At 32.1% G+C, this 72,089-nt stretch overlaps 1 protein-coding gene across 2 annotated transcripts; it reads left to right on the top strand.

Annotated features, from left to right (window-relative positions):
* Positions 1-25,815: 25,815 nt before the first annotated feature.
* LOC142321046 (cysteine-rich secretory protein 2-like) lies at positions 25,816-49,580 on the top strand. Of its 2 annotated transcripts, XM_075359052.1 has the most exons (6): positions 25,816-25,971; positions 26,171-26,245; positions 31,499-31,617; positions 37,098-37,179; positions 42,799-42,968; positions 49,441-49,580. In XM_075359052.1, the coding sequence occupies exons 3-6, from the start codon at positions 31,609-31,611 to the stop codon at positions 49,549-49,551; spliced, it is 372 nt and encodes a 123-aa protein (XP_075215167.1). In that variant the 5' UTR covers positions 25,816-25,971; positions 26,171-26,245; positions 31,499-31,608; the 3' UTR covers positions 49,552-49,580. The 2 variants fall into 2 exon arrangements, with proteins under 2 accessions (XP_075215167.1, XP_075215168.1); XM_075359053.1 differs by lacking the exon at positions 26,171-26,245.
* The last annotated feature ends 22,509 nt before the right edge of the window (positions 49,581-72,089 follow it).

Below are 72,089 nucleotides of genomic sequence, written 5' to 3'. Positions count from 1 at the left end.
TATTTTTTTTTTTTTAATAATGGCCTCCTCTCACCCCTTATAGCCATTCCCAACCTCCAAGAATGTTTTTAGCATCCACAAGGAGAGTATTCTTCGTGTTTTAGGATAACACTATCAGCTTGAAGTGCTATGAATAAAATCTTTGCCCACCCTTTCTTGCTTCTATCTAAGGAGCTTATCCGTCCGGATCCCTCCCGCTACATTGAAAAACGCCGACCTACTTTTCCACAATGCCGGCGTGTTAATCTGTATAAGCCTTAAGCTCCCCGGGGCAGCCTATCAGATCCAGACTGGCTTAGCACATGTCCTTCCCGCACCCCTCACAGATTCATCATATGTCGAGGGTCATCATTGCTACTATCAGTAAGCCCGAATTCCCCACTGATGCGTGTGGGTGGAGAGAACAAAACAGACATAGTGTGAACCCCCTACGACTTACACGGTGCCAACTTACATCCCAATTTTTGGGATCCCTTAACTGAAAACACGATGGTTTAATCGGAAACCGTGAATGAAATGATAATGAGTAACTGGCGCAGTAAAACTGGAGAAATTGCCAGTGAAGATAACGTCTGAGAAAGTATTGTGTGTGCGATTTCATTCACGATCAGCTTGGTTACCCCAACATGTGTGCTCAAATTGTGCCACATCTGTAGACCGACAACCACAAACGTCAACTTTTTGCATCAGCTCTTTTATTTTCATCAACATTATTCCATGGCTGGTCCACATGTTTTGAAAGAAATCCGCATAGGGTATGAGAGCTGGGTGCTACATTACACTATTTAAACTGAATGAGAAACACATAAATGGAGACACAAAAATACAGGCAGTCAAATAATATATATACATATGTAGGTTTGTTTTATAAATATATAATTGTTTCATAGATCGGTCGCAACTTACTTTATGATCGTCCCTCGTAATTTACTCACTGTCAAGCAGTCTTGAATGCATCCATTTTTTGAAAAGGAGTAGTTAAATGAGTGGTTAAATAAGTGTTAAATGATAACAAATACATCTGAAACAAAAAACAAATAATTTTTAAAGTATTTTTATTGTCTTAAACAAACATTTATAATTGTATTATTAATCTCTGTGGCTATTATCTAAAAAAATCTAATAATCGTATAACAAGTAAAAACTGTTAGTTAATATGACGATGCTAACAAAACTGTACATTACCGCTATTTAAATTATATTGAACATGATATATTAATCAGCTCGGAAGCCCGACAGTTGCATAATTTTAAAATAAGTACAGTACTTAAATGACAACTCATGCATCTGAAACACAAAAAAACATATTTTATAAATCTCAAACAATAATCAATTAGAATATTAATTAACTAAATGGATGTTTTCCAATAAAATCTTATAATTGTAAATCAACATGTATAAACCAACAAAAAATATAGAACTAACTTACTGAGAAATATGTTTACTACCGTTACGGAAATAACACGTAACGTCATTTATTAGTCACACCGAACAGCTCTTTGAAATAGGATGAATTTATTTCTAAGCAAACATTTTTATATGTAACAGATGTACCTGGAAACAAAAAAAAATATTAATTGTTAGAAAAATGATCTTGTTGGTATTATTGAAACAGTAGTTATATTATCTAATAATTATCATAAAAAAATTATTATTACCTTTTAGAAAATATGGTGATGATTGTGAATATATACCACAAACATTTTCTTGAATTTTAGGACCTGCAGTAGATTCAGGCTGTACATTTGAAGGGCTGATCGTATATTTGTATCCTAGAAACATACTTTTTAACAACGTACAAGTTACTAGGCCCGTCAACTAAATACACACACAATAGAACAAAAGACGTATGTTAAAAAAATAATTGTTGTAATTTTTTTAATCGTTTAATAAAAACAACTCAACTGCAGCACCATTCAAAACATAATGCTATAATTAATCACTACAAATTATAAACATAATAAAAAATACAAAACCCTTTTTGTTAATCAAATAAAAAGAAAATTACTATTTGTCAAAAATAAATATTTCATATCTATTAAATATAAAAGCCACAATTACACAGTATTGTTCAAAATCTACAAATGCAGAATTCAATAAAAAATATACTATCTAATAGAACTGCAGATATAAATAATGCACTGATAAAATGAGCTATTTATGACAGTATTTATACCGCCATAAGAGTAGTATTTACTATTGTTTTTTTGGTTATTTAATTGGATTTCCGCTATTATACATTCCATTGTGTGTTTTTACATTTTTTCAAATTAATTTAACATAGGGCTATTATCTAGTAAAATCTATCTAGCAATCATGCAACTATAAACTGTTAGAATGTTAGAATTCAAGACGATGCTAAAAACCTGTACGTTACGACTATGTAATTAATAACATACATGATACATTACCGAGAGTCCAGACGTTTTGAAAGTGAGATAACTATACAAAAGTAGATGGTATAAATGATAACTCATCCATCTGAAAAAAATGTTTTTAATTGACTAAAACAAAAATTAATAAATTACATTAATTAAATTATATGGGTATCATCCAATAAAATATGATAATCATATAATAAGTATAATGTGATAGAACATATGATGATGTTGAAAAAACTGAATGTTACCTCATTGTAATCCCTACTGTAAATGATTCAACAAGTCCGTCAAAAATTGAGTTACACCTTACCGTCTTTTATACTGAAAGGAATAAATTAATGTGTTCTGATGCAGCACTAGCTTTGTTGTTGTTTTCACCGTCCCCCAGCAGCAGTTCTGTACATCATTCAGTGTATATGCATTATCGTGTTTAACACGCCGTATACTCTAGAGGTTTTGTCGATTACAGAACTGCGTTCGGTAGTCCGATATTTGTAAGCAAATAATTACACTTGAGAAATTCCTCAGCAAATTGTTGAGATATACGATGAGAATAAATATCATATACCCCACGATAATAAAAACCTGCAGAATGTTCGGAAACGGGAGAACAAATGTGAGTGACGAGATGGTGATAGGCATACATAAATTTTTTTTTAATAATGGCCTCCTCTCACCCCTTATAGCCATTCCCAACCTCCAAGAATGTTTTTAGCATCCACAAGGAGAGTATTCTTCGTGTTTTAGGATAACACTATCAGCTTGAAGTGCTATGAATAAAATCTTTGCCCACCCTTTCTTGCTTCTATCTAAGGAGCTTATCCGTCCGGATCCCTCCCGCTACATTGAAAAACGCCGACCTACTTTTCCACAATACCGGCGTGTTGATCTGTATAAGCCTTAAGCTCCCCGGGGCAGCCTATCAGATCCAGACTCGCTTAGCACATGTCCTTCCCGCACCCCTCACAGATTCATTATATGTCGAGGGTCATCATTGCTACTATGAGTAAGCCCGAATTCCCCACTGATGCGTGTGGGTGGAGAGATCAAAATAGACATAGTGTGAACCCCCCACGACTTACACGGTGCCAACTTACATCCCAATTTTTGGGATCCCTTAACTGAAAACACGATGGGTTAATCGGAAACCGTGAATGAAAAGATAATGAGTAACCGGCGCAGTAAAATTGGAGAAATTGCCAGTGAAGATAACGTCTGAGGAAGTATTGTGCGTGCGATTTCATTCACGATCAGCTTGGTTACCCCAAAATGTGTGCTCAAATTGTGCCACATCTGTTGACCGACAACCACAAACGTCAACTTTTTGCATCAGCTCTTTTATTTTCATCAACATTATTCCATGGCTGGTCCACATGTTTTGAAAGAAATCCGCATAGGGGATGAGAGCTGGGTGCTACATTACACTATTTAAACTGAATGAGAAACACAAAAAAGGAGACACAAAAATACAGGCAGTCAAATAATATATATACATATGTAGGATTATCTTATAAATATAAATTGTTTCATAGATCGGGTCCAACTTACTTTATGATCGTCCCTCGTATTTTACTCACTGTCAAGCAGTCTTGAATGCATCCATTTTTTGAAAAGGAGTAGTTAAATGAGTGGTTAAATAAGTGTTAAATGATAACAAATACATCTGAAACAAAAAACAAATAATTTTTAAAGTATTTTTATTGTCTTAAACAAACATTTATAATTGTATTATTAATCTCTGTGGCTATTATCTAAAAAAATCTAATAATCGTATAATAAGTAAAAACTGTTAGTTAATATGACGATGCTAACAAAACTGTACATTACCGCTATTTAAATTATATTGAACATGATATATTAATCAGCTCGGAAGCCCGACAGTTGCATAATTTTAAAATAAGTACAGTACTTAAATGACAACTCATGCATCTGAAACACAAAAAAACATATTTTATAAATCTCAAACAATAATCAATTAGAATATTAATTAACTAAATGGATGTTTTCCAATAAAATCTTATAATTGTAAATCAACATGTATAAACCAACAAAAAATATGGAACTAACTTACTGAGAAATATGTTTACTACCGTTACGGAAATAACACGTAACGTCATTTATTAGTCACACCGAACAGCTCTTTGAAATAGGATGAATTTATTTCTAAGCAAACATTTTTATATGTAACAGATGTACCTGGAAACAAGAAAAAATATTAATTGTTAGAAAAATGATCTTGTTGGTATTACTGAAACAGTAGTTATATTATCTAATAATTATCATAAAAAAATTATTATTACCTTTTAGAAAATATGGTGATGATTGTGAATATATACCACAAACATTTTCTTGAATTTTAGGACCTGCAGTAGAATCAGGCTGTACATTTGAAGGGCTGATCGTATATTTGTATCCTAGAAACATTCTATTTAACAACGTACACTTTACTAGGCCCTTCAAATAAATACACACACAATAGAAAAAGAAGTATGTTAAAAAAATATTTGTTGTAATTTTTTTAATCGTTTAATAAAAACAACACAACTGCAGCACCATTCAAAACATAATGGTATAATTAATCACTACAAATTATAAACATGATAAAAAATACAAAACCCTATTTATTAATCAAATAAAAAGAAAATTACTATTTGTCAAAAATAAATATTTCATATCTATTAAATATAAAAGCCACAATTACACAGTATTGTTCAAAATCTACAAATGCAGAATTCAATTAAAAATATACTATCTAATAGAACTGCAGATATAAATAATGCACTGATAAAATGAGCTATTTATGACAGTATTTATACCGCCATAAGAGTAGTATTTACTATAGTTTTTTTTGGTTATTTAATTGGATTTCCGCTATTATACATTCCATTGTGTGTTTTTACATTTTTTCAAATTAATTTAACATAGGGCTATTATCTAGTAAAATCTATCTAGCAATCATGCAACTATAAACTGTTGGAATGTTAGAATACCAGACGATGCTAAAAACCTGTACGTTACGACTATGAATTTAATAACATACATGATACATTACCGAGAGTCCAGACGTTTTGAAAGTGAGATAACTATACAAAAGTAGATGGTATAAATGATAACTCATCCATCTGAAGAAAATGTTTTTAATTGACTAAAACAAAAATTAATAAATTACATTAATTAAATTATATGGGTATCATCCAATAAAATATGATAATCATATAATAAGTATAATGTGATAGAATATATGATGATGCTGAAAAAACTGTACGTTACCTCATTGTAATCCCTACTGTAAATGATACAACAAGTCCGTCAAAAATTGAGTTACACCTTACCGTCTTTTATACTGAAAGGAATAAATTAATGTGTTCTGATGCAGCACTAGCTTTGTTGTTGTTTTCACCGTCCCCCAGCAGCAGTTCTGTACATCATTCAGTGTATATGCATTATCGTGTTTAACACGCCGTATACTCTAGAGGTTTTGTCGATTACAGAACTGCGTTCGGTAGTCCGATATTTGTAAGCAAATAATTACACTTGAGAAATTCCTCAGCAAATTGTTGAGATATACGATGAGAATAAATATCATATACCCCACGATAATAAAAACCTGCAGAATGTTCGGAAACGGGAGAACAAATGTGAGTGACGAGATGGTGATAGGCATACATATTTTTTTTTTTTAATAATGGCCTCCTCTCACCCCTTATAGCCATTCCCAACCTCCAAGAATGTTTTTAGCATCCACAAGGAGAGTATTCTTCGTGTTTTAGGATAACACTCTCAGCTTGAAGTGCTATGAATAAAATCTTTGCCCACCCTTTCTTGCTTCTATCTAAGGAGCTTATCCGTCCGGATCCCTCCCGCTACATTGAAAAACGCCGACCTACTTTTCCACAATACCGGCGTGTTGATCTGTATAAGCCTTAAGCTCCCCGGGGCAGCCTATCAGATCCAGACTCGCTTAGCACATGTCCTTCCCGCACCCCTCACAGATTCATCATATGTCGAGGGTCATCATTGCTACTATCAGTAAGCCCAAATTCCCCACTGATGCGTGTGGGTGGAGAGATCAAAATAGCCATAGTGTGAACACACTACGACATACACGGTGTACACTTTCATCCCAAGCTCACTTTTTTTGGGATTACTTAACTGAAAACACGATGGTTTAATCGGAAACCGTGAATGAAATGATAATGGGTAACTGGCGCAGTAAAACTGGAGAAATTGCCAGTGAAGATAACGTCTGAGAAAGTATTGTGTGTGCGATTTCATTCACGATCAGCTTGGTTACCCCAAAATGTGTGCTCAAATTGTGCCACATCTGTTGACCGACAACCACAAACGTCAACTTTTTGCATCAGCTCTTTTATTTTCATCAACATTATTCCATGGCTGGTCCACATGTTTTGAAAGAAATCCGCATAGGGGATGAGAGCTGGGTGCTACATTACACTATTTAAACTGAATGAGCAACACATAAATGGAGACACAAAATACAGGCAGTCAAATAATATATATACATATGTAGGATTGTCTTACAAATATATAATAGATCGGGTCCAACTTACTTTATGATCGTCCCTCGTATTTTACTCACTGTCAAGCAGTCTTGAATGCATCCATTTTTTGAAAAGGAGTAGTTAAATGAGTGGTTAAATAAGTGTTAAATGATAACAAATACATCTGAAATAAAAAACAAATAATTTTTAAAGTATTTTTATTGTCTTAAACAAACATTTATAATTGTATTATTAATCTATGTGGCTATTATCTAAAAAAATCTAATAATCGTATAATAAGTAAAAACTGTTAGTTAATATGACGATGCTAACAAAACTGTACATTACCGCTATTTAAATTATATTGAACATGATATATTAATCAGCTCGGAAGCCCGACAGTTGCATAATTTTAAAATAAGTACAGTACTTAAATGACAACTCATGCATCTGAAACACAAAAAAACATATTTTATAAATCTCAAACAATAATCAATTAGAATATTAATTAACTAAATGGATGTTTTCCAATAAAATCTTATAATTGTAAATCAACATGTATAAACCAACAAAAAATATGGAACTAACTTACTGAGAAATATGTTTACTACCGTTACGGAAATAACACGTAACGTCATTTATTAGTCACACCGAACAGCTCTTTGAAATAGGATGAATTTATTTCTAAGCAAACATTTTTATATGTAACAGATGTACCTGGAAACAAAAAAAAATATTAATTGTTAGAAAAATGATCTTGTTGGTATTACTGAAACAGTAGTTATATTATCGAATAATTATCATAAAAAAATTATTATTACCTTATAGAAAATATGGTGATGATTGTGAATATATACCACAAACATTTTCTTGAATTTTAGGACCTGCAGTAGAATCAGGCTGTACATTTGAAGGGCTGATCGTATATTTGTATCCTAGAAACATTCTATTTAACAACGTACACTTTACGAGGCCCTTCAAATAAATACACACACAATAGAACAAAAGAAGTATGTTAAAAAAATATTTGTTGTAATTTTTTTAATCGTTTAATAAAAACAACACAACTGCAGCACCATTCAAAACATAATGGTATAATTAATCACTACAAATTATAAACATGATAAAAAATACAAAACCCTATTTATTAATCAAATAAAAAGAAAATTACTATTTGTCAAAAATAAATATTTCATATCTATTAAATATAAAAGCCACAATTACACAGTATTGTTCAAAATCTACAAATGCAGAATTCAATTAAAAATATACTATCTAATAGAACTGCAGATATAAATAATGCACTGATAAAATGAGCTATTTATGACAGTATTTATACCGCCATAAGAGTAGTATTTACTATTGTTTTTTTGGTTATTTAATTGGATTTCCGCTATTATACATTCCATTGTGTGTTTTTACATTTTTTCAAATTAATTTAACATAGGGCTATTATCTAGTAAAATCTATCCAGCAATCATGCAACTATAAACTGTTGGAATGTTAGAATTCCAGACGATGCTAAAAACCTGTACGTTACGACTATGAATTTAATAACATACATGATACATTACCGAGAGTCCAGACGTTTTGAAAGTGAGATAACTATACAAAAGTAGATGGTATAAATGATAACTCATCCATCTGAAGAAAATGTTTTTAATTGACTAAAACAAAAATTAATAAATTACATTAATTAAATTATATGGGTATCATCCGATAAAATGTGATAATCATATAATAAGTATAATGTGATAGAACATATGATGATGCTGAAAAAACTGAACGTTACCTCATTGTAATCCCTACTGTAAATGATTCAACAAGTCCGTCAAAAATTGAGTTACACCTTACAGTCTTTTATACTGAAAGGAATAAATTAATGTGTTCTGATGCAGCACTAGCTTTGTTGTTGTTTTCACCGTCCCCCAGCAGCAGTTCTGTACATCATTCAGTGTATATGCATTATCGTGTTTAACACGCCGTATACTCTAGAGGTTTTGTCGATTACAGAACTGCGTTCGGTAGTCCGATTTTTGTCAGCAAATAATTACACTTGAGAAATTCCTCAGCAAATTGTTGAGATATACGATGAGAATAAATATCATATACCCCACGATAATAAAAACCTGCAGAATGTTCGGAAACGGGAGAACAAATGTGAGTGACGAGATGGTGATAGGCATACATAAATTTTTTTTTTAATAATGGCCTCCTCTCACCCCTTATAGCCATTCCCAACCTCCAAGAATGTTTTTAGCATCCACAAGGAGAGTGTTCTTCGTGTTTTAGGATAACACTATCACCTTGAAGTGCTATGAATAAAATCTTTGCCCACTCTTTCTTGCTTCTATCTAAGGAGCTTATCCGTCCGGATCCCTCCCGCTACATTGAAAAACGCCGACCTACTTTTCCACAATACCGGCGTGTTAATCCGTATAAGCCTTAAGCTCCCCGGGGCAGCCTATCAGATCCAGACTCGCTTAGCACATGTCCTTCCCGCACCCCTCACAGATTCATCATATGTCGAGGGTCATCATTGCTACTATCAGTAAGCCCGAATTCCCCACTGATGCGTGTGGGTGGAGAGATCAAAATAGCCATAGTGTGAACCCACTACGACATACACGGTGTACACATTCATCCCAAGCTCACTTTTTTTGGGATCACTTAACTGAAAACACGATGGTTTAATCGGAAACCGTGAATGAAATGATAATGGGTAACTGGCGCAGTAAAACTGGAGAAATTGCCAGTGAAGATAACGTCTGAGAAAGTATTGTGTGTGCGATTTCATTCACGATCAGCTTGGTTACCCCAAAATGTGTGCTCAAATTGTGCCACATCTGTTGACCGACAACCACAAACGTCAACTTTTTGCATCAGCTCTTTTTTTTTCATCAACATTATTCCATGGCTGGTCCACATGTTTTGAAAGAAATCCGCATAGGGGATGAGAGCTGGGTGCTACATTACACTATTTAAACTGAATGAGAAACACATAAAGGGAGACACAAAAATACAGGCAGTCAAATAATATATATACATATGTAGGATTGTCTTACAAATATATAATAGATCGGGTCCAACTTACTTTATGATCGTCCCTCGTATTTTACTCACTGTCAAGCAGTCTTGAAAGAATCCATTTTTTGAAAAGGAGTAGTTAAATGAGTGGTTAAATAAGTGTTAAATGATAACAATTACATCTGAAACAAAAAAAAAAATAATTTTTAAAGTATTTTTATTGTCTTAAACATACATTTATAATTGTATTATTAATCTCTGTGGCTATTATCTAAAAAAATCTAATAATCGTATAATAAGTAAAAACTGTTAGTTAATATGACGATGCTAACAAAACTGTACATTACCGCTATTTAAATTATATTGAACATGATATATTAATCAGCTCGGAAGCCCGACAGTTGCATAATTTTAAAATAAGTACAGTACTTAAATGACAACTCATGCATCTGAAACACAAAAAAACATATTTTATAAATCTCAAACAATAATCAATTAGAATATTAATTAACTAAATGGATGTTTTCCAATAAAATCTTATAATTGTAAATCAACATGTATAAACCAACAAAAAATATAGAACTAACTTACTGAGAAATATGTTTACTACCGTTACGGAAATAACACGTAACGTCATTTATTAGTCACACCGAACAGCTCTTTGAAATAGGATGAATTTATTTCTAAGCAAACATTTTTATATGTAACAGATGTACCTGGAAACAAAAAAAAATATTAATTGTTAGAAAAATGATCTTGTTGGTATTATTGAAACAGTAGTTATATTATCGAATAATTATCATAAAAAAATTATTATTACCTTATAGAAAATATGGTGATGATTGTGAATATATACCACAAACATTTTCTTGAATTTTAGGACCTGCAGTAGAATCAGGCTGTACATTTGAAGGGCTGATCGTATATTTGTATCCTAGAAACATTCTATTTAACAACGTACACTTTACTAGGCCCTTCAAATAAATACACACACAATAGAACAAAAGAAGTATGTTAAAAAAATATTTGTTGTAATTTTTTTAATCGTTTAATAAAAACAACACAACTGCAGCACCATTCAAAACATAATGGTATAATTAATCACTACAAATTATAAACATGATAAAAAATACAAAACCCTATTTATTAATCAAATAAAAAGAAAATTACTATTTGTCAAAAATAAATATTTCATATCTATTAAATATAAAAGCCACAATTACACAGTATTGTTCAAAATCTACAAATGCAGAATTCAATTAAAAATATACTATCTAATAGAACTGCAGATATAAATAATGCACTGATAAAATGAGCTATTTATGACAGTATTTATACCGCCATAAGAGTAGTATTTACTATTGTTTTTTTGGTTATTTAATTGGATTTCCGCTATTATACATTCCATTGTGTGTTTTTACATTTTTTCAAATTAATTTAACATAGGGCTATTATCTAGTAAAATCTATCCAGCAATCATGCAACTATAAACTGTTGGAATGTTAGAATTCCAGACGATGCTAAAAACCTGTACGTTACGACTATGAATTTAATAACATACATGATACATTACCGAGAGTCCAGACGTTTTGAAAGTGAGATAACTATACAAAAGTAGATGGTATAAATGATAACTCATCCATCTGAAGAAAATGTTTTTAATTGACTAAAACAAAAATTAATAAATTACATTAATTAAATTATATGGGTATCATCCGATAAAATGTGATAATCATATAATAAGTATAATGTGATAGAACATATGATGATGCTGAAAAAACTGAACGTTACCTCATTGTAATCCCTACTGTAAATGATTCAACAAGTCCGTCAAAAATTGAGTTACACCTTACAGTCTTTTATACTGAAAGGAATAAATTAATGTGTTCTGATGCAGCACTAGCTTTGTTGTTGTTTTCACCGTCCCCCAGCAGCAGTTCTGTACATCATTCAGTGTATATGCATTATCGTGTTTAACACGCCGTATACTCTAGAGGTTTTGTCGATTACAGAACTGCGTTCGGTAGTCCGATTTTTGTCAGCAAATAATTACACTTGAGAAATTCCTCAGCAAATTGTTGAGATATACGATGAGAATAAATATCATATACCCCACGATAATAAAAACCTGCAGAATGTTCGGAAACGGGAGAACAAATGTGAGTGACGAGATGGTGATAGGCATACATAAATTTTTTTTTTAATAATGGCCTCCTCTCACCCCTTATAGCCATTCCCAACCTCCAAGAATGTTTTTAGCATCCACAAGGAGAGTGTTCTTCGTGTTTTAGGATAACACTATCACCTTGAAGTGCTATGAATAAAATCTTTGCCCACCCTTTCTTGCTTCTATCTAAGGAGCTTATCCGTCCGGATCCCTCCCGCTACATTGAAAAACGCCGACCTACTTTTCCACAATACCGGCGTGTTAATCCGTATAAGCCTTAAGCTCCCCGGGGCAGCCTATCAGATCCAGACTCGCTTAGCACATGTCCTTCCCGCACCCCTCACAGATTCATCATATGTCGAGGGTCATCATTGCTACTATCAGTAAGCCCGAATTCCCCACTGATGCGTGTGGGTGGAGAGAACAAAATAGACATAGTGTGAACCCCCTACGACTTACACGGTGCCAACTTACATCCCAATTTTTGGGATCCCTTAACTGAAAACACGATGGTTTAATCGGAAACCGTGAATGAAATGATAATGAGTAACTGGCGCAGTAAAACTGGAGAAATTGCCAGTGAAGATAACGTCTGAGAAAGTATTGTGTGTGCGATTTCATTCACGATCAGCTTGGTTACCCCAACATGTGTGCTCAAATTGTGCCACATCTGTAGACCGACAACCACAAACGTCAACTTTTTGCATCAGCTCTTTTATTTTCATCAACATTATTCCATGGCTGGTCCACATGTTTTGAAAGAAATCCGCATAGGGTATGAGAGCTGGGTGCTACATTACACTATTTAAACTGAATGAGAAACACAAAAAAGGAGACACAAAAATACAGGCAGTCAAATAATATATATACATATGTAGGATTATCTTATAAATATAAATTGTTTCATAGATCGGGTCCAACTTACTTTATGATCGTCCCTCGTAATTTACTCACTGTCAAGCAGTCTTGAAAGCATCCATTTTTTGAAAAGGAGTAGTTAAATGAGTGGTTAAATAAGTGTTAAATGATAACAATTACATCTGAAACAAAAAACAAATAATTTTTAAAGTATTTTTATTGTCTTAAACAAACATTTATAATTGTATTATTAATCTCTGTGGCTATTATCTAAAAAAATCTAATAATCGTATAATAAGTAAAAACTGTTAGTTAATATGACGATGCTAACAAAACTGTACATTACCGCTATTTAAATTATATTGAACATGATATATTAATCAGCTCGGAAGCCCGACAGTTGCATAATTTTAAAATAAGTACAGTACTTAAATGACAACTCATGCATCTGAAACACAAAAAAACATATTTTATAAATCTCAAACAATAATCAATTAGAATATTAATTAACTAAATGGATGTTTTCCAATAAAATCTTATAATTGTAAATCAACATGTATAAACCAACAAAAAATATAGAACTAACTTACTGAGAAATATGTTTACTACCGTTACGGAAATAACACGTAACGTCATTTATTAGTCACACCGAACAGCTCTTTGAAATAGGATGAATTTATTTCTAAGCAAACATTTTTATATGTAACAGATGTACCTGGAAACAAAAAAAAATATTAATTGTTAGAAAAATGATCTTGTTGGTATTATTGAAACAGTAGTTATATTATCTAATAATTATCATAAAAAAATTATTATTACCTTTTAGAAAATATGGTGATGATTGTGAATATATACCACAAACATTTTCTTGAATTTTAGGACCTGCAGTAGATTCAGGCTGTACATTTGAAGGGCTGATCGTATATTTGTATCCTAGAAACATACTTTTTAACAACGTACAAGTTACTAGGCCCGTCAACTAAATACACACACAATAGAACAAAAGACGTATGTTAAAAAAATAATTGTTGTAATTTTTTTAATCGTTTAATAAAAACAACTCAACTGCAGCACCATTCAAAACATAATGCTATAATTAATCACTACAAATTATAAACATAATAAAAAATACAAAACCCTTTTTGTTAATCAAATAAAAAGAAAATTACTATTTGTCAAAAATAAATATTTCATATCTATTAAATATAAAAGCCACAATTACACAGTATTGTTCAAAATCTACAAATGCAGAATTCAATAAAAAATATACTATCTAATAGAACTGCAGATATAAATAATGCACTGATAAAATGAGCTATTTATGACAGTATTTATACCGCCATAAGAGTAGTATTTACTATTGTTTTTTTGGTTATTTAATTGGATTTCCGCTATTATACATTCCATTGTGTGTTTTTACATTTTTTCAAATTAATTTAACATAGGGCTATTATCTAGTAAAATCTATCTAGCAATCATGCAACTATAAACTGGTAGAATGTTAGAATACCAGACGATGCTAAAAACCTGTACGTTACGACTATGAATTTAATAACATACATGATACATTACCGAGAGTCCAGACGTTTTGAAAGTGAGATAACTATACAAAAGTAGATGGTATAAATGATAACTCATCCATCTGAAAAAAATGTTTTTAATTGACTAAAACAAAAATTAATAAATTACATTAATTAAATTATATGGGTATCATCCAATAAAATATGATAATCATATAATAAGTATAATGTGATAGAACATATGATGATGTTGAAAAAACTGAATGTTACCTCATTGTAATCCCTACTGTAAATGATTCAACAAGTCCGTCAAAAATTGAGTTACACCTTACCGTCTTTTATACTGAAAGGAATAAATTAATGTGTTCTGACGCAGCACTAGCTTTGTTGTTGTTTTCACCGTCCCCCAGCAGCAGTTCTGTACATCATTCAGTGTATATGCATTATCGTGTTTAACACGCCGTGTCTTCTAGAGGTTTTGTCGATTACAGAACTGCGTTCGGTAGTCCGATTTTTGTAAGCAAATAATTACACTTGTGAAATTCCTCAGCAAATTGTTGAGATATACGATGAGAATAAATATCATATACCCCACGATAATAAAAACCTGCAGAATGTTCGGAAACGGGAGAACAAATGTGAGTGACGAGATGGTGATAGGCATACATAAATATTTTTTTTAATAATGGCCTCCTCTCACCCCTTATAGCCATTCCCAACCTCCAAGAATGTTTTTAGCATCCACAAGGAGAGTGTTCTTCGTGTTTTAGGATAACACTATCACCTTGAAGTGCTATGAATAAAATCTTTGCCCACCCTTTCTTGCTTCTATCTAAGGAGCTTATCCGTCCGGATCCCTCCCGCTACATTGAAAAACGCCGACCTACTTTTCCACAATACCGGCGTGTTGATCTGTATAAGCCTTAAGCTCCCCGGGGCAGCCTATCAGATCCAGACTCGCTTAGCACATGTCCTTCCCGCACCCCTCACAGATTCATCATATGTCGAGGGTCATCATTGCTACTATCAGTAAGCCCGAATTCCCCACTGATGCGTGTGGGTGGAGAGAACAAAATATACATAGTGTGAACCCCCTACGACTTACACGGTGCCAACTTACATCCCAATTTTTGGGATCCCTTAACTGAAAACACGATGGTTTAATCGGAAACCGTGAATGAAATGATAATGAGTAACTGGCGCAGTAAAACTGGAGAAATTGCCAGTGAAGATAACGTCTGAGAAAGTATTGTGTGTGCGATTTCATTCACGATCAGCTTGGTTACCCCAACATGTGTGCTCAAATTGTGCCACATCTGTAGACCGACAACCACAAACGTCAACTTTTTGCATCAGCTCTTTTATTTTCATCAACATTATTCCATGGCTGGTCCACATGTTTTGAAAGAAATCCGCATAGGGTATGAGAGCTGGGTGCTACATTACACTATTTAAACTGAATGAGCAACACATAAATGGAGACACAAAAATACAGGCAGTCAAATAATATATATACATATGTAGGTTTGTTTTATAAATATATAATTGTTTCATAGATCGGGTGCAACTTACTTTATGATCGTCCCTCGTAATTTACTCACTGTCAAGCAGTCTTGAAAGCATCCATTTTTTGAAAAGGAGTAGTTAAATGAGTGGTTAAATAAGTGTTAAATGATAACAATTACATCTGAAACAAAAAACAAATAATTTTTAAAGTATTTTTATTGTCTTAAACAAACATTTATAATTGTATTATTAATCTCTGTGGCTATTATCTAAAAAAATCTAATAATCGTATAATAAGTAAAAACTGTTAGTTAATATGACGATGCTAACAAAACTGTACATTACCGCTATTTAAATTATATTGAACATGATATATTAATCAGCTCGGAAGCCCGACAGTTGCATAATTTTAAAATAAGTACAGTACTTAAATGACAACTCATGCATCTGAAACACAAAAAAACATATTTTATAAATCTCAAACAATAATCAATTAGAATATTAATTAACTAAATGGATGTTTTCCAATAAAATCTTATAATTGTAAATCAACATGTATAAACCAACAAAAAATATAGAACTAACTTACTGAGAAAAATGTTTACTACCGTTACGGAAATAACACGTAACGTCATTTATTAGTCACACCGAACAGCTCTTTGAAATAAGATGAACTTATTTCTAAGCAAACATTTTTATATGTAAGAGATGTACCTGAAAACAAAAAAAAAGATTAATTGTCAGAAAAATGATCTTGTTGATTTTATTGAAACAGTAGTTATATTATCTAATAATTATCATAAAAAAATTATTATTACCTTTTAGAAAATATGGTGATGATTGTGAATATATACCACAAACATTTTCTTGAATTTTAGGACCTGCAGTAGAATCAGGCTGTACATTTGAAGGGCTGATCGTATATTTGTATCCTAGAAACATTCTTTTTAGCAACGTACACTTTACTAGGCCCTTCAAATAAATACACACACAATAGAAAAAGAAGTATGTTAAAAAAAATTTGTTGTAATTTTTTTAATCGTTTAATAAAAACAACACAACTGCAGCACCATTCAAAACATAATGGTATAATTAATCACTACAAATTATAAACATGATAAAAAATACAAAACCCTATTTATTAATCAAATAAAAAGAAAATTACTATTTGTCAAAAATAAATATTTCATATCTATTAAATATAAAAGCCACAATTACACAGTATTGTTCAAAATCTACAAATGCAGAATTCAATTAAAAATATACTATCTAATAGAACTGCAGATATAAATAATGCACTGATAAAATGAGCTATTTATGACAGTATTTATACCGCCATAAGAGTAGTATTTACTATAGTTTTTTTTGGTTATTTAATTGGATTTCCGCTATTATACATTCCATTGTGTGTTTTTACATTTTTTCAAATTAATTTAACATAGGGCTATTATCTAGTAAAATCTATCTAGCAATCATGCTACCATAAACTGTTGGAATGTTAGAATACCAGACGATGCTAAAAACCTGTACGTTACGACTATGAATTTAATAACATACATGATACATTACCGAGAGTCCAGACGTTTTGAAAGTGAGATAACTATACAAAAGTAGATGGTATAAATGATAACTCATCCATCTGAAGAAAATGTTTTTAATTGACTAAAACAAAAATTAATAAATTACATTAATTAAATTACATGGGTATCATCCAATAAAATGTGATAATCATATAATAAGTATAATGTGATAGAATATATGATGATGCTGAAAAAACTGTACGTTACCTCATTGTAATCCCTACTGTAAATGATTCAACAAGTCCGTCAAAAATTGAGTTACACCTTACCGTCTTTTATACTGAAAGGAATAAATTAATGTGTTCTGATGCAGCACTAGCTTTGTTGTTGTTTTCACCGTCCCCCAGCAGCAGTTCTGTACATCATTCAGTGTATATGCATTATCGTGTTTAACACGCCGTATACTCTAGAGGTTTTGTCGATTACAGAACTGCGTTCGGTAGTCCGATATTTGTAAGCAAATAATTACACTTGAGAAATTCCTCAGCAAATTGTTGAGATATACGATGAGAATAAATATCATATACCCCAGGATAATAAAAACCTGCAGAATGTTCGGAAACGGGAGAACAAATGTGAGTGACGAGATGGTGATAGGCATACATAAATTTTTTTTTTAATAATGGCCTCCTCTCACCCCTTATAGCCATTCACAACCTCCAAGAATGTTTTTAGCATCCACAAGGAGAGTGTTCTTCGTGTTTTAGGATAACACTATCAGCTTGAAGTGCTATGAATAAAATCTTTGCCCACCTATTCTTGCTTCTATCTAAGGAGCTTATCCGTCCGGATCCCTCCCGCTACATTGAAACACGCCGATCTACTTTTCCACAATACCGGCGTGTTAATCTGTTGAAGCGTTAACCTTCCCGGGGACAGCCTATTTGATCCAGACTCGCTTAGCACATGTCCTTCCCGCACTCCTCACAGGTTCATCATATATCTAGGGTCACCATTGCTACCATCAGTAGGCCCGAATTCCCCACTGATGCGTGTGGGTGGAGAGATCAAAATAGCCATAGTGTGAACCCCCCACAACACACACGGTGCACACTTTCATCCCAAGCTCACTTTTTTTGGGATCACTTAACTGAAAACACGATGGTTTAATCGGAAACCGTGAATGAAATGATAATGAGTATCTGGCGCAGTAAAACTGGAGAAATTGCCAGTGAAGATAACGTCTGAGAAAGTATTGTGTGTGCGATTTCATTCACGATCAGCTTGGTTACCCCAACATGTGTGCTCAAATTGTGCCACATCTGTGGACCGACAACCACAAACGTCAACTTTTTGCATCAGCTCTTTTATTTTCATCAACATTATTCCATGGCTGGTCCACATGTTTTGAAAGAAATCCGCATAGGGGATGAGAGCTGGGTGCTACATTACACTATTTAAACTGAATGAGCAACACATAAATGGAGACACAAAAATACAGGCAGTCAAATAATATATATACATATGTAGGTTTGTCTTATAAATATATAATTGTTTCATAGATCGGGTGCAACTTACTTTATGATCGTCCCTCGTATTTTACTCACTGTCAAGCAGTCTTGAAAGCATCCATTTTTTGAAAAGGATTAGTTAAATGAGTGGTTAAATAAGTGTTAACTGATAACAATTACATCTGAAACAAAAAAAAATAATTTTTAAAGTATTTTAATTGTCTTAAACAAAAATTTATGATTGTATTATTAATCTCTGTGGCTGTTATCTAATAAAACCGAATAATCGTATAATAAGTAAAAACTGTTAGTTATTATGACGATGCTAACAAAACTGTACATTACCGCTATTTAAATTATATTAAACATGATATATTAATCAGCTCGGAAGTCCTGACAGTTGCGTAATTTTAAAATAAGTACAGTACTTAAATGACAACTCATGCATCTGAAACACAAAAAAACATATTTTATAAATCTCAAACAATAATCAATTAGAATATTAATTAACTAAATGGATATTTTCCAATAAAATCTTATAATTGTAAATCAACATGTATAAACCAACAAAAAATATAGAACTAACTTACTGAGAAAAATGTTTACTACCGTTACGGAATTAACACGTAACGTCATTTATTAGTCACACCGAACAGCTCTTTGAAATAGGATGAATTTATTTCTAAGCAAACATTTTTATATGTAACAGAAGTACCTGAAAACAAAAAAAAAAGATTATTTGTCAGAAAAATGATCTTGTTGATATTATTGAAACAGTAGTTATATTATCTAATAATTATCATAAAAAAATTATTATTACCTTTTAGAAAATATGGTGATGATTGTGAATATATACCACAAACATTTTCTTGAATTTTAGGACCTGCAGTAGAATCGGGGTGTACATTTGAAGGGTTGATCGTATATTTGTATCCTAGCAACATTCTTTTTAAAAACGTTCACATTACTGTGCCCTTCATCTAAACACACACACAATAGAACAAAAGAATTATGTTAAACAAATATTTGTTGTAATTTTTTTAATCGTTTAATAAAAAAAAACACATCTGAAGCACCATTCAAAACATAATGGTATAATTAATCACTACAAATTATAAACATGATAAAAAATACAAAACCCTATTTATTAATCAAATAAAAAGAAAATTACTATTTGTCAAAAATAATCTGTACGTACAGACTCAAAAATATATACGTACATAACTGAAAAACAATCAGCCATAGAATGTTAAAATTTTCGATTTAGGACTGTTGTAACATCTAGTTGTGAACCATCCCTTTTGATTGCATTCGGCTGTACCAAAAGTGTCCAAAAAAGCCCAAAATCCGAAAAATCTTGATTTCAAGTTTTTCTTAACTGTAGTATTAATTTCTCATTGTGAGGGGTTTTTAACCATATATCATAAGTGTTATTTATTTTTATTGGTTCTGGAGTTATAGCCATATTAAATTTTAATTAATAAAGTATTTGGATCTTAAAAGGGGAAGGCACATCGGTTCAAATCCGTCTTAATCTCCTTTTTAACTTTCTTTTTTTTCATTTAAATATATTGATATATTAATAAATTATTAATCTCTGATTGAAATCAAAATTACAATAAATAATAATTCAATAAAAACAATAAAAAAAACATGAAAAATTATGAGAAGTTATTAATGAAATAAAATTTTATGTACTTTTTCATTTAAAAAACCGTGTGTATGCTATTTAATAGGCTTACAAGGAAGTCACGCAGTGTTCACATCAGATGTTTTATTTGAATAGCAAAACTTTGATAATAAACGCAATACAAATCGATTTATTAATCGATCTGTATAGTTTTTCGTTACATAATATAACATTTAATTGACACAATCCACCTCTATAAATTTTTCAAGTCGTTCGGTAGAATAACGCCGGCGAGAGTTTCTCCACACCGAAAGACTTATTTACTCTGACCAACTCGCAAATCGACATTTCAAAATGTTTAAAATTGTTAAAAATATTTAAAAAAATAATTTTTATGAAATAAAGCTACATATAAACGAAGAAGTAGATGTTCTAATATATATTAGAACGACATTAATATATATTCTGAATATGAGCCAAAACGGACCATAAATACAATTTTTCGAAATAACACGATCCCAACGCCACCTGCCGGATCCATTTTTTACAAAAATATATCGTATAATTTAACTAATATATATTCTGAATATGAGCCAAAACGGGCCATAAATACAATTTTTCGAAATAACACGATCCCAGCGCCACCCGCCGGATCCATTTTTTACAAAAATATTTCGTTTAACTTTAATATATATTCTGAATATGAGCTATAACGGGCCATAAATACAATTTTTCGAAATAACACAATCCCAGCGCCACCTACCGGATACATTTTTTACAAAAATATTTCGTTTAACTTTAATATATATTCTGAATATGAGCTAAAACGGGCCATAAATACAATTTTTCGAAATAACTCGATCCCAGCGCCACCTACCGTATCCATTTTTTACAAAAATATTTCGTATAATTTAACTAATATATATTCTGAATATGAGCCAAAACGGGCCATAAATACAATTTTTCGAAATAACACGATCCCAGCGCCACCTGCCGGATCCATTTTTTACAAAAATATTTCGTTTAACTTTAATATATATTCTGAATATGAGCTAAAACGGACCATAAATACAATTTTTCGAAATAACTCGATCCCAGCGCCACCTGCCGGATCCATTTTTTACAAAAATATTTCTTTTAACTTAACTAATATATATTCTGAATATGAGCTATAACGGGCCATAAATACAATTTTTCGAAATAACACGATCCCAGCGCCACCTACCGGATACATTTTTTACAAAAATATTTCGTTTAACTTTAATATATATTCTGAATATGAGCTAAAACGGGCCATAAATACAATTTTTCGAAATAACTCGATCCCAGCGCCACCTACCGGATCCATTTGTTACAAAAATATTTCGTATAATTTAACTAATATATATTCTGAATATGAGCCAAAACGGGCCATAAATACAAATTTTTGAAATAACACGATCCCAGCGCCACCTGCCGGATCCATTTTTTACAAAAATATTTCTTTTAACTTAGCTAATATATATTCTGAATATGAGCTATAACGGGCCATAAATACAATTTTTCGAAATAACACGATCCCAGCGCCACCTACCGGATCCATTTTTTACAAAAATATTTCGTATAATTTAACTAATATATATTCTGAATATGAACCAAAACGGACCATAAATACAATTTTTCGAAATAACACGATCCCAGCGCCACCTACCGGATACATTTTTTACAAAAATATTTCTTTTAACTTTAATATATATTCTGAATATGAGCTAAAACGGGCCATAAATACAATTTTTCGAAATAACACGATCCCAGCGCCACCTACCGGATACATTTTTTACAAAAATATTTCGTTTAACTTTAATATATATTCTGAATATGAGCTAAAACGGGCCATAAATACAATTTTTCGAAATAACTCGATCCCAGCGCCACCTGTCGGATCCATTTTTTACAAAAATATTTCTTTTAACTTAACTAATATATATTCTGAATATGACCTATAACGGGCCATAAATACAATTTTTCGAAATAACACGATCCCAGCGCCACCTGCCGGATCCATTTTTTACAAAAATATTTCTGAATATGAGCTAAAACGGGCCATAAATACAATTTTTCGTAATAACTCGATCCCAGCGCCACCTACCGGATCCATTTTTTACAAAAATATTTCGTATAATTTAACTAATATATATTCTGAATATGAGCCAAAACGGGCCATAAATACAATTTTTCGAAATAACACGATCCCAGCGCCACCTGCCGGATCCATTTTTTACAAAAATATTTCGTATAATTTAACTAATATATATTCTGAATATGAGCTATAACGGGCCACAAATACATTTTTTCGAAATAACACGATCCCAGCGCCACCTACCGGATCCATTTTTTTGATAACGTAGACTAGAATAAAATGTTCAACATTTTAAATAAATTACGATTCAAATACAGAGATAGAAGAACAATTTCTAACATTTACAGGAACCAAACAGCAACAGTAATAATTGAACAACATAAGAAAGAAGCCGTAATAAGAAAGGGAGTCCGTCAAGGATGTTCCCTATGCCCGTTATATTATAATCTTTACAAGCAGTTAATGATATTAAAGAACAATTTAGATCCGGAGTAACAGTACAAGGTGAAAAGATAAAGATGCTACGATTTGCTGATGATATAGTAATTCTAGCCGAGAGTAAAAAGGATTTAGAAGAAACAATGAACGGCATGGATGAAGTCCTACGCAAGAACTATCGCGTGAAAATAAACAAGAACAAAACAAAAGTAATGAAATGTAGTAGAAATAACAATGATGGACCGCTGAATGTGAAAATACGAGGAGAAAAGATTATGGAGGTAGAAGAATTTTGTTATTTGGGAAGTAGTATTACTAAAGATGGACGAAGCAGGAGCGATATAAAATGCCGAATAGCACAGGCGAAACGAGCCTTCAGTTAGATATATAATTTGTTTGCATCAAAAATTAATTTAAATGTCAGGAAAAGATTTTTGAAAGTATATGTTTGGAGCGTCGTTTCATATGGAAGTGAAACTTGGACGATCGGAGTATCTGAGAAGAAAAGATTAGAAGCTTTTGAAATGCGGTGCTATAGGAGAATGTTAAAAATCAGATGGGTGGATAAAGTGACAAATGAAGAGGTATTGCGGCAATTAGATGTAGAAAGAAGTATTTGGAAAAATATAGTTAAAAGAAGAGACAGACTTATAGGCCACATATTAAGACATCCTGGAATAGTCGCTTTAATATTGGAGGGACAGGTAGAAGGAAAAAATTATCAGGCAGGCCACGTTTGGAATATGTAAAACAAATTGTTAGGGATGTAGGATGTCGGGGGTATACCGAAATGAAAAGACTAGCACTAGATAGAGAATCTTGGAGAGCTGCATCAAACCAGTCAAATGGCTGAAGACAAAAAAAAAGTTACGAATATGTTATATTTAAGTATATATCCTATGGTCTATAAGTTTTCGAAAAAGTACAAATAGATTAATGAACGATTAGTTTTTATTTAAAATGAAGAAACGGTTACATCTTTTCATTTTTATCTTTGTCTAAAATTACATCTGTCTGTTTAATATAGAATTTTATTAACTCTTACATTATATTTGATAAAATCTTTTATAATGATGATCTGTTCTGAAATTTACATAGTAATCAGGTTTCCATTAATTAAAAGTTATAGAAATTTTGAAAAATAAATTAGATAAACGTTAGAAAACTTGTAAATAACATTATTATTGCGTTTATAAAGTGCTTTTTTTTAATTATTAAAAAAATACTCATGAAATAAAATTAATAATTACTCATATTAAACAGAAGAAATAACAGTAAACAATGGTTTATGTTATGCCCAAATAAATAATACTGAAATAACAATAAAAAATATTAATCTATTTTGTTTATTTAAGAATGACAAGTGATCATGTAATCTCAAATAAAGAGATTCAAATTATTGCTTTAAAACAGCATAAATTCTACCAGTCTTCTCAATAATTGGTAAAATAAGTCTCTGATATAAGTAATAATTTCATACTGCTGTTAAAAGTTTAACAATTCAAACTGTAAATTTAACAAAATGAAACATTCAGTTTCATATCAAATAAGATTGTAGAGAAAATTTCAACTGCCTACAATGAATAATCTTGGATTATTTAAGGTAACACCCAATTTCATTCTGTTGCAACAACTTTAACAATTCTACTGTAAATATGATATGAAACATTCAGTTTCGCATCAAATAAAATTACAGGAAAAATTTCAACAGCTTACAATGAATAATCTTACATTATGTAAGGTAGCAGCCATTTAATTTCATCATCCTTTTTTTAAAATTCAATCAAAATATAGAAAAAAAAATGTTATAGAAATAAATAGTAAATATAGCGAAAAAACTGAAAATGTTGATACATAAAAATGTTTAATTACATTACTGTAATAGAAAAAAGAAAGAATGTTTCATCATGAAAGCACAGAACATTCTAGAAAAAACTATTTTTTATCAAACATATCATATTAATTTAAAATATAATACAAAATATATAATCATATAATTCAATCGATGCATATTTATATTAAAAATAGATAAAATATTAAATGAATTATTATACTTCATTGCATTTTATAATTTTGAACAAAGGCATGTGCCACGTACGTTGTCTATTAAAACGCAGTAAACATTTACGTTAAAGTTTTAATTAAATAATTCAATTTAAAATACTTAAAACTAGCATTTAATACTTATTCCTAGCATTAATATGTTGTATTCAATAAGCTTACCCTAATTTTAACTTAAACTCCTGGTCAGTTTACCATTTTATTATAAAGTAACGACGGATTTGAAGTTAACTGCTCCGTAACTGCGACAACGAAGAGATACGTTAACCGACTAACGTCGAAAACAAGATCTTCCCTTAATTTTCTTCTTTTCTTTATTGAATATATAACCTTTAATTTTAATGAGTGAATAATTTTTATTTGTATATGAATTTTTATTATAATTATAAGTGAATTGAATTTTTATTTATAATACTATTTTATTATAATTTATAAAAATAATGTAATCTTTATTTTTATAAAAACAATAAAAATAGTCATCAATAAAAACAACTGTGATCAATGCAGCAGTAGTATATATGTATCAGATTCATTTTATCATATGTTCGGTCAAAGATAGGTTAGGAGAAATTAAATCAGTCGTAGTGAGTAAAAAAATTGAGAGAACGCTTAAAAAAACAATGGTTGTAGCAATATTTTAAGAAAATCTTGTTTAATGGTTTTTTGGTTACTAATAATTAAATACGTCTATTATAATTTAACCAAATTTTATTAAATTTTAAGATTGAAAGGTCAGCCTATGTTCACGTTCGTTTTTAACAGTTTTATTTTCAGTTTTACTGTCTGTTGTTTTAATAGAAATAGATAATAAAAAAACAGTAAATGTAAGTAGTAGATTGTACTAAATGTTAACAAAATATATATATATTAGAATTTCTACCCGGCTTCGCACGGGCTCTATTCATTAACTTTGTTATCTTTCTTTTACAGGAAAAATATTATTCTGTTGATGAATTTTTGGTAATACTAATCAAAAATATGAGTTTTCTGCATCCCGTTCAACGTGTACGTAAATATGTGCTCAAAACAATTTCCAATGTATATATATATATAATTTCTTTTTATATTTGTTACTTATACTGACGTGATCTATATAATATAATGTACTATATTTCAATCAAAATAACGTTTTATTTTTCGTTTACATACATAAGTCTTTATGTATTGTTAAATTTTACTAAATATTCATAAAAAAGAATTTTTACTCGGCTTCGCACGGTTAGTTAATAAATAGAATTAGATACCTTCTTTTAATAGACAAATTTTTTTTTAATCGTCAGCATTGTATTATTGACTATGTTGAAGTTGATTTATTTAAAATTTTCTTTAAAACCTAGCCGGGAATCAAACCAGAGACTTTTCGGTTTTATAGCCGAGCATGCTTCTATCGAGTCTGTCTTTTAACATTTGTGTTTTTATAAAACAAATTATATGAAATCGATTAATTATAAAATTTTAAATCTTTAATCATTTAAGAAATTAAAAAATCGCTGCAGCAGTAGTCACATTCGTATAAAAGTATGGTTTCCATAAAATATACTGTTAATTCTATGGGAACTATTATACATAATCTTAACAAAATACGGCAATCCTGAAATAACTTTTCAACAGTTAAATATAGAAAAGCTAAATTCAGCAATAGGATTATGACACATAATTGTAAAGGGGATTGAAAAACAAAAATGTTTGCTTTACATAAAGCAATCGGGCAACGTGAAGTCTAATAAAACTGGCGGTCATTTAATGCCTTTTTTTAGAGATAATTAAAGAAATAATCTTCAGTACCTCTTACATAACTGTTCAACAATCAAAACTAAAAAATAAATATACGAGTATAAAATAAAATTTAGTAAATGCTCCAATCTCAAAACGATTTAAATTTCGGTATTGGATTACCAAACACCCATGCTCTAAAAAGAAACAAGAATTTTGGGGTAAAAATTTTGGACTACAACAACCCTGTCAAAATGGTGGCCATTAAATATTTTCACAATTAGTTATAATACATCTACAGTAAATCACTAATAGCGTTCTCAAAAAATATTTAAAAAAAATAAAAAATACGCTTTTGTTTAAAGATGCATGAAAAAAATAAAAATAATTTTACTTTCATATTAAATCAAGAATAAATCTTTATAATAAACTCTTTGAATAAATTCAAATAACGTTTTTTATTGATAATGATGATCTTTACATCTGTTTTCTACTGACGGTAGTGATTTTACTTTTATGTGAACATTTATTTATAATAATACATATTGAAGGAATTTATTAACAAAATTTCGGGTCTCATGAGTTATACGACCCCCACTATAAATATCCAATAAATAAATATCTGTCCATAAATATTTGTCCAATTACGGTTATGAGATAACCAAATAATATATATATATATATTTTTATATATATATATATATATATATATATATATATATATATATATATTAACAAAACTTAACCTACCCTTGCTTCTCTCTCTAACCATGACTATCGAGCGAAGCGAGCGTAAGTAAGTTAGGTTAGATTGTATTTATACTTTTAGATTTATTTATTATATAAATTTATATATATATATATATATAAATTTATTTATATAAATAAATTATAAATAAATATTTTTTTTTTTCATTTTTTTCTCATAGGTCGTATAACCTATGAGATCCAAAATTTCTTTTCCATTTATATCACGAATAATAAAAGGGCGCATGGGGCTCCCTTTATTGTATTAATTATATTTTATAATCATTTCATTCATAATTTTCTATGTAATACAATGAAGGGCGCTCCATGCTTTTAATATTCGTGATAAAAACGTAATTTCTGAAAAAATTTAAATAAAAATTCAAATTTAAATTTAAACAAAAATCTGGTTGGCGGGTTATGTAGTGATCTTGAATTTTAGTTAAATTGGTTGCAAAAGAAGTGGTTGAGATGAAAATTACAATGAAAAGCATAATAATACTGGAAAAGAATTACTATCGTTCTAAAAGTGACCCGTTTAGACACATTTATTTTTCTGACTCAACAGAATATCTATTCCGGGAAAATCGTTTACATAAGGGTGTATGTTGGAATTTATTACGCTTAATGGGTGAAGTGAATAAAAAAAATATATTTACTTTTTCTCGTCGGTTTTTTAGTAAAAAAATTCGCTTCTTGTGAAAAAAAATTAAAATTTTTTGGTGTTTACGACGTTCGGAGTACTTATCGGCCTGATGAGAATTTTCTGTAAAATATACATAATTATTTTTTAGTATCTGTAAATATTTAAATGAAGTGAATAAAAAGCTTCTTTTTTCTTCTAATAATTACTACAGAAATTTTAATGCTACCTCAGATCAACCTGAAAAGTAAAATCATGTGCTGGGCATTGTAAAATCGCTGAGTTAATGAATAAGCGTAATCACAAAAATTATGTAGGTCTATCAGCGCTACGTATAAAAAACTTAATTTTTTCAACAAATAATCGGTTTCTGCCTGATGTAAATAAAGAAAAGGGTGAAGGATTAAATTCTTATCAGAAGATTAAAATATTTCTTTGACCCGGGGTTTCAAAGCTGCATCAGCGAAGATTGTAGCAGTAGTATAATATGTCCACATACGGCATCAATTCGACCTTGACCCCGTCATCAGAAAGCTGGAAAATTAAAGGGAGACCACCCCTCCACAATTACTTCCTGTTTTTCGTTAAATTTTCAAGCTGAAAGAGTGCATTCACTGTAAAATACGTATTAAAACACGGGTTTCAAATTTTAGTTCCCCAAAAATTAAGGGGGTCAAAGGTCAAAATGATGTATGTGGACGTATTTTTTTCAGGGATTTTCGATATATTAAATAATAACTTCTCATCAAAAAAATCAGTGGTGTTTTACTATTATACAATCCGCTATTGTATTAGGTGTAAAGTTCTCTTTCTGTTTCAGTTTTAATTTTCAAATCGATAACGCCTATTTTAACCGATTCTACTTTTAGGAATTAATAACTAACTTTTAGGAATTAATAAAATTACGTAGTGTAGAATATAATCACACATTACATACACTACAGGTTGTTACTTAGATGACATGATAATATTTTATAATTCTTTATAAAAAAAAAAAGAACGTACTATAACATTAATAAATGGAATACTTTAACAATAAAATAAAATCTTTATGTGAGTTTGAGAAAAGTCTTGAAAGCTATAAATACAGTTAATTAATTATTAAATAAAAAGAACCATTAAATTGAGGAAAAACAATAAATAACAATATTACAATACATAAAAGTAACATTGTCTGTGTGTGCTTTATGCTTTTCTTTTGTTAGTAATATTTGTGACCATAGACAGTGTGGATCTTTATATATTATAGTGTAATATTATTTAATGGTTTCTACAATACTGATGGTGTATATTTTATATAAATAAATTGTATGTATATATATATATATATATAAAAGTTAGTAGAAAAATCAATTTTTGTTTTGGTTATTGTATTTGTCTGTATTCCCCTCTGTACTAATTATGTCAAAGACAAAAGTACAAAAAGTTAATCATCAAGAGTACAGAAACAAATAATGCTTCTTACTTTAAGCTCATTGCTGTTATATAAAAGTGCTTTTGAGTATTTTCTTCATCATGCTAATAAAACGTATTCTTTTTTTTTTAAATCACCCATTAGAAAATTTAAAAATTAAAATTTTAAGCAAATAAAAATATGTAGTTAAAAGGAGTAAATTTTTTTATATAGATATGTTATATTATTATTATTATATATTTTTATATATTATAAAAAAAAATTAATATTTTATCTTTTATGACTGCATATTTTTATGTTTACAACTTTAAGTTTTAAATTTTTATGTGTGATTTTTAAAAAAAGAATGTTTTATTAACTGATGATGAGGAAAACCCTCGAAAGTGCTTTTATATAATTACAAGCATAAGGTAAGAAGTATTATTGAATTCTGTACTTTTGGTGCAGAATCCGCTCTGTTATGGCTTGCGATATCAATAGCAAATATTTTTTTCAATAGCAAACTTATTTTTTTATAAATAAAAATTATCAGGAATATTGTTTTTAGATTTTCATTAAATCTTGATAAAACATTAAAAACATCTCTATTAAAAATATAGAAAGAGTGTATGATAAACAGCAAATTATTACCCAACGCTTAATAAAGGAAAACAAAAAAGGAAGTTAAGAAAATTGCCAATTAAAGGTAAAAAAAAAAGAAATATAAACCTTAATCTGGCATCCGCACAGTGTGGTTTGAGATCCTAGATGATTTATCTAACCATATATGGTAACCATGATTACCATATATGGTTACTTGTGGTTCCTGTCACGGTCAGGGGATGTTCTGTTATTCTTATTATTATTATGCTCTGAAAATCTTATTATTTTTAAGGGCGGCTCATTTCGCTCGCCCTTCTTGTCTAATGAGAGGACTCTACCCCTTCGACCCCACTGTGTTTGTTAAACTCATGCTCATGAGAATAATAATGATAAATTAAGATTAAAGCCTGTTCAAAATTTATAAAGAATGTTAGTGTATTGTGATTTCTTAAGACCAACCGTTTGGTCAATACAGGACTCGAAACTTCGAGTGATCTAAGAATGTGGGTTTCAAAACAATCCATCTTAAAAATATTAGTTATAGTTGGTTACCTGTGCCTCATACGGGTAAAAATGTATTTTTTCAGGTTTTAGTGTTACCCGACAAACACCACTAGGAGGTGATTGTAATTCGTTTCTCAGTTTTATTTTTTATATTTTAATTACTTTTATTTTATGTTTTTTTTAGTCCAGTAATTGGAAACAGGTGCAGCCAGTTGCATCACACATCCAGTAACAGTGGTAGTGTTGGCTGAGTTGCATTCCACACACCATTTCACCCCATAAAAAACAAAAAAATCCTGAATATGGTTTTTAGATATTTATCTATCTGAAGAGTATTTGCAAGTCCCAATCTAGTGAATATTTTGCTTAATATAGTCGGAAATGAGGAAAATTTGCAATCATTGTTCAGTTTTTTTTACCTTTCTTTATTCGTTTCAAGCTTAAATTTTGTAAAATCCAGAAATTAATAAATAAAAAAAATCTTTTAGTTGTATTTTAAATATATTAGTGAGGAAAGTTTTGCAATGGTTCAGAAATTTAATATCAACATACAGCCCAGTAGTAGTTTTTTATTTTACTGTTTGTAAAAGGTGTCTGAATGTTCTGTTATTGTATGTATGATATTATTGCATTAATATTTTTATTTTTATTCTAGATGGTGGGCTTACAGACTATGAAAGAAAGAAAATTTTGGATTATCATAACAACGTTTGTGCCGAAGCTGCTCTAGGAGACATTGAGGGTCAACCAGCAGGAAAAAATATAATGAAATTAGTAAGTAGCTTGCTTTGCATTGATGTAAACAAATAAAATAAATAAATAAATATTTTATTCTGATTGGAGCATAATAATAATAATATAGATCATGTCAATACAAATTATAACCTAAATAATAGCAACAGTATTATTCAAAAATTTAGAAGGTGTTATTGAAAATTGTTTTAACTGCATATTTATGTACTTGCTGAATGGGATGCAGAAAATTAAGGATTTTTTGTTAACTAATTTTTTTTTTTTTAATTCAGCAACAGAGCAAATTGTTACCATAAAGAAAATCTTTTAATTATATTTTAAATAATTGGTGGGAAAATTTTTCTAATGGTTTGTGATTTATTAAAAACAGAAACATAATAAGGTCCTTTCTCATAAGCTGAAGTATTCTGTTGAGTTAACAGTTCCATAGTCTGGTTTTATAGAAGTGAATCTTTTTTAAAAATAAGTGGTCATTCTTTTTAATAAATATTCCAAATTTTACTTGTCTAATGGATGCAAATGTTGCAGATGTGAAGATTTGGTGACACAAATGTCAAATGTTGCCTATTCTTAATAGCCAACACTTGATAAATTTTCAGTTCCCATATGTCTATGTGTTCTTATTCAATGAGTTTTTTATTAGCAGCCTACAAAACATTGTTTACCATTCAATTCAAAATATTATAATATTCCCTTACTCTTTTAAAGGGTGAATTCCAGTTTATATCCTTTAAATGTAAATAAATTACTATGTACATTCTAACCTTTCTTATCTGTTTTCCTTTGAAGCACTATTTGGCTAGTAGAATATTTACTTTTAGGTAAAAAATTAAATCTAAGTCCTTGTTTTTGGTGGTCTATAGACCACTTCTGAAATGCATCAAGTCTCAGTAACTTACAACCACTGGAAACTATATTCTAGTGTTTGTTTGAAAATTCTTTAGTGGAAGTAATATATTTGGATTCAATTTATAATATAATTGTGTAGATCAGTGTGTTGAAATTTTATTAAAATTTAAATTACTTTCAACAATCGGAATTAAAATCAATCAGAAGCTTTTTTATCAGCACTGTAATGTTGCAGGTTCTTTAACGACAATGTTGCAGATGGTTCTTTTGCTAATGATGCTTATCTCACAGTGGTTAGGAAATGCAATAGTTTTTGATTAAACAGTAGTTTACATTTATTTTGTGTTTTTTTTGTTTTTTTTTTTTAAATTTATATTAGGCTTTTTAATGTATAGAATGCCATATTCAAGATCTGTTCAGAAAATAACTAAACTTTATTTTTTTAATCTTTATTAATAATTTTACAGATTATTGCTTCTTGTCCCCTTCAAAGTACTCCCTTCCCCTATTTATACACTTTTCCCAGCAGTTTTTCCATTTTTTTGAATCCATCCTGGATAGCTTCATTTGAAATGGATTTTAAGATTCGAATTTGCTTTAATGCCACCATTAGTCTCAAAACGGCGTCCTTAATACACCGATTTTAATTTTGGAAATAAGAAAAAATCGCAAGGCTCCAGGTCTAGCGAGTAGGGGGGTTGAGGTAGGATAGTCATCTGATTTTTGGCACAAAGAAGAATTGACAAAGCTGAGTGTGGGACGCATTGTCATAGTGAAGGAAACATGAGTTGTCTTGCCACAACTCTGGTCTCATTTAGCAGATTTTTGCACGTAACCGTTGTAAAATGGCTTGATAGTACGCAGGGTTCACTGTTTCACTTTGAGGCAAGAATTAAAAATTCCACTAAAATCGAAAAACTGAGCATCATTTTGACGCTGGATCGAGACTGACATGCTTTCTTGAGGCGTAGAGATCCTTTGTCAATCCATTGTGATGATTGAACTTTTGTCTCAATGCCGTAGCCACCATGAACCCAGCTTTTATCTCCCGTTATGATCCTTTCCATGAATGTTTCATCGTAATAGGTTTGTTCAAGAAGTTGCCGACAAATATCCACTCGATGTTCTTTCTGAAAACTTTGCTGCAACTCGATGCTTGTTCAATTTTTCAGTCAAAATGTCATGGCATGATCCAGTTGAGAAGCTAACCTCTTCTGTAAGTTCTCTGACAGTCAATTGACAATTTGCATCACCAGATGGTTGAAATTCTGAACATGGGTGTCATTCTGAGTCATGGGTTACCTTCAATTGATTGACGACCACTTTTAATCAGTGAAAACTATTCATAAGTACGACCCAGAGCATCATCTCCATAAGCTTGTTTCAAAAGTTGAAAAGTTTCTGCAAAAGTTTTCCCCAGTTTCACGCAAAGTTTTACGTTGTATCGTTCGTTGTTCCCGAAAATCGCACATTACAAAAATCACTACTACCACTTAAACAATCAAACAACAATAACTGCATTCAGTTATGGTGCAATAATTGTACTCTTATAACAATAACAAGAAAACAAAACGAGATATCAACAATCCAAGAATATGTGGTTACAGTGAAGGTTATGCGAAACACAATGCTACCAGCCACACATCTCTAAATATTTCCACTGGTCAGATGTAAGTCTGGAACCAAATTGTTTAGTTCAAACTATGAATAAAGATCTGATGCACAGCTATCTCCGGGTTCACACTCCTTGATGTTATCTTCATTTAAATCACTTGTGGAATCATCTATTTCAGGTAAATTTTCTGTTGGAATTGGTACTGGTACATCTGGACCATGAGGAACCAGGCGTAAAGTGGATGGCATATTTGGATACACGATTCTTTTTTTATTCTTCAAATTGAAACCGTGAACACCAGTTGAGCAAAAGTAACAATCATTGGTGTGATTTCATGACTGTAGCCACACTATTAGAAATCTGAGCACTTCTTGTTCACCCTTTGACCACCGCCTAAGTCCTTCAACAACACATGTGTAGTAAACCTAGTAGGGTGCTCAAGTTTTGTCTTGATCTCGTATTTTCACTCTGAAATATGTATAGTATACTTGCCAAATGAAACTTGTTATATTTCTTTTTTACCTTTCCACCATTAGTTCACCACAAATGCAACAAAAAGAATCTGCAGAATATTTGCAGTCTCTTGAAGCCATTTTTAAAACAGATTTTCAGGCTTATAGCCTGAAAATATATTTTCCACTGACAAAAACGCGTTTGATCACAAAGGACGTAAAAAAATTTGATTTACACACACTGATGGTTGATGCGATAGTAGTTGCAAGGTGCATGTGTGGCACAAATAGCTGCCAATAAACTTGTTACATCTTCATAAGTCTTATCACAACCAGTCGGCCAAGCTCTCCCACACCATCTCGTCATCTTCAACCCAAATCCCCCTCCACCCTTCTCTTCAGACCACTCAACTGTTTAGCTATAAGAATGAATAGTATAAGGCAAAACGTGAATATATTATATTAATTTATTATTAAAAAAAAGTTTTATATCTATTTTATTGTATCACATTTTCACAAATTTTCAACTTTTTACAAATTCTGAAATTTGCGATTTGCGAAAACTCCTGACATGATGGAAAAAAATTAAGATTATTTTCAGATTCAGCACTAAAAAATACTTAAGAATCAATTATCAAAAGTAAAAAAAATTCCAAAAACCAAATTTTGCAGGCTTGTGTAATTTTACATGATGGAACACTTTGCAAGTTTTGTGAAGATAATTATAATTAAATATCTTATCAGGTAAATTATAAATATAAATATAAAAACAAATTATAAATTAAGAAATAGATTTGATTAAAGTCCATACTAATTAAACGCATGAAATAATGTTAACATCAGGTAAAAAGATTAAGGTACTATTCACAAAATAATTCACAATTCAGAAGGCACTAAGAAAATTATTTTGAGCACACATTTATGTAGCCTATACATTAAATGGGATGCAGATAAAAAATTATTTTTTTTTAATCAAATTATTTTCCAGTTGCCAACACTTTGGGGTGCTGTGTTTTTATTTTTAGTGATGGTGTTGCATTTGGCTATTTGTTTATTAATATATACATATATATATATATATGGTTTGAATCCAACCATATATATATGGTTGGATTCAAACGTTTTTTGGCATTTATCTATTATTTATAATTTAATTTTAATTGCTATTTAGTAATATGCCTCAATTTGTTCAAATGAACAAATTGCAAGTGATACACAGGAAGCGATCTCAATTGTTACTTTCAATTACATGCAATGTGAAGAACTTATTATAATATATTTCAATAATGATTTGGCTTGAATTATCAAAACCTCAGATTATGTTTTCTTTTTATGTTTGTTTATAATTTAAATTTTTAAATATATTTGGACTAATTACCTTGTCAGTAGTTTTATTACAAGTTTTGATAATTATTCTAATTCTTTTTTGTCACTGGTCATTTTAAATTCTTGAGTAAAGCTTTTTATATTTAAAAAGTTAGTTATATAATTATCATCCAAAATTTAAGATTAAGAACAATGTCCTGTTAAATTAAAGCCCAAACATTAAAATATATGACAAAATTTGGTAAATAAAAGGCCCCATCTAAGAATAACAATAATTTTTAATTCCTCATTTCTTATCCACGCTTACCATTTTCCAATAACATAGTATTTTCTCCTTCCTTTACTACATTTGCATCTATCAGTTATTGATGATAATTTGAAACATTTTTATTTTTATTCTTTCTCATTAATTTTGTTTTAATGATGATTCCAACTTTCATCTAGTATGGTAAATTCAACACAGTCTCTTGGCTGATAACAAATTAAGAGACCATCTCAGAAATGATTGATGGTATAGGTGAAGGAAGAGGTAATAGGATATAATTACATGCAAGTGGATGGTTGTAAACAGAGAACCAATTTGAACCCGTTGTGGATGAAAGGTTAATTCTGACACTTAGACCTACTCTAGCAAATAACTGAAACAATCTTGGTAATAATAATTTGTTGGAGGCCTCTTTTCTTTTAGGGAATATCTATTTTAGTTACACTCTAGCCATGGCATTGCCGGTCCATACTGTCAGTCTATTCCATTAGACAATGTAACCTCCTCAAATAACAAAGGGTAAAACTTGAAAGTGAAAGAATTCTCTGTCTGGGCACCTCTGTTGGCTGTTTAAGGCAGAAATGGCACGATTTAGTAGCTTGGTGTAACTTAGTAGTAGGAAGGAGATTTGACTTTGATGTTTATTCAACAAAAATAAAATATCATTTACTATTTCAAGAGATAATTCTGCTCATATCTAGTGACTAGTTAGCCGATACTAGGTTAACAATTACAAATCTTGCTGGTTCTGGCTTGCTGCTTATACGTACTAAGTAGGTACACGCCAAATGGGAGAAAATTCGCCACATCTAAGTCTAAATGGTATGTTCAGTACAAGTACTGGCCACAATCATAAACGCTAATTCACATCTAGCTATTTATAAATAACAGGGAAAAGATATTTCCTTTCCTCTTATACTGATCTTGTATACTAAAATTTAATATTAATAGCATAATTATATATCCATGTATATTTATATTAACTTCATTTCAGATGTGGGATTTTGGATTAGAAAGTTTAGCACAAGAATGGGCTAATAGCAGAGTCGTACCAAAAAAACTAAACAAACGATTTTGTAAGTAAAAATACTCTATTCTTCTAATTGGGAGTGAATTATGTAAAAAGGGGAGTAAATTGCAATATTTGAATAAATTTTTAGAGAACTATTAATCTTTCATAAAAGACAATAAATTTTAAAAGCTGCTTTTGTATTTGTCGGAGAACTAATGGATACGATCAGTATTTTGCAATATTTTGTGCTTTCGATCCTGGTCAGGCTCGGTATTTTCATAAGCTATAAAAGTGAATATAATTTAGTATCCATCTGTAGCAGATAAAATTGAAAGCAAATATATTTAATAAATACTCTAAAACCTCTTTCAGTGACCACCTTCCTAAAACTGGACACCTCTGTAGATGACCAGTATTTCTATAATAGTTTGATTATTATTGAAACTTGGAATTCTGGTAATAAAAATACAATAAGAAAAGATTTATAAGAAATGCAAAATGGATTTCAGTAAGCATGAGGATAAAAACAGAGACAAAATCAGTAAAACAAATATTCTAAGAAATGCTTAGATAGTTACTTAAGATTCCAGACATCACCAGACAGGAATGGAATTCAATGCAAAGTTTAAAGAAAAAAAACTATTTGAAGGTATTCTACTTCATATCAGGTAGAAGTAATTTGTAATGAAAGAAGAAGATGAACAAATCCCTACCTTTACATTAAGTAATGCTTTGTAATGTGATAACCAATTAAAATAGTTGGACTATAATCTAAAAAATAAGTCATTTGTTTTACAATAGTTGTTTTAGAAAACTACTTCTTTTTCTGAGTACTACAGTTTTATACCGGTTGACATCACACACACTCATCAATTTTTCTCTAGATTTATTTTTTGCTGTAATTTTTTTATATAAAATGGTCAATAATGAAAATTATTTAAAACTGTGAACTTTTGAAATGACAAACTGAACCAAACTTAACAAGTACAGGGTTTTAATAACTTACAATTGTTTCTGCAACCATTTTCAGTGACCAATGCTGCAGTTCTCATAATAGCATCAGCTGATACTGATGCTTTCATAAATTTTTGAGTTAGGGAGTTTTTGACTTTCAAAACTTATTTTTTTAAATAAATATTTATTAAATTATCTTTAATTATTGCCCTTTAATTTTATTTTTTGCTTCAGTGAGATACCAGTGTTGTTGCAGTTGTAATGGAATTTAATGAGAGTATCATTAAAATATTGTTACAGTATTGATAAGTAAATTGTAATTAAATAAATTAAAAAAATTTAAAACAACTTTTAAAAAACTACAGTAAAAATCAGAAAATAATACTTTTTTCAAATATTCTTAAACGTTTTACTTTTCAGTACCAAATTAATAATAGTCACAGAAAATTTACTAACCAGTAATTGAATTCAAAAAGTTGAAATTTAAAAAACTTGAAATAGTTTTTTTTTTTAATAGTCACATCAACAGTTATCTCCTCTATGAATCATGAGACCTTGCCGTTGGTGAGGGGGCTTGAGTGCTCAGGGATACAGAGTAGCTGGACCGAAGGTGCAACCATATCGGAGAGGTATCTGTTGAGAGCCAGACTAAGGAATGATTCCTGAAAGAGGGCAGCAGCTCTTTCAGTAGTTGTTAGGGGCGTGAGTCAGGACGACTTAAACGGCCGTATCAACATCACTCAGTCCTCTGAGTACTGCGCAGCTGAAAGCAATGGAAAACTACAGCTGCTTTTTTTCCAAGAAAATGTGGCTCTGCATTTTCACATATACAATAATGGAGGCGCCTTTCTTGGTAAAATATTCCGGAGGTAAAATAGTCCCCCGTTCGGATCTCCGGGTGGGGACTACTAAGGAAGGGGTCACCAGAAAATTAAAAAATAACATTCTACGAGTCGGAGCGTGGAATGTTAGAAGCTTGAAAAAGGTTGGTAGGCTAGAAAATTTAAAAAGGGAAATGGGTAGGACAAATGTGGATATAGTAGGAATTAGTGAGGTTCGGTGGGAAGAGGAAGGCGACTTTTGGTCAGGTGATTTTAGAGTAATTAACTCAGCGTCAAATAATGGGCAGGCAGGAGTAGGTTTCGTGATGAACAAGAAGATAGGGAGGAGAGTGGAGTATTTCAAAACGCATAGCGATAGAATCATTGTAATAAGGATAAAATCAAAACCTAAACCGACAACGATTGTTAACGTCTATATGCCTACAAGCGCCCATGATGATGATGAGGTAGAGTGTGTATATGAAGAGATTGATGAAGCAATTAATCACGTAAAAGGAGATGAAAATTTAATAATAGTTGGAGATTGGAATGCAAGCATTGGAAAAGGCAAGGAAGGAAATATAGTGGGTGAATACGGGCTGGGCAAAAGGAATGAAAGAGGGGACCGACTTATAGAATTTTGCACGAAGTATAATTTAGTAATTGCCAACACCCAATTTAAAAATCATAATAGAAGAATATACACTTGGAAAAAGCCAGGCGATACTGGAAGGTATCAGATAGATTATATCATGGTTAAGCAAAGATTTAGAAATCAACTCGTTGACTGCAAAACTTACCCTGGAGCAGACATTGATAGCGACCATAATTTGGTAATAATGAAATGTAGATTGGGGTTTAAAAACCTGAAGAAAAGGTGTCAGATGAATCGGTGGAATTTAGAGAAGCTTGAGGAAGAGGAGGTAAAGAAGATTTTTGAGGAGGACATCGCAAGAGGTCTGAATAAAAAAGGTAAGGTAGAAAATGTAGAAGAAGAATGGGAGAATGTTAAAAAGGAAATTCTTAAATCAGCAGAAGCAAACTTAGGCGGAATAAAGAGAACCGGTAGAAAACCTTGGGTTTCAGACGATATATTGCAGCTGATGGATGAACGTAGAAAATATAAGAATGCTAGTGATGAAGAAAGTAAAAGGAACTATTGGAAATTAAGAAATGCTATAAACAGGAAGTGCAAACTGGTGAAAGAAGAGTGGACTAAAGAAAAGTGTTCAGAAGTGGAAAGAGAAATGAACATTGGTAAAATAGACGGAGCATACAGGAAAGTTAAGGAAAATTTTGGGGTACATAAATTAAAATCGAATAATGTGTTAAACAAAGATGGTACACCAATATATAATACGAAAGGTAAAGTCGATAGATGGGTGGAATATATTGAAGAGATATACGGAGGAAATGAATTAGAAAATGGTGTTATAGACGAAGAAGAGGAAGTTGAGGAGGATGAAATGGGAGAAACAATACTGAGATCTGAATTTAAGAGAGCATTAAAAGATTTAAATGGCAGAAAGGCTCCTGGAATAGACGGAATACCTGTAGAATTACTGCGCAGTGCAGGTGAGGAAGCGATTGATAGATTATACAAACTGGTGTGTAATATTTATGAAAATGGGGAATTCCCATCAGACTTCAAAAAAAGTGTTATAGTTATGATACCAAAGAAAGCAGGGGCAGATAAATGTGAAGAATACAGAACAATTAGTTTAACTAGTCATGCATCAAAAATCTTAACTAGAATTTTATACAGAAGAATTGAGAAGAGAGTGGAAGAAGTGTTAGGAGAAGACCAATTTGGTTTCAGGAAAAGTATAGGGACAAGGGAAGCAATTTTAGGCCTCAGATTAATAGTAGAAGGAAGATTAAAGAAAAACAAACCAACATACTTGGCCTTTATAGACCTAGAAAAGGCTTTCGATAACGTAGACTGGAATAAAATGTTCAGCATTTTAAAAAAATTAGGGTTCAAATACAGAGATAGAAGAACAATTGCTAACATGTACAGGAACCAAACAGCAACAATAACAATTGAAGAACATAAGAAAGAAGCCCTAATAAGAAAGGGAGTCCGACAAGGATGTTCCCTATCTCCGTTACTTTTTAATCTTTACATGGAACTAGCAGTTAATGATGTTAAAGAACGATTTAGATTCGGAGTAACAGTACAAGGTGAAAAGATAAAGATGCTACGATTTGCTGATGATATAGTAATTCTAGCCGAGAGTAAAAAGGATTTAGAAGAAACAATGAACGGCATAGATGAAGTCCTACGCAAGAACTATCGCATGAAAATAAACAAGAACAAAACAAAAGTAATGAAATGTAGTAGAAATAACAAAGATGGACCGCTGAATGTGAAAATAGGAGGAGAAAAGATTATGGAGGTAGAAGAATTTTGTTATTTGGGAAGTAAAATTACTAAAGATGGACGAAGCAGGAGCGATATAAAATGCCGAATAGCACAAGCTAAACGAGCCTTCAGTAAGAAATATAATTTGTTTACATCAAAAATTAATTTAAATGTCAGGAAAAGATTTTTGAAAGTGTATGTTTGGAGTGTCGCTTTATATGGAAGTGAAACTTGGACAATCGGAGTATCTGAGAAGAAAAGATTAGAAGCTTTTGAAATGTGGTGCTATAGGAGAATGTTAAAAATCAGATGGGTGGATAAAGTGACAAATGAAGAGGTATTGCGGCAAATAGATGAAGAAAGAAGCATTTGGAAAAATATAGTTAAAAGAAGAGACAGACTTATAGGCCACATATTAAGGCATCCTGGAATAGTCGCTTTAATATTGGAAGGACAGGTAGAAGGGAAAAATTGTGTAGGCAGGCCACGTTTGGAGTATGTAAAACAAATTGTTGGGGATGTAGGATGTAGAGGGTATACTGAAATGAAACGACTAGCACTAGATAGGGAATCTTGGAGAGCTGCATCAAACCAGTCAAATGACTGAAGACAAAAAAAAAATCAACAGTTAAATTCATTAGCGACTTATCAGTGTAATGTAATTGTACCAGTAAATGTGTAGTCTTGAACAAACTCAGATCGATAATTCCTGAGACGTGTGGTTAATTGAAACCCAACCACCAAAGAACAGCAGTATCCACAATCTAGTATTCAAATCCTAATAAAAGCAACTACCTTTATTAGGATTTGAACCTGAGAACTTCGACTTCAAAATCAGCTGATTTAAACGAGTTTACCACTTAGACTACGATGGATTGAAATAGTATTACTTCCTAATTTTTAAAGCAGTCTTTTTTAAAAGTTGACTGAATTTTAGACTTTTCTTTTATTATTTTAAAGTATGTTTTATTTAAAATATGGATAGGCTTATTAAAACAAAATCTGTTTGAAAAATCTTTAAATCAAAATGCAAAGACAAGAATAATGTAAAGATACTATTACAAAGTGTGAGCTAAAACAATCTTAAATGCACAAAAATTTTTTTCTTTCATTTTTCTAGAATTTTCTTATGAAAATAATTATAGTTCATCAATCACTGATTATATCAATACAATAATAAGTAATGAAATGATAGAAAATGAAAAACATTTCAAATCTTCTACGACATCTTTTTAAAAAATGAAAATTATTTAAAATAAGGTATGAAAAATATACCTTAACAATAAAGAAAAAACAAATATTAAGTAAAACAGCAGTTATCATTAAAGAATTAAAAAATTGTTAATAATCAAAGTGATTTTTCCATTTCAAGAAAATATTAACATTTTTTCTACTGACATTAGCTTATAAAAATGTTTGTTCAGGATTTAATTTTACATCGCAGTGCTTATACTTTGCTAACTTTAAATAAAATATAAATGGAGAGAAATGTTCTGTTTTAGACTGGTTCATATTTTTCTATCTTTCACTTCTTATTTTGCAGATGGTTACAATGCAGGAGTAATTATTCTGGATTCAAATCTCGATACAAGAAAATACTTTTCAGGAACCCTTATGTCTTGGTTTAATGAGAATAAAAATTACAAATATGCTCCTATGATAGAGGAAATTTTAAAAGTTCCAACTACAAATACTGCACTCCACTATATGCAGGTGAGGATTATAATATTTGGTTAAATTTATATTTAATAGTTTATTCCAGGTAAAAACTACTAGTATTTTTTAAAATAATTTCCATGCAGTTCAATAAACTGCATAAAACAACATCATTTGTCTTCTTTCAATTACAATGGCAATTTTAGTTCCCAAGATTGGCTTTTTTTGCCTACTTTTCACCTACCTGATCTGATCTATCAGGTAGGCCAGCATATTCAACATTTATTATGATCTGGTATGTGAAACTACAGAAGTATTTATTGTTGGTTTTGCCATTCTGTTTCACCCATTACTATTATTTTTAATTAGATGTGTGTTGGGTAGTGCAAATGTCTAGTGCTTGTTGCCTTTCTGAGCAGGAAGTAGACAGCAGTTTGAGTCTCTCCCAAACAAGTTTTGTTTTAACGCTAACACTTACTCAATATTGTCTCCAAGCCATTGTTGTTAGGTTCTAATTAACAACAGTTTAATTGAAAACAAATTAACAGTAGATCAACAAAAAATCCTTCTACGTAAATAAGTTTTAGAAAGGAAATTTGTAAATAGTGTCCGTCTGTAATCCAGACGGGTATGATACCTACCATAGAGAACTGCTCCAACTGTACTCCAATTGCCCCTACCACATCTAGCCTACAGGTCAAACATATATTGAGCAGCATTCAGTATGAGAAATATTTATGGCATATTTTTAGGGATATGAAAGTAATAGCACTTTTACTTGGACTGCAACTTGGATACACTAAGTTCTGTTGCTATTTGTGCGATGGGGCAGCAGGAAGAGGAAAAGCCATTACATACAAGAGCAGTGGCCAAAGAGAGAAGTACTGACTGTAGAAGAGAAGAATGTTGTCAGTCAGGTATTAGCAAAACCAGTATTAGAAAAACCAGAATATCTTCCGCCACTACACATTAAGCTAGGTTTATTGAAAAATTTTGTTGTATTGTAAAAATCATTGTATTGTAATTGAGCAGGGTTTCAGTTTCTAAAAAAAATTCCCTAATATAAGCGATGTTAAAATAAAGAAAGGTATATTTGTTGATTTGAATGGCAGAAAGGCTCCTAGAATAGACGGAGTACCTGTAGAATTACTGCGCAGTGCAGGTGAGGAAGCGATTGATTGATTATACAAACTGGTGTGTAATATTTATGAAAAAGGGAAATTTCCATCAGACTTCAAAAAAAGTGTTATAGTCATGATACCAAAGAAAGCAGGGGCAGATAAATGTGAAGAATACAGAACAATTAGTTTAACTAGTCATGCATAAAAAATCTTAACTAGAATTCTATACAGAAGAATTGAGAGGAGAGTGGAAGAAGTGTTAGGAGAAGACCAATTTGGTTTCAGGAAAAGTATAGGAACAAGGGAAGCAATTCTAGGCCTCAGATTAATAGTAGAAGGAAGATTAAAGAAAACCAAACCAACATACTTGGCGTTTATAAACCTAGAAAAGGCATTCGATAACGTAGACTGGAATAAAATGTTCAGCATTTAAAAAAAATTAGGGTTCAAATACTAACATGCTAAAATGCTAACAATGTTAGCTAAAATGCTAACATGTACAGGAACCAAACAGCAACAGTAACAATTGAAGAACATAAGAAAGAAGCCATAACAAGAAAGGGAGTCCGACAAGGATGTTCCCTATCTCCGTTACTTTTTAATCTTAACTAGCAGTTAAGATTAACTGTTAGCATTAACTAGCAGTTAATGATGTTAAAGAACAATTTAGATTCGGAGTAACAGTACAAGGTGAAAAGATAAAGATGCTACGATTTGCTGATGATATAGTAATTCTAGCCAAGAGTAAAAAGTATTTAGAAGAAACATGAACGGCATAGATGAAGTCCTACGCAAGAACTATCGCATGAAAATAAACAAGAACAAAACAAAAGTAATGAAATGTAGTAGAAATAACAAAGATGGACCACTGATGTGAAAATAGGAGGAGAAAAGATTATGGAGGTAGAAGAATTTTGTTATTTCGGAAGTAGAATTACTAAAGATGGACGAAGCAGGATATAAAATGCCGAATAGCACAAGCTAAACTAGCCTTCAGTAAGAAATATAATTTGTTTACGTTTGGAATATGTAAAACAAATTGTTAGGGATGTAGGATGTAGAGGGTATACTGAAATGAAACGACTAGCACTAGATAGGGAATCTTGGAGAGCTGCATCAAACCAGTCAAATGACTGAAGACAAAAAAAAAAAAAATATTTGTTGGACCACAAATAAGAAACCTAATTTAGTTGTGTTGAGGAACCTAAGCAATACGGTTGACGAATGTTTAGCTCGGCCCTGTTTTTTGGACAGGAGTTTTGGTGATTTAAATTATTTGGACATTCGTAAATTGTTGCTGGACATGTGTACAAAATTTGGTGAAAATCGGACAACGGACTGACCAGTTATTTAGATTTTTTACATGTTCAACTATAGAATAGGTACAACATAACCTATTTCATAGCACAAATATTCAAAGTTGATTGACAAGGTCGGACAAGACTGACGTCAAAAATAAAGAGACAAACAAGGGCTTAGAAAAATTTTCACAATTTGTACTGGTGATTAGGCTGAAATATTCCAAGTGCTAGCAGTACAATTATAAGGGAAGGGGGAAACTTCAAATTCCTATTTCCTTACAACCCTTCTGAATTTGGTCAAACCCTTTTGTATCACCACCGATCTCGACCCTGCCTCCCCCTCAAAAATGAAACTGCTCACTTCTAGGAAGGGATGTATGAAGTTTGCGCAGGGAATACGTCAAAGATTAGCAGAGAGGGTAACGCCAGAAGAATTTGTAGACATCGTGCTAGATGAATGTAGAATAACTGGAGTCACCTATAGCAGGCCTCGAAGGCAGCACGTGTACTGGTGGTGTGAGGAGATTTGGCGGCTGCATAAACAAGCATGCGCCAAGAAGAGAGCTAATCGAAGAGGTGATCCTGTACAGATGGAACGTACCCGCTCAAAGTATACGGCGTCTCATCCCGTATATTCTGAACGATCCCTTAAAAGCAGCAATTAAACAGGCGAAGAGGAAATATTGGAAGGAGATATGCCTTGATATTGACAACGACCCGTGGAGTTGTGGCTATCGATTAGTGGTTGGGAAACTTTGTCGATCTTTGCCGGCATTAATTGAGGCGCAAGTGAAAACAGCAGTGAGGGCGCTGTTTCCGGACCGTAAGGAACCCCCCAAGAGAGGGGATAGAAGTGGAGGATATTCCGCCATTCCGAAAGGAAGAGCTCATCTGGGCGGCCAGGAAGATGAAGTTCCATAAGTGCCCGGGCTCGGATGGGATACCGGTAGAAATTTTGCATATTTTGGTGGATGAGGCACCAGTATATACCTTCAGGACAATGAACGCTGTACTAAGTCAAGAACATATTCCAAAGCAATGAAGCGAGAGAGGCTCGTTTTGATAAAGAAGACTATTACCGTGGGAGCATATTCATTCAGGCCGTTTTGTCTAATTAACAACATTTGTAAATTACTCGAGAGGATGATGGAGAGTCATCTAAAAGAGGTGATACTGACCACAGGAGGACTTCATGAAGGGCAATATGGCTTCAGAGCGGTGAGGTCCACGATCGTCGCGGTCAAGGATGTCATAAGGATAGTGGATAAAGCAGCAGCCGGCACCTGGAGGACCAGGAAGATACCAGCAGTGGTCCTCCTGGATGTAAGAAATGCCTTTAACTCCCTCACCGGGGAAACAATTTTCCAGACGCTGGGGGAGTTGGACATAGACGGGTACATGACAAAAATGGTCCAAATTTACTTAAAAGAAAGGAACCTCATCTATAAACTTGGAAGTTTCGAGCTATGGTTTCGTTCCACATGCGGAGTGCACCATTGGTCACTCCTGCATCCTGCTGTGAAACATGATGTATGATGGGGTTCAGAAGCTGCGTTATCAGGACGGCGTGACCCAATTGCTTATGCAGACGACCTCGCTCTCGTCGTTGTAGCAAGGACGAAGGAAGAAGTTGCTGAGGCGGCTAATACTGCAATAACTACTGTTGGAGAGTGGATGCAAGACAGAGGTCTGTGGTCATCGCAGGAAAAGACGACATACATCAGTATGACGGTGTGACAAGTGCTGGAACCCATAACAATGCACATAGAGGGTGAGGCGGTCCAACCACGGGACACTGCCAAGTACTTCGGTGTCTGGTTGGACTCCGAAGAAGAAGCTCACTAGACTACTCGCTAACGTTGGAGAACCCCAGGCATCGAAAAGAAGATTATATGTCCATGTAGTGCATTCGCTGTTATTGTACGAGATTCCTGTGTGGAACAGAGCCTTAGGAGTGGAGCGCAACAGATGAATGCTCGAGGGGGTGCAGAATCATATTGCTCTCAAGACCAACTCGGCGTACGCCTCTGTATCAACGGCGGCAGTAATGGTTGTGGCAGGAATTACGCCTCTGCAGCAACTAGCCAAACAACCTGTTCTAAGATATAACAGCGAATCAAGAAAGAAAGCACAGGCTGTTTTAATGCGCAATTGGCAACGCAGATGGGATGTGTCCACCAAGGGCAGGTGGACATATCGTCTGATACCCCGGATCGAGGTGTGGATCAGAAGGAGGTTTAGTGAAACAAATTTCTGGCTCACACAGTTCTTAACAGGACATGGGGTCTTTAGGAGCTACCTGTGTGGCCGGAGGAGGGCAGAAGATCCCAACTGCCCTTATTTGAGGATCCTGACATACCCGAGTATATGGTATTCCAGTGCCCAAGGTGGAGGTGCAGCGACGAGGGTGTGTCGCGAACATGGGGGCGATCGACGTAGAGTCCATAGTAGAGACCATGCTGGCAAGTGCAGAGAATTTTCACACGATAGCAACGTTCGTGTCTAGGATACTAAAAAGAAAAGAAAGGGAAGCAAGGGGGCGAGAGACGGCCTCGGCTGCAGTGACCATCTGTCCGTGGAAACATGTTACACGGGTGAGCAGTGGCGATGAAGGTCGGGGACTTCCAAGCCCCTGAACAATTAATCCTGAGACCTGGCAGGGGTTCCCCTCGAGCTTACCCCTGTTAGAGGCAGGCACAAAAGACCAAGACCCAGTTGTGAAGGTGGGGTGGCTGGGAACAGCATAACCAGAACTGGCTGCCCGCCCTCGTGATTAGAGGCAAAGGCACTTCCCAGAGCTGTGTGATGCATTATTGTGTATCCAACTCCAGGAAGCAGGAGAATTACAAAGATAAGAAAACTAATGAGTGACCCGGCATTTGAATGACTTGGAGTTTGGTGCATGAAAAGCATTTCAAAATGTTAAATAACTTCTTGGAAATCATAAGGCCAATAACTACAGAGAACTTGTGAGTGAACTCCATCAAAACTTCAAAGAACTTGGGTGTAACATGTCACTCAAAATCTATTTCTTATATTCACATTTGGATTTTTCCCCTTACAACCTTGGCGCTATCAATGATGAACATGGAGAAGGCACAGAAGATATCTAGAATGGAAACACGATGACAGGGAAAATGGAACCCAAAAATGTTAGCCGACTACTATTGGAATCTAATGAGGGATTTACTTACAGCAGAAAATCCAAAGAAATAGATTTTAGGTGGGTACAAAATGCATGTAATGTGTTGCCATATTACATTCACCATACTTTTTTATTTCAAAAGAAATTTCAGTTACAAAAAACTGAGCCCAATAGAAAAAATTCATTAAAAAATATGAAATCAGCATAAAAAATACTATAAGAAATAGCCATTCACTTTCATTTAACAAATAAAAAATTAAATTTTGTTGACCAGTGTTATCAAACTGCTATCTATTAACAGTGTGTGCCAGCAAATAACTGATGTTCTTTTATTGTAAAGGAAAGTCACCAGTCTGATCAGATTGCAGTCCACAGTGATGCACTCATTAGCAACCACCCCTCTTTTAATTCATCAGTGGTTATTCTATTAGAACACGAACATGAAACCTATCTGAAACTTTAATTTCCAGATATTTTTATTTAATTTTTATAACACGCTAAGATTAAAAACATTTGATATTTCTTTTTCAATTTCCTAAAGTCAAACAATTTTTAAAGCGTGATCTGATAATAATAGATTACACCAATCAACACTGATTATACTACTTACAACCAAGACAAGTGGAGACATCTGGAATAGCTGATCCTTTAATTAAGTTAATGAGAACTAACTTAGATATGGGGAGACCACATTAGAGTTTTATACTACTTTAGCCTGAATTATTTATTCATAATGTAAAAAAGTATTTATTCATAATGTAAATCCCTAGAAAGTAGAAAAGTATTTTGATAATTATTTTTTTAAATTCTTCTTCTTTGTTTATATGTATTGAATGATTATAAAAAAATAGAATTTTTATTACATGAGTAAAATGGCAAATTATCTTTAGATTCATATAAAGCAAAGAGAAAAAACCCTTTAAAAATAATGAGCTTTTTGTGTTACTTATTTCATTATCTAGATGGTAGCTGATGATGCAGAAAGAGTTGGATGTGGATATACTTTATTCCAATCATTTCCAATGAATGATGTGATTGAGAAATATTATATTTGTGTTTATCAGCCAAAGTAAGTACCTAATATGCTTCATTTTAGTGTTTGTGGTATATATATATACTTTATATATATAATTTATTTTATACGTATATATATATATATATATATATATATATATATATATAAAATAAAATGGAGATGCCAGAAGGAAAAAATGGTAAAAAAGTATTATGTATATTTTCTAAAGTATTATAATAAAGCCTGAAAGATACAATACTTCTAATTCTTATGAGTGCACGATTCAACAGGTACTATGGCAATCGACTTGTATTGGTTTCTTTTTTATGTATTTTAAATATGTATGCCAAAACCTTTAAGCCTAACACAGTTATGTAAAAGTAAATAAATGATAAGAAAACTACACAAAAATTATGGGGCTTTGAGTCAAAGCCCCATGATGAAGAACAATAAAAAAAATTTCAAATTTGTTATTAAGAAATAATTTAAGTGTCCTGATTTTTTGAAACATACTGCAGTATATTATCAACAAACTGAGAAGTGTCATAATGTTTATATTACGACATGGTTATGGATATTTAATTCTACCCCACAGTTTTATTTGTTCCTTTCTTTTTGCATTAACAATAGAAATTTACCCGTTTATACATTTGAACTATTCTGATAAAATAATTGAGATCAGATTGTTTATCAGGAACATGATAATAATGAATCTAAGTAGGCTGAGTACTTCATTCATGTACGGCTTGATTAGAAAAAATTATTAATAACATTTTTGATTTTTTGGACTTTTTTCAAAATAGTGATCACCAAGCCAAAACACATTATTCATATGAAGGCTTCCTTGCCTTGAAACTAAATGTGCAAAAATTTATTTCCTCTTTTTTTATCTATAAAACTCACAATTTTATGAAATAAATAAATAACTGTAACTGGGTTTTTAAATCATTAAATTTGTTTTGTTAATTAAATCTAGGTACTTTCAAAAAATAATTGTTTCTATACAGCAAAATTTTAATATTAAATGAAAGAGTAATCTTCACAATGATAATTTATTTTTTAACCAACTTCAATAAAGGAGGTTCTCAATTTATACTGTTTGCCCACAACTTTTTACCGGTTTGATAAAGAATTTAATGCAGAAGAAATAGTATACTTTCTTATAACTATACATTTTATTTCCCAAACAATACAATTAGATTTTAATAAAATATATTTCTTGATCCAGTATATTCAACAAAAACGTGAGTATATGATGATACACCTAATTGAAAAAAGTAATTGGCAAAACACAAACCTGTTTTGTTTCAAAAGAAAATTATTTTCTCTAATGAGCAGTCTTTTCACCATGCAGTTTGATAAATTTTTTTTAAACAATACGAGATAATTTCTCAGTGATCTCACACCATTACCAAATGATGCTAGATTATTAAAAAAAGTATTAGGTGAAAAATTGCAATCTAGGTAGATTTTTTATGTTTGTCAGCCATAACATTGATCAAAATGTCCAATTTGAATGATTCTTTTTTTAAACAGTAGATGAGTGAAAATGGTGGTCCTGTTCCATTGCTTAATTACAGCAAAATACAATTTTGCAGTAAAAATTGCATTTTATACTTTTTTCAATTGGAAAAAATGTTCTTTTTTGTTTCAAGAGAACATTCTTTTTCTTACGAGCAGCCTGTTTTGTAGACCATATTTCAGCTTCGATGAAGTTTCAAAACTAAGTTACAAAACTAAAAATAATAAAATAAAACCCTATTTTATAAAAAACTGAACTGACTCAAGAAAAAAAACAAATAAAATAAATAAAAAATTGTACTGAAAAAGTTGTATTTCCATTACACCCTCAACAGAACTTTTAAAACTTATTTTTTGAAGTCAGCACCAAATTTTAAATGAATTATAAGTACACAAGGTACAAATTACAAAAGAATGTATTGCGGACATAGTGGAAAACTATTTTTTTGATTATCAGTGTAATCTTTTTTTTACATTCATTTATTTTTTTAGAATCTGTTCAGTTTTTAAAGAAAATTTTTTTATTAAATGTAAAATGAGTTTAAATGAAAAATTGTTAAGACTGGTTAATTTCATTTGTCTCTCATGAGTCTGTTATAAAAATAAGTTTAACATTGTTATGTCACATTTATTTCCAAAATATTTTTTAACGAAAAAATTATAGGGTCATAACCATAAAAAAACAGAACCTTGCTTTCTTCAAAAAATTAAAATTTTTTTTTTAAACCTATAAAATGATCTATTGTTCAGTAGTATATATGAAAATCAGGTTGGCAGATATGTTTAAACATTTCTTTTGACCACAAAACAATAAAAAAGTTGTCATTTTAGATATGTACATGAAATTTCAGTTATCTAGATACTATAGTTTCCAAGTTACAGGGTTTGCTAAATGTAGAAAATATAGTAATTTTCGATACATAATCGAATAGCGATACATAATAATACATAATAATACATAATAATACATGTAATAATTACAACATATTAATAATTGTATGTAATAATTGTATTAATAATTAATACATAATAATTACATTATGTAATAATACATAATAATAATTAAATTTTTTTAATATACCATATGATTTTTTATCATAATATATACATGGAAAGACTAAATTAAATAATATCTTAATATTATGATTAAATCTAATTCGCTTTAATTGAGGACATCCTGACCCCCAGGGGAAGATACCTCCACCACCTCCTCCATTTTGAGCCCTTACGGGCTTTATCGGAGGTCATCTTCAAAACCTCGGCTTTTGACTTATTCCAGTCCGTCTCAGAAAGAATGGCACCGATATGAATGCCACGAGTGACATTCCCATCGGTGTACTACTATTTAATGAACTCAAAACAAAACATATCTCACAGAGTTTAAGTAAAACTGAAAGGACCAAGTAAACAAAGAAACTGAACTACCTACCTGTAGAAGGTAAAAGTGAGTTCAATACACAACACAAAACATAAAAGTATTTCATGGAACAATAACATTGAAACAAAGCAGAAAAACAAATTATTCCTACATCAGAATTACAGATCTTAAAAAAACTAGTGATACAATGATCAGTAAAACAAAATTTGCATTAAAATATCAATGCCATCTGTGAACATCTGATGAAAGACGATGTCTGCCTTTAATCTGGAAGTTCTGGGTTCAAGTCCTGGTCAGGTAAGTTATTTTTTCGCATGCTACAAAAGAAAATTAATTTCATTATCGACTATCAGCAGGTGTTACAAGGTGCCAGACAGAATAAACAAAGGTAAATAAGTTAATTGATATTGGACTTTCTCTCCAAATCAGTTGTAAAAACATTCACCACATCAATACTTTGTTCCGAAGGAAAAGATTGAAGATAATTAATGGTGTTAAAAAAATATGAAGATTCTTTATACTAAAGCAATAAAATAATGGATTTCATTATCATTTTATCAGTTGTATTTTGTAAACTGTTATTGCATTTAGGGAGAAATAACAAACAAAAATTCTTAAAATTCTGTAAATTATGTAAAAATGCCATAAAAGTAGAGATTACTGTTTAAAGAAAATAAAGCTGTCTAGTATAACTGTATGGGAAATTTGGAAACGATATAGGCAAGTTAGTAACACAATTTTAATACCCTCTAAAAATTACATATTGTTCCACATTTACTGTTTTTTGTAACATTTTCAATTCCAATGATATAAAATGATTTCGCCTATTGAGAGACAGTTATCATCATTGACTGTTTGAACTCAGTTTCAGAGAAAATATTATACACAATTATGAATAATTTATACCTACAGATTAAAACTTATTCCTGGTTATGTTATTCCTGGTTATCAGAAGAGTGAAAGTTATATTTAAAACATTCTTTTATATAATTTATGTTGTTAGTAATGCCAACTTTAGCAAGTCATCATCATTTTCTCTTGCGGTTTATGTAATTATATTATTATTTTATCTTTGTTGCAAATTTCCAGTATTTGTAAAATATCTTAATACCTTGCAGTTGTATGTTCATTTTTCAATAAATATTCTCCCACATTGGATGTTTCTATGCTACTTTTACTTCAAAGAGTTTAAATGTTCATTCGGTATTGTAAGAAATGATTGTTTTAACATTAAATATGTAGTTACATTAAATTTTCTTTTGAATTTATTGATTAAGAAATTTTATAAAGTGTATGTCAAAGTAAAATGTTTCCTTTATAATTGCATAACATGTCTTCTAAATTTCTGTTGGTTTATTTGTAACTTACCTTCTTTCATTTAATTTCAGTCATAGCTAGAAATATTGTTTTTACATTTATTTAATTATTATAAATTTTGTCTTTAAAAGAATCATTGTATCCATTTTTTCTAAGTTGTTATAAATTAAATTAATATTATATTTTAATCTATAAGGGTCATACAGAAAGTTCTTGGTCTGAAAAAGAAAGAACGAGATTTTGAAATTTAAAAAAATTTTTCACTGTCACATTACAATTCGATACATTTAGATCAATGACTATCCACTATTTTAATACTCTCAGTATAATGCGATTTGTCCGACTCTGCAAAATAAGCAACTGTCTCAGCTTTGACCTCAACATTTGAAGTGATTGTTTGTCTATTCTGACTCCTGTAGGGTAAGAACCCTCCTTGTGATGATCCAACTAGTCACACCACTGCTTCCATTCACAGCTGTGATGAGCATTTCCAGAGGTCACCTTTTAGACTCTCTAAACTTGATAACACAACACAGTCATCAGTTTAACCCCTGTCAGGATGCCATCGATGAAGCAAACTGTTTCTTCAGGTTTGGAAAGAAGAAGACCAATTGGTGGAAGCTAAATGTGGTAGTTGAGCAAGCACTTTGAAGTATAGGCCATCAAGTTTTGCACACCTGAGACATGTGTGGAGGTATGTTATTGTGGTGAAAGACCATTTCCATTTGGCTAGATGTGGACATTGAGCTTGAATAAGCACTCATTAATTGGTCCACTAGTGAAGTGTATACTCCTTGGTGATGGTTCTACCTTTATCAAGGTAGCCTATGAAACACCATGAGAATCCAAAAAAAATGGCCACCATGATTTTTCCTACAAATTGAAACATTTTTGTTTTCTTACGTGTACTTTCACCTTCTCCCACCTACTACTTGGTCTGTTGTTTGTTCTCTGGCATATAATGGTGAATTCATGTTTCATCTTCTGTTATAAAACATCAAAGAAACTCACATAAACATGTTTAAATAAGTAAAAATACCTTTGAGAAGTGTTCAGTTAAACCTGACTGAACAGTTGACCTTTTTGGCCAACTGCACCCATCGATCAGAAAGCTTTTCCATACCCAAAACACTGTAAAGTCATGTACTGGATGTAGTCTATCAATATGTTTGCAGTGTCAGCAAGCTCATAACCCTTCATTTATGGTGTCATTTATATTTTTGTGATTTTGTGTTGATTTTCTAAGTCAAAGTAGTTTTGGGCTTTAAAGTAAAATGTAACTTTTTATGTTTGTTAGGGTTAAACCTTTTAAAACAAAGTACTTTATAACAGCTCAAACTTCATTTTTTTCATTTTAGAAAATGTTAGAACTTCTTTCCTTTACTGAAATGCCACAAACAAGCAACTTAACCCACGTAAATGAACTTTCAAATACTTAACAAATACCATAGTCATTTGTGGTCTTACTTGCGCTATCTGTATTTCAGACTAAGAACTTTCTGAATAAACCTGGTATTTTCAATTTCTCTTTATTATCTCAGGTGTAAATTATGGGTTTATCAATTAAGTCAGGTGATGTATTTACTATGTACAACTGATGGTGTCTGAAAACACATCAAATAGTATTATGTATCAGTAGCTTTCTGTACACATTGGTTTCAATTCTTTACTTTTCTTTTCACTTTGTTTGCACAGAAATGTTGCTTTGCTTTGTTTCAACAGTGAACTTGCTGGAGTTTTTAATCATAATTAAAAATTAATATTTAATTTTCAAAATATAATATTAGTTACAAAATGTCTTTATAGTGTTTTTATTGTGTTTTTACATGATAAAATTTCATTATAATGATGTGTTTGTAGTATTAGTATATAAAATATCAATATAATAAATAATATATTACGTAATATATAATAACATCTGATAAAGTGAAATTCATTTTTTGGTCAGTTTAATCCAATACTTCAAATATAAATGTAATAAATAATGATTACATTTTTATAGACACTTCAACTAAATATTAAGTTACTGTAAAAAATAAATCAGCTTAAAATCATATTTTATACTAGAAGTATATTAAATGGAAATGATTAATTACAAAGAAAGTAAAATTATATTTTTAGATACACTGAAATAAAAATAGCATTTAATATTTTTATCATCGTGCAATGACCACTTCACAAGTACTAATACCAGCACAATGTAAACTTAAGTTTTTTTAGATGAATTTCGGTTTCATTTATTTCTCTCCTTTCTAACAACCCATACAGGTATGTTGGTGGTACATTCTGAATTAGTGTTATGAAACCTGAAATTGAAAAAAAAAATGGGTAAAAAAATCAAAGTGATTTTAAAAGAAAATGATGCATTTGGAGAGTTTTGCATAAGAAATTTTTATAAAATAAAAGGTCTTTAATTTAATATTTATTATGTTTTTTTTTTCTTTTTTAACTATTTACTTGATTTAAAACTCAGGTGCTTTCTTTTGTTAGCAGACTAATTATCAGTGGTGACTCATAGCTAAATTTAGAGGGGATGCTACTCCACAAATTTTTTTTAAGGCCATGGTTAAAGTTTCAGTAAAATAAAAGAACAGAAAAAAATGAATTAAATAGAATAGCTGGAAGCAGGATAGTAAACTAATTTTATGCTTTATCACATTCAAGAATACGGTACCACTGTTTTTAAGCACAACACACATGGAGTAAAAAAAAAAACTAACTTCCACCAGCATGCCAGGGTCGGAACTGCAGGAGGGACTTTGCTCTCGCTCTCTCTCCTCGCAGCTTCACGTGCAGCTTCCTATGTGTGCATGCATGTAACAGCCAAACACCATGCTGCTGGAACTGTGAAGCGCACTGTTCCGTAAAAAGATTTTTGTATCTTTTTCATAAACTGGGGGAAGGCTACTGACATTAAGATTAATGATTATATATTGTACAAGTATAAAGAAAGAATTAAAGAAAAAAGGACTCATATTAAACATTATTGATAATATCAAGTGGAAATAGGTGATGTTGCAGTTTCATAATGCCTATACATGAGTTACTACTGCTAAAAACTTTACTTTTTAATAAACAGTGTTAACAAGATGCACTGAAAACCTAATTGCTATCAAAGGAATTGCATTCATATATCTCCACAGAATAAAAACTTACAGCAAACAGTAATATTCTAAATTTTCTCTCAAGGGTCTGACATTAGCTTTGATTATGACTACATGGAAATCCTAGAAAAAAAATTTAGGCCATAAAAGTATGGATTTTTTTTAGAAAAAACCTTTTTATTTATATATTAAATGGCAAAAGTATTGTTTTAGGTAATGTCTTCAGTTTGAATATTTTTTTTTGTTCTCTGAATGACAAATATTTGGTTTTTTTCTCTGAATGACAAATATTTGTTTTTGTTAGGTGCTGTATCCATAAATAACAGGCCTAGTAAAATCAGTTACTTTTATACGGATTTGAATACTAGATCGTGGATACCAGTGTTTTTTAGAGGTTGGATTTCAATTAACCACATACCTCAGGAATGGTCGAACTGAGTTAGTACAAGACTACACTTCATTTGCACTCATATGTATCATCCCCATTCATCCTCTGAAGTAATATCTGAACAGTAATTCTCGGAGGCTAAACAGGAAAAAGAAAGGTGATGTGTCCATAATGGTTATAGAGTTCTGACACAAAACAGTTACTTCCAAAATGATACCACAATGGCCAAGCTATTTCAAAAAAATAGCAATGATCATAACCAGTAAGAGATTAAAAACACATCAGCACATACATAACTTGTATTTTGAAAATTTAAAGAAATATTTGTATTAAATTATATTTTAACAATACAATTTTATAGAAAAATAAAATTAGCGATATATATATATATATATATATATATATATTTTTTAAATAATTGAATTAAGTACATTCAGTATACATTTTAATACAAATATGTTGGCATATTTGGTAAGTTAATATCAACTGTAACAGTATATTTCAATCCGAATTTATTTTTCACCAATAATTTGTACTCGTATATCCCATTTTCTGGACTTCTGTTCCACATGTCCAAATACTGACTTTAGACGTTTTTAGGCCCAAGTGTCTTGGGATTGTCCAATTCATTATAGAGTAGTAGAAAAGTCTGTTAACAAATAGTAAAAAAACTACAGATTTAGATACCTACTCCATTCAATATAAATATGCTTCCAATCAGAAATTTTGATACAGCATTAATACATATTTCCAGTTCTTTGAACTAGTTAAAAGGTGGTACTAACAAAACGATACTGTTTTATTAATCATAGATAACCCTGTGCAGAATTGAAGTCAAGATTCATAAAACTGAATCCCATTGCTGGATACGTGTGAAAATTATATAATTACACTAATAAGTATCATTTTTATATTTATTAGTGCGATACATGATTTCAATCTGATTTTTTATGCTGAAAACAAATATGAACTCAAAACATTTTTATCACCCACCATTTTTGAAAAATTTTGTAATTTTAATTAAAGAGTTTTTTTCATCTTTCAACAAGTTAACATTTTAAGCTCCTATATTTTTTTTGGTTAGCTTATTTTTTATCGTTTAACTTTGTTAACATAATTTGTAAGCTATAATAAATAATACTACACAAAGAATTAAATCATAGAGTCACATTTTATGACTTCATATCTAATACTGAAGAGTGAACCTTCACGGACAAGATTTATCATGTCTGTATAGGTCAAGACATGTAGCTGAAAACACAGCTGTGGTGTTTGTATTAAGCACTGAATTTATCAATGAATTAATTTTGTTCAGTATTATTGCTGTCTTAAGTTTGTTAATAGTGCAGTGTCATAATGCCTCGAAATTATGTAAATGATGCCTTTTGTTGTGTATGTGGTAAGTTTACCGTAAAATCAAATACAAAAAACATTACACCTTTAATTAAGAAAGGATATCATTTGTACTTTCAGTGTAAAACTGGTGATCAGCATAAGATGTGGGCTCCTCATGAAGTAAGCACTAATTGTTCTGCATATTTAAGAGTATGGCTGAAAGGTAAACGGAAGGCTTTGCCATTTGGTGAACCTATGGTTTGGCGTGAACCAAAGGATCATATAACCGATTGTTACTTTTGTTTGACAAGTGTGTCTGGAATTTCTAAAAAATCTAAACGTACTGTAAAATATACTTCACTGCAATCTGCAATCAGGCCTGTACCTCATGGTGAAATTATTCCAGTTCCTGAGCCACCTGTGAATGTATGGTTTGAAAGCGGCGATGAAGAATCGAGCGGTATTGAAGAAGACAACAATGATTTTGAATTTGAATTATCTCCCAATAAGTCACATCTTATATCACAAAGTGAATTAAATGACTTGGTTAGGGATTTAAATTTATCAAAAAACAAGCTGAACTGTTAGCCTCGAAACAGTTTAGCGACCAGTGTCCTAACTAGTTCCTAGAGCTAACTTAAAAGCGTGAGAGGAATAAGCGTGGTATCATACACCACTCAATTGCTTGTCGCAACGCCCACTTGTCATATATCACTAAAATGGGTAGGCGCACCCCGTCAACTACTAAACATATATGAATATCAATAATTAAATTTATCTCATCAAAGACAGCAATTCGTTGCCACGCCTAGGCCGTTGAATGCCAGCAATTCGCTGCCACACCTAGGCCGTTGAATGCCAGCAAGTACCTATCCACCATTAAAACTCTTGGAGCCTTAATCTGGTTGGTAGCCAGCCATATCTCTCGGTTTGCTTCCTACAGCAGCGCGGTAGGGGTCTTTTCCCTAGGCTAACTACTGATGTCGGTTGAACAAAGCAACTCCCACGCGATCCGACAATGCGGATCTCTCCACGTTGACTCGCCGCTTGTGAGTGGCCAATTTTCCCCTTGACCTCTAAGTCCCAGGGTGGCCTGAGTTCTATCCTCCCAAAGAGCTGGGCAGTCGAACATCATGTGTTGGTTCGACTGGACCACTCCGCAGACACACAGCTCATCAGCTGCCAGGCGGAACCGAAACAAATACTGGTTTAAATTTACATGTTTGGAGAGCACTCGGGCTCCCATTGCTTTTAAAAACGAAGGAGAGGCATACCATCCCCACAGATCCTGTTGGGTAAAGTTAACAAAAAACACACAGCTAGTATTTGCCAAAAGAAATTGGACTTTATTGAAAGTGTAACCAATGAACTTATGTTATAATCATAATCTTAAAACATAACAGGAAATTTTGAAATTAGCATAACTTAATAATACTTAGCATAGCAACTGAATCAACAAATGAATAATGATGTTAAATATAAAAATAGATGAATAAACATTTTTAAAAATACACAATGTAACAGAGCCTGAAAATAAGAGAACATAAAACACCTTAAATTCAAATTAGATACTTAAGACATAACATCAATAGAAAGTGTAACTGGAAAACAGTTGCACTACTAACATATACTGTACTATGAAGATTAGCAATGAACAGATTTCATTAGGTTAGGAAACATTAATTACAATAATTTCAGTATAGAAGGCGTTAAATCACAATATAATCACATTAAAATAAATAATAATATAAATAGAATTTATTCTAATAGTAAGCTTTCTTGAAAATATTAAGTTACAAAGAAGTACAAAAACATAACTTCATATCAGGAGTAATTTTCTTTAGATTAATTTAAGAGAATATGAATTCAGTGCATGAATAGATAAGAATTAATCTCGGCGATTAACAAGTTAAATTAGATTAAATGATAGAGTTGATTGCAATAAACATTTCAAGTAAAGGTAATTTGCTCTGAGTAACCGACGTTTGAACACGAACTTTTGATGAACAACACGAAATATAATAATAGTTATCAATAATAATATATGAAATATATCGCACATAAGTTTTATAATTCTGAAGTAGTGTTTAAATTAAAAGTAGATTTGATAAGAACGATAGTTTGCATTTAATAACCCATAAAATGGGCTACACATGAACAAGGATAACATAAACGTTTAATATGAATAATAATGAATAATTTGCACTTGCCTGTATCACACACAAATATTAGCAAGAGATGAACTCGTAAAAGCAAGTACATATGTAATCCTTGTCAATTAAATTGAGAATTGCAATCTTTTAAATTGAAATGGTGAATCGGTCGGGATCATGGGTATTCGAGGAATGAGGACACATCTTCACCTTTGAAAGGCCCCGTTAAAATCGTCGCTTCCACTACGTTGTTCATCAATTTCTTAACTGCAAGTCGCGTGCCGTTGCAGAGTTTTGGCCGATTAATATTCCGCAACAGGATAATTCGCACACCTATTTTCAATTTTAATATGTGTGGTGGCATCCCTGGCAGATCAAGTGAGTTTAAAAATTCCGTTGGATAATTAACTACTTCATCTGCTTCCACAACGGTGTCTACCGACTTATATGTAATTTCCTCGCTTTGAATGCCGGATTGAATAACATTATTAAGTCGATAGACATCTTTATTCTTTGCGGCAAGGATAGCTCGTTCACCGAGCCGATCGTGATTTCTATGATTAATTTGAATATCAGGAAATACTTTTTCGATCGGTTCTTCTTTCGAAGTTACTAAATTACAAAAAATTATCAGGAAATGATATTCGTCTAGACGTCTCATCGACTGGCAGCTGTCCGTTTCCAATGTCCAGTAAGTGTCGTGAGAATACCTCAGCTGATGGATCGTTCTGCAACTGGACACGCATATTCGTAGTCGACTGCTATGTACGTACGTGTCGCCACAGTGTTGAATATTTCAGGCAAGTATTTATTTCGTCTGCTGGTGTCGATCGAGAAATTACAGGCAATGTTTGCCTAAAATCTCCTGCGAGCAATACCAAAGCATTCCCGACTCTCACTCCCTCTCTCTCTCACTCACTCTCTCTCTCTCTCACTCTCTCTCTCTCTCTCTCTCTCTCTCTCTCTCTCTCTCTCTCTCTCTCACTCACTCTCTCTCTCTCACTCTCTCTCTCTCTCTCTGTGTGTGTGTGTGTGTGTGTGCCTCTGTCTCTCTCTCATTCTCTCTCTCTCTCTCTCTCTCTGTCTGTGTCTGTCAGTCTGTCTCAATCTCTCTCTCTCTCTCTGTCTGTGTCTCTCTCTCTCTCTCTCTCTCTCTCTCTCTCTCTCTCTCTCTCTCTCTCTCTGTGTGTGTGTGTGTGTGTGTGTGTGTGTGTGTGTGTGTGTGTGTGTGTGTGTGTGTGTGTGTCTGTCTGTCCGATAGAATCCGAAAAAGTATTGCCAGTCCAGTATTTTAGAAACACTCTGTATACACATACGTAATCGTCCCTATTAAAAATATATATAAAAATTAAAATTATTTGAAAGTATTTCTTTTTGTTTAATGATATTAAAGAGCTCTTTAAAATTTAAATAACCGCGTTTAAATGTTTTCTTATCGATATAAGACAGGCGAGGACATTTAATTTTTAAATACCTGCTATTTATACAACGTAATAATACATTTAAAAATTACATCTCTCTCAAAGTTGATTTAATATTTAAATACCTCGTAACTATGTTTTACTCTTTATTTAAATACTCTCTTTTCTTTTTTTTTTATTTCTTTTTTTTTTTTTTTAGTTGAATTCATTTAAAAATATATTTTAATTTTTACAATTATTTATATATATATATATATATATATATATATATATCGTGGCTTGGGAAAAATTTACTACTTTTTAACAGGATGCGAATTTTTGGAAGAAAATCGCAAATAACTCGAAAACGGTGGGTCCTAGCGCTCTGAAAAATTTTGTCAACCCCCCTCAACGCAACCCCATCCGCTCTCGGTGGTTCCCGTCAGATGATGATATTTTCAAGCGCCTCCGGGGCGCCGTTCGGAAATCGTGAAGGGGGTGCGATGGGGTGCCGCGGTAATATCTCGGCAACCGCTGGTCCGATTTTTACGATTCAAACGGCGTAAGTATTAGCAGGTCGAGCGCTAACCGTTTAACTCATCGGCTACACTCTTGGTCGACCGGATCTCCGTTATCCGGAAATTAATTTTTATTAATTATAGAATTTGAATCAAAACATATGTTTTGATGCAAAAAATATGTTATTATTTATACTTTCTTTTTCGTGTTTTAGCCTCCGGTAATTACCGTTCAGATAATACTTCAGAGGATGAATGAGGATTATATGTATATTTTTATTTATTTATTATAATAAATAAATCCTTTTCCAAATATCAGCCGATATTTGGAAAAGGAAACAAATCAGCTGGAAATACTTAATTAAGAAATCTGATGTGGACACCACATGACTTCCTTGTACGCCTATTAAATTACATATATCCTTTTTTTTAATTGAAAAGTACATCAAATTTTATTTTATTAATAATTTTTTTTTGGAGTCTGATTCGAACCTAGGTGCCTTCCCCTTGTAAGATCCAAATATTTCATTAATTAATATTTTATTTGGCTATAACATTGGAACCGATCAAAAATAAGTATTTTTGACTTTTTCTTAATCGCAGTAAGCCGTCGTTGAGAGCTTTTCGACGATATATAATAAGCGGTACTTATTTTTATCGGTTCCAGAGTTATAACTCAATAAAATGTTAATTAATGAAATATTTGGATCTTACAAGAGGAAGGCATATCGGTTCGAATCAGACGTCATCTCCTTTTTTTTTCAATTTAAATATATTGATTTATTAATAATTATTAACCTCTGATTGTAAAAAAAAATAACAATAAATAATAAGTCAATAATAAAATTAAAAAAAAATTAATGATTTATGTACTTTTAAAAATGTAAAAATGTAAATATGTAATTTATTAGGAAATCCCAGTTGGAAATTCCCTATTCCCTTGGCGGGAGTTTGTAATTCCGCAGGGGCGTCAACTTGGGTAATATTTTCGTTTTAAATATTATTTATAATAATTAATTCAAAGTTTGTTACCGCTGATGAGCAGCTGCTGGTTTGAATTAAAAAAATAAATGATTTTAAAGTGAAAAAAAAAAGAGTTCATCAAAAATCGATCTGTATTACGGTGAGACAGGGTTGACTGACGCCTTAGACGATTCGGCTACAGCAACTACGTACTGGAGCCTGTGAAAAATGTATATAAGTTGCGCGGGAGAAAAATGAAATTTATTAGTATACTTCGACCATCTTAACACTGTGCGTGCGTATGTGTGTGTGTCAATTAAATTTTTTTTCTTTAATTATCATCCGTCATAGTCCGGTAAAGCGTTACTATACACCGCCCTCACAAATTCCTTCAGTACCTTTCTAATCAGAATAGGAAATTCGATAAAAATTAAGCCGATGATAACAGAGATTCGCTCTTCAGTATCTTAGATTACACTTAACTCGTTGCCGGTTTTGCAATTTCACATAAAATAATGCTGTTTTTATTTATTTATTATTTTTACATATTTATTTTATTACGACTAATGATGTCCTAGTATATATATAATAAACTGTAATTTTTGATGCAAAACATATGTTATTATGTATACTTTCTTTTTCGTGTTTTAGCCTCAGATAATACTTCAGAGGATGAATGAGGATTATATGTATATTTTTATTTATTTATTATAATAAGATACTGTAGATTACGTATAGGGAATTATGATAATTTAATTTAAATATTATTTAATCTTATTACATTAACAGAAAAGGGTGGTAATTATAGAAAAGCCGTTTCAATGGAACAGCTGGAGATTACAAGGAGTGGCGGTTGTTAGGGGCTGCGGTTGCTAAGCGGTCTGCAGCGAGGTGCGCAGAGCAGCAGTGCGCATCACGTTATCCCCTCCGCGCCAATAATAACAGAGTAAGAATGTGCGTCTAGCCCGGCAACATACCATCAACCTCACACCAACGCACACACTCCCGATTACTAAGTTTACAGTAAGCATATTTACAATTGAAATACGCGCGCACACAAACACACAGAGAGAGAGAATGATTGAGTGAGAGAGTGAGTGAATATGACAATAGTGTACATACACATTAACACATACACATACACTCGCACGCGCGCACGCATAGACACAGATAGAGAGAGAGAGCGAGAAAGTGTGAGAGAGAGACATTGACAATTGACTATTTAATGTACACACACAACACACACACACGACACAACACACACACACACACACCACATACACACACACACACACACACACACACACACACACTTGCTCTCTCTCTCTCTCTGAGAGAGCGAGAGACATGGACAGAGCGAGGCTGTCTGTCTTGCCGGCTGAGAATTCTTTTTTAGTTCATCATTCCTGACCCTATCTTGGGCGAATCTCGTTTTTAGTCGTGAACGGTTTCTCTCCGTCATAATGCATATGTCGGGTATACGGAAACGCTGAAAGTTTGCATTTCGCCTGAGACAACGTGAAATCGGATTTCGTACTTGAATTTCCGAAAAACCGGCCGACCGATCGCTTTCAACATTCTACCGTATTTTCAACTCGATCCTACTATCGGTTTCGGTTCAATTAACGGCACTGTTCTATACCGATAACGGTTAGAGATAATCCATTTATAGTTGAAAAATCGGATTTCCGAGCCGACTTTACCTACTGCGTAGCTTCCTTCTCTTACTCTGACACTCGGTTCGTTCGTTTACGATTTTTTTATAAATCAGCCCTTAAGGCCGTTTTTCAAAACTTAACTGCCCGAACCCTCGTCGCGCGACAAAAACGTGCTTGCCGTCAAAAAAATCAGCAGAAAATCTAGTATTTTTTGGGTTTTTTTTTACTTTTTAACTGTGACGACAACGATTTTGGAAAAATCGCTTCGACGCGGTAAGGGCGTTTTTCTAGGCTAAGGGAGCTTTTTTGCCGATTTTTACCGCCAATAACTCGGCAACCGTTATTTTTCACGTATCGATACGTGAAAAAATATGCCGTTCCGATTCGACTCGGCTTCCGAGGTCATTTTTCATTTGATGTGTAATATGTAGTATAAAGGTTGCCAGGTGGGAGAAAAAAGAGCCGGCGATTCAAAATAATTCTCCCTCTATCGCTCATAATAATAAAAAAAATCAGTGTAAGTGAAGATTTTAAATTCCTTATTTATACGCGTTAAAAAAATCACTAAGCTTGAAAATATTGTCGGTAAAGATTGCTATTTACTATTAAAAAATTACTTTATATGAAATATTTTGGTCCTGCAATTCTGCGGGGGCGAATTTCGCTCGCGCTATTATTTCGAGAACGGTAGCCGCTAGACGCGTGGGATTAGGGCCGATCGATCCGGGCGATGGAAAAATTCCTTTCGGGTTAAGAATTTTAAAATGGTGTTAAAAATGCCGTAGGGCACGCCGTTTTCGAGGTACGCCCTTTTATTTATTTAACAAAATAATGTCCGAGCGATCTCGTTTCGTATGTATAATATAAACAAAATAACATCGGCTGTCGATAGTAAGCTATTACAACTATAAAAAATTAAAAATCATCTGCTTTCTTTGAAAGTAATGATGACTGATCGATGCAGATCGCCGTTATAAATTTACACCGTTAACCGAATAGCTATTAGATTACGAAAACCAACAATAATTTTAAAGGTTGAATTGTAAATAATGATCGTTGCGTATATTAAATAACGATCGACGATATACACACATATCGCTGAAAGTAATGATGACCTACATCGTCATCATAAATTTAAAATTAATGGTGGTGTTTGCGGTTAAAACATGTTTTATTATGAATTTTTCAGTGGATCGACTGTTTCGACATGTGAAGAACACTCATTCGTCATTGAAAGTAGCCGTTCTTTAATGTATTCGAATAAAGAATATTGATTTACATACGCGACCGGTCCCAGTGTTGAACAGAGTGAAGGTGTTGCTTGTACAGGTGAAAGATTTTCTGCGCTTTAGTGGGGTGGCCTACTCTGGGTAGAAGACAACGGGTAATCGCTTCAGCCCTCGCTTTCCTTATTATGCCCGGCGTGAAATGCTTTTTTCTTGAGAACGGCAAATGCCGTTTTGTGGGACTTGTATCTCGTATCTTGTCGCATTCGATCCTTTGTTTACGGCAAATGAGCAAATGGACATGTATAAATGTCTATAAATATTTTATTGACTTTTTTCAAACTACAATTTCTTCTTAAGGAATTAGAAATAAAAAAAAATTATCGTATCGGCTGCGATTATCTATCGTGTTTTAAAATAAATATCTAAACTTCAATCGGGTTTAATGTAATTCTTAATTACAAAAAATTGTTCGGCTCTTCTTATGCGATGTTAGGACAAACGATTAAAACCGGCAAGTTTTACTTTAGTAAAAATCTAAAGCTATCGTGAAAAGTCCTTTCTCCTCAATGTATAGACAAATGTAGCATGTTCATGATTTCTGGTAATAAAAAAAAAAAACGTTGTCTAAATATTTTGTTATTTGGATCGCTATATCTTACAAACATATCTGCACTAAACTTTCGTCTAGTCGCTTTCCACTCTCGGGTGGACCCGAGAGTCTTGTTGCACCGCAACACCGACTTTTGTAGAAATGAATTTTGAAATCCACCACCCGTCTATTTCTGAGCACCTTGTTAGTTCATTATACCGATTAACAGACAAATCTTTATCTTAATAAAGAGAAGGTATTCAAGCATGTCCGGACAATAAAAAACTCCAACTTGAACCGACAACTAAAGTCTTTAAGTGGCCTACAGGGTAAGATTATGCATTTTCATTCAGACGAATAACAGCCATCGAGAGCAGCCTGCACCGCTTGATTTGTTTAGCATCCTTCAATTCATAATAAGATTCTGATATCGCTGCAGTCCCAAGCTCCATCAATTCTGTTATTAGATTCTTTTGTTCCCAAAATGTTGCGACAATCGTTTTTCAGTTCAATAATATCATCTGAATCTGTATGGCTCACTTCTCTCTGATTTTCTGGCGTCATGTCGCGCTCATAATATTAGTATGAACATGAGATTATCATCTACCGATTTTAGTTTCACTGTTCGCTTGCTCACAAAAAATGAATTACAAAACACAGAATTACAAGTTGGAAACGACGATATCATCGTGTCTTTCATCAATTGCTTCTTTACCAGCGCTAAACAGAATGAAGAAGCGTTTGAACAAGTTATTACATTATAAATTCCTGATCTGTGACTTCTGTGTTATACAAGTCGTGCAAGATATATAAGTGATAACATATAAAGTTGATTTCTTTACGTTTATTATGACACGATATAACCGTTCGATGCGATGAACAGAGTAAAAAGACTAATTTCAGGGCTGAATATCAGCTATAGTTTAGTCGGCTTCGTGCTGGTATGCAATAATTTTTGAGGGAAAGGCATCAGAAAAAAAATTAAAATAATAAAAAATTAAATAATATCATAAAGCTTTACTTAGATAAGTTTTAAACCCTTATCCAAAGAATAGTAAACACTTTTCGATATTTTACTTAATAAGACAGTCGCAGCGATATTTTGTTTTTTCGAAAGGCCCTCCCCCATTTCCAGTCCCATGATCCGATTTTGGCCGTTAACGAACTAGACCGAGATTTTCTGACGAGTTATTTTTAAGGAACAATTTGAAAAATTAAGGCAGTTATCGTGTTCCCAAGAAATTGAAATATATATATATTAAAAGAAGAGACAGACTTATAGGCCATTAAAAGAAGAGACAGACTTATAGGCCATTAAACGAAGAGACAGACTTATAGGCCACATACTAAGGCATCATGGAATAGTCGCTTTAATATTGGAAGGACAGGTAGAAGGAAAAAATTGTGTAGGCAGGCCACGTTTGGAATATGTAAAACAAATTGTGAGGGATGTAGGATGTAGAGGTTATACTGAAATGAAACGACTAGCACTAGATAGGGAATCTTGGAGAGCTGCATCAAACCAGTCAAATGACTGAAGACAAAAAAAAAAAAATTATAAACTTTTGAGTTGACGCTGGTTTTGGGGTCTGAGGCTGTGAAACGCCAAGATATGTCGAAATTTTCCTGAAATCAAATCATTGTATCCATTACAATACGTAGCTATCTTTTGAAATTTACTTAAAACATTAGATTGAAGAAAAATATACTGAAATAAACCGTTTTGTAATTCGAGGGGTTGATAATTCATTCGCTTCGAAAAATAGATATTTTTCGTTTAAAACATCGTTTTAAAAAATGTGTCGCGACACATCGTTTAATTTCGCTCTGCTATTCAGGAACGGTGTGAGGATGAGTTTTGTAAGCGGCATCCTTAAGGTATCCCCCCACAAGAAAGAGTCAGGAAAGGATAAATCAGGAGACCGAGGGGGCCACAATCCCTTCGAAATCAATTGTCCACGAAAACACTGATACAAGAAAGTCGGCTATATGAGCCGTAGCATTGTCCTATTAAAACCACGTGTAATCTATCCGGTCTGGAGGTATAGTGTTTACAAATTGTTGCCCTGTCTGTATGTAGCGCTCATAGTTCACAGTGCCGGAAAGAATGTATGAAGTTTCGACTACTGATATTGCACGCGAAACTCCCATTATTTGTCCGCGGAGAGGAGACTAGTGCACCGATGTGGATTTCCGTACGCGAGATGCGTGAATTCTGTGCGTTCATGGTAGTTCCATATTGCTGGAACCGTGCCTCGTCGGATCGAAACCGATCGTCCAATTCATCCCCGTCCGAGTTATGACGTGAACCGCTGACAGAAAGCTACACCTTTTCCAGTGTCTTCAGGTAACAACTCGTGAACGACAGCAATTCTGCGTGAACGCATCTTTAAACGCTTGCTCGATGCCGTGCGGGCGTTACCAAAAAAGATCAAAACGGTTAGATAGACGTAGCACAGATTTCTTGGCACTAACAGAATATAAAGCTTGCACGTCGATCGACTTTTCTGATGCTACCGTTTTCGGTCGAGCGCTTTTGGCTGCGTCTATCGCATTCCCTGTCTCTTGATTCTGCCGCTTGATGGAGAACTACTTTTCTGTGAAGGCGTTCTGGGTCTGGGCGTAACTGGCACATCTAATGTATCGGGAGGCGACGAATATATTCTGCTGCATTTTGTAACCCGTTTTACCTGATTAAACTTGCAACTAAAGAAGAAAACATTCTTCCGTGAGATTGTGTCGCTCTTTGAACCGTCTGTATTTTAAATAAATCGGCGCTAAGATTTTTTAAATCGTTTGATAATTTATTAAAAACGGCAAAGTAAACACGTATGAAGTATTTTATAAAACTTTACGCTTGACAATTATTAAATATGTACTATACTTATGTATATTGAATTTTAAAGTATAGTAAACCTCTTTACGGTTTTCCTAAAAAGTTAAAACAAATTTTCAAAATGCATAAATAGGCTGTTAGAAAATTGTTTGGCGGCAATAAATATGAATCGTGTAGATTGATATTTAGAAAATGAAATATTTTTAGTTATCCCTTTTTAAAAAAATAACAATATCCATGCTATCAAATCTGATAATAGAACTCTCTTTTTCTGTTTAGCTTCTGGAACTACTGTAAGGTATTACTTCAGAGGATGATATGTATGAATGTAAATGAAGTGTAGTTTTGTACAGTCTCAGATCAACTATTCCTGAGATGTGTGTTTAAATGAAACCTAACCATCAAAAACACGGTATCCACAATCTAGTATTCAAATCCGTATAAAAGTAACTGCCTTTACTAGGGTTTGAATCTTAGAACTCTTGACTTCGAAATCAAATGATTCACTATGATAAGTTCACCACTAGACCCCGACCGGTTAATGCCGATAAAGAACTTCTTTCTTTTTCTGTTTAGCCTCCAGAACAACTGTAAAATATTACTTCAGAGGATGAATGAGGATGACGTGTATAAATGTAAATGAACTAAAGTCTTTAAAGTCTCTGGTCAGCCACTCCTGAGATCGTTGTTAATTGAAACCCAACCACCAAAGAACGACGGTATCCATGATCTCGTAATCAGATCTGTAGCCGATATTAGAACCGGTTTCATTTAACTCAGCGCTTACGGCAAAGGGCCTTATGCTTCTGTTGCGATTTTAAATAGATTACCAAATCGTTTAAAAACTTCTCCCGACAATTTATTTTAAATAGAATTAAAAGATTTTGTTTTACTAACACATAATATTATTTCTGAAAATGAAATTCTAAATAATAATTGAAAATGTTTAAAAAACTGAATTTTCTGCACCTTATTCAGCTTATTATTAATATGTACGTAAATATGCAGTAAAATAATTTTCATTATGCCTTCTAAATTGTTAGTTATTTTTTATACTTTGTATCTCCATTAAAATACCATAACATTATTTCATGTTTTTATTTTTTGCATTTAGGCCGACTACAAACCACACAAATGTCATTTCTTCCGCTTTCTTTTTCATTTCCTTCAACATTCTTTTGTTCTTTATATATGTTTGGCATTTATTTTTTTTTTACCGTTTCACTTTGGTATGTCTTTTCCTTCATTGCACATTTTTAACTCAATTTTACGTATTTTTTGTCAGATTAGCTTTCTATCTTTCGTTTCCTGTTCACGGATCCCTAAGTTCTGTAATTCTTTTTTCATCGTTGTAGGTCCCAAAGTTGCTCTTTTGTTCACAGATTTTAATGAAAATCTGTTTATTTAGTCGCTGTTCGTCCATTCTGTACACACGACCCAGGAATTTCAATCGTCACTTTCTTATTAATAAACTTAAAATATAAATACATGTAAATGGTTATTTTGTGACGCTAATCTGGATGGTTTTACCTTGGATTTCTACGATTCATCCGGCAAAGGCTGACACAGTTCCTTTTCTTTTTACACGGAATAGTATACGAGTACCGTTTATGAAATCATCTATATAATGTGTTGTTATGAATCGATCAGGATAAAAATTTTATTTATTTATGCTTCAGTTCAACAGAGGATTATTCTGTCTTTTTAACAAAATTTCTACAAAAAAACCCTCCTTAATATTGCATAATTACAATGCGCGTGTTAAATCTTATAATTCACAATATATTACAAACAAACTGAATTATAATCTTTTTTTTTCAGATATGTTTTTTAAAGAATGTAATTTATCTCATCTTAACGATTGCTTTATTACAATGTAATAATTCAGATGAGGATATTGCAGTCTGGTATGGAATTGATATATTTACACACCGAGGGGGACCACCGAGGTCCGAGGGGGACCTCGGACATTTCTTTAGAAATTATATTAGAAATGTTATGATGCCTGTATATCAACATCCACTAGCTATTATAAGGTCAGTAATATATTTGTTTTTTTATTATTTACTGCGTTTTTTCTTAATTTTTACGTAAATATTAGAATTTCCTGTTTAATTATATTATATTTTCTGTAAAAGACCCTGAAAAAGATATTTTAATTTTTTTATACTGTTAACAGCCTATGATTATCTTTGTCATTCTTTAGT

This window comes from Lycorma delicatula, chromosome 3 (genome assembly GCF_047948215.1).
Source record: "Lycorma delicatula isolate Av1 chromosome 3, ASM4794821v1, whole genome shotgun sequence".
Taxonomy (NCBI): domain Eukaryota; kingdom Metazoa; phylum Arthropoda; class Insecta; order Hemiptera; family Fulgoridae; genus Lycorma; species Lycorma delicatula.
This window is presented reverse-complemented; position numbering and strand designations above follow the sequence as displayed.

Excerpts from the sequence above, each read along its gene's own strand:
- LOC142321046 (XM_075359053.1), top strand. Across the intron at positions 37,180-42,798 it reads AAAACTAAACAAACGATTTT|ATGGTTACAATGCAGGAGTA; the intron begins GTAAGTAAAAAT and ends CTTATTTTGCAG. Across the intron at positions 42,969-49,440 it reads CTGCACTCCACTATATGCAG|ATGGTAGCTGATGATGCAGA; the intron begins GTGAGGATTATA and ends TTCATTATCTAG.